The sequence below is a fragment of the Giraffa tippelskirchi genome, chromosome 10, assembly GCF_054371585.1.
Source record: "Giraffa tippelskirchi isolate mGirTip1 chromosome 10, T2T-mGirTip1v1.2.pri, whole genome shotgun sequence".
Classification (NCBI taxonomy): Eukaryota; Metazoa; Chordata; class Mammalia; order Artiodactyla; family Giraffidae; genus Giraffa; species Giraffa tippelskirchi.
Window position 1 is genome coordinate 67,613,365 of NC_137284.1, and position 60,948 is coordinate 67,674,312.

A 60,948-nucleotide genomic window follows, 5' to 3' on the forward strand; every position below is an offset into this window, starting at 1 on the left:
GATTCCTTAAAAAACTGGGAATAGAACTGCCATATGACCCAGCAATCCCACTGCTGGGCATATACACTGAGGAAACCAGAATTGAAAGAGACGCGTGTACCCCAATGTTCATCGCAGCACTGTTTACAATAGCCAGGACATGGAAGCAACCTAGATGTCCATCAGCAGACGAATGGATAAGGAAGCTGTGGTACATATACACAATGGAATATTACTCAGCCATTAAAAAAAATACATTTGAATCGGTTCTACTGAGATGGATGAAACTGGAGCCCATTATACAGAGTGAAGTAAGCCAGAAAGAAAAACAACAATACAGTATACTAATGCATATATATGGAATTTGAAAGATGGTAACGATAACCCTATATGCGAGACAGAATAAGAGACACAGACGCATGGAACAATTTTATGGACTCTGAGGGAGAAGGTGAGGGTGGGACGTTCTGGGAGAATGGCATTGAGACATGTGTATTGTCATATGTGAAACAGAGCACCATTCCATGTTCGATGCATGTGACAAGGACTCAGGGCCGGGGCAATGGGATGATCCAGAAGGATGGGATGGGGAAGGAGGTGGGTGGGGGGTCCGGGAAGGGGAACACATGTAAACCCATGGCTGATTCGTGTCAATGTATGGCAAAAACTATTACAATATTGTAAAGTAATTAGCCCCCAACTAAAATAAATAAATTTATTAAAAAAAAAAATAATCTTTTAACGGTATGTGTAGCTTTAGAAAAAGAAAATTTCTCTACATATTTATTTATATATCAAACCTTTCATCTGATATCATTTCACATTAGCCTGAAGAACTTCTGGAATTTCTGCTGGAGATATTCTGGAGATGAATTTGCTCAACTTTTGTCTGTCTGAAAATAGCTTTAATTTTGGCTGAAATATTTGGGGCTGTTTTTGCTAGACATAAAATTTAAATTGATATATGTTTTTTATAGCCTTAAGACACTTCAAAAATTCCATTTTCTATGGCATCTGGTGTTTTTGACATAAAAAGTCACTAACGATTTTTTAAAACATTTTTTCCCTGCATGTATTGTGTATCGTTTTTCTGTGACTGGTTTTAAGATTTTTTTGCTATGATCTCCTAAGTTTGCTTTTCTTTCCGTTTTATGCTTTATAGGATTCACTGAGCTTTCTGGATTGATATCTTCAGTTGTTTTGGAGATTTCTTAATTTTTCTCTCTTCAAATACTTCTTCTGTCCTCTTTTTTATTCTCCTTGAATTCTAAGTACATGTATGCTAGACCATTTGATACCATTTGTCCTGCAAATGTCAGACACTCTCTTCCATCTGTCCCCTTCCACCCTATTTTTTTTTTTTTTGCTCTTTATATTTGGTTTGTATAATTTCTACTGAACTGTCTCAAATTTATGAATTCTTTCTTCTGCTGTATCCAGTTTGCTAATAATCCTACCAAGTGGACTTTTTATGCCTGATATTTTATCTATTTTATTTCTATCATTTTCATTTGCTTTTTTAAACAGCTCCCTTCACTTCACCAGAATATCCTGTCTATTCATGCATGGTGTTCACTTTTCCTACAGATTCTATAACATTTATTATAGTGATTTTAAAGTCCGTTTCCTTTTCAGATAATTACAATATGTGGGCCATTTCTGTGTTTGCCTCTCTTAACTATTTTCTCTTTCGAGGCTCACATTTTCTTGTGCCTTCACATATTTCACAATTTTTATTATGTGCTAGATATTATATAAAACAGAACATTATGCTTGCATAAACTGAATCTTTAAATTTGCTGAGTCTGGGCTTTCTTGAAATTAATTAGATTCAGCTCACTATGTCCTTGAAAAGTGTTTGGGTGTTAAGCACTGGCAAAACTAGAGATGACTTTGTACCTGACAGCCCATCCACTGAATTGTTAACTCTCTTGGCTCAGAAGCTTAGCCTCCAGTATGTCTGTGGGTTGTTCTCTTTAATATCCAGTCTTGCCTGCCTTTTGGTGCCTGAGTAGAACTTCCTCCATCCTGCTTCCTGCCCCTAGTCTTCAGAGATTTGTTGCAGTACATTTGAAGACAGCCTGGCATCCTTAAAGGGATTTTTTTCCAGTAATCCAGCCTTACTTAGAGCCTTTCACATATTACTTTTGAGTACTTAGTTCAGGCCTTGGGAAAGAGTTAAGGGTGGGCACAGGCTCCCCTGATGATTGAAGTGCCATGAGATTATAATCTATTATATCACTGCAGCCCACACACAGCCATTCAACTTTTTGGCTGGTCTCCCTTTACTCCTGTTTTTAGTGCACTCATGTAGCAAAAAGCTACTTGAGGCACATAAACACCATTAACTGTTCTGTAAGAAATGAAAGCAGTTGTCATTCTCTCTTTTGGACTTATGTTTATTAAAGTTTACCTGTGTCCTCAGCTCTCTAATTGTTTTTTTTTTTTTTTTTAACTTTTTTGTTTGTTTTTAATCTTCTCTGGCTTGTGCTTTACTTTGTGGAGGGGGGAAGCATAAGTTTGTGGTACATAACTGAATTTTTGTGAAGTAGAATAAATCTTTTACTACTTTGTATTTTTTTTTTTTAATACACAGGCTCTTATTTTTGGCTGCACTAGGTCTTTGCTGCTGCACAGACTTTTCTCTAGCTTTAGTGAGTGGGGACTACTCTTCAATGTAGTGCTCGGACTTACTGTGGTGGCTTCTCTTGTTGTGAAGCATGGACTCCAGGAGTGCAGACTTGAGTAATGGCAGCATGTGGGCTCAGTAGTTGCAGCTCATGGGCTCTAGAGCACAAGTCGGAAGTGTGGCACATGGGCTCAGTTGCCCCAAGGCATGTGGGATCCTCCTGAACTAGGGTTTAAATCCATGTGCCCTGCATTTGCAGGCAGATTCTCAACCACTTTGAAACTTGATTGGATTCTGTATTTCTATTTTACAGCACTTTCAAAACACTGCCTCAAGAGTTCTCTTTTCAGCAGGAGTGATGATCACTAGTAAAAGTGAAATACTTCCTTCTTTCTCTCCTAACCACTTAACTGTACTTGCTCATGTGGTTAAAAAGTACTTGATCCCTTTGTGACTGATATTATCTGATCATGTTTCTCATTCCCTGAGTCTCTGACTCTGGTCACATTTCCTTCTCTACCTGTGCATTGTTGGACCTCCCAATACATTCAGAACAACTCAGATCTTGGTTTTCTAGGTTTTGGGGTTTTTTTGTTTTTTTGTTTTTTTTGGCTGTGCTGGGTCTTCATTGCTATGTGGGCTTTTCTCTAGTTGCAGCAAGAAGGAGTTACCTTGATTGCAGTGTGCGGGCTTCTCACTGAAGTGGCTTCTTCTCTTGTGGAGCACAGGCTCTAGGGAGTGTGGGCTTCAGTAGTCGAGGCACATGGGCTCAGTAGTTGTGCTCCTGGACTATAAAGCACAGACTCAATAGTTGTGGCGCTCAGGCTTAGTTGTTCCATGGCATGTGGGATCTTCCTGGATCAGGATTGGCAGGCTGATCCTTTACCATTGAGCCACCAGGGAAGCCACAGACCTTGGTTTACTATTAAGCTATATTCTTAGCTTGGTTTCCGCTACAGATGTATCACAGCTCAGATTTGCCTGAAACATTAATTTGCATTGGTTGGCTCTTTGCTCAGGGTTCTCACATTGTATAAGGATAGCGTTGTCCTGAAAGCTCTTGTTTCTTTAACACTAACCATCTTGTCAAATTGGAAGTGGTCAAACAGGAGATGGCAAGAGTGAACATCGACATTCTAGGAATCAGAGAACTAACATGGACTGGAATGGGTGAATTTTACTCAGATGACCATTATATCTACTACTGTGGGCAGGAATCCCTTAGAAGAAATGGAGTAGCCATCATTGTCAACAAAAGAGTCTGAAATGCAGTACTTGGATGCAATCTCAAAAATGACAGAATGATCTCTGTTCGTTTCCAAGGCAAACCATTCAATATCACGGTAATCCAAGTCTATGCCCCAACCAGTAATGCCGAAGAAGCTGAAGTTCAACAGTTCTGTGAAGACCTACCAGGCCTTCTAGAACTAACACCCAAAAAAGATGTTCTTTTCATTATAGGGGACTGGAATGCAAAAGTAGGAAGTCAAGAAACACCTGGAGTAACATGCAAATTTGGCCTTGGAGTACAGAATGAAGCAGAGCAAAGGCTAATAGAGTTTTGCCACGAGAACGCACTGGTCATAGCAAACACCCTCTTTCAACAACACAAGAGAAGACTCTACACATGGACATCACCAGATGGTCAACACTGAAATCAGATGGATTATATTCTTTGCAGCCAAAGATGGAGAAGCTCTATACAGTCAGCCAAAATAAGACCGGGAGCTGACTGCGGCTCAGATCATGAACTGCTTATTGCCAAATTCAGACTTAAATTGAAGAAAGTGGGGAAAACTACTAGACCATTCAGGTATGACCTAAATCAAATCCCTTATGACTATACAGTGGAAGTAAGAAATAGATGTAAAGGACTAGATCTGATAGACAGAGTGCCTGATGAACTATGGACAGAGGTTCGTGACATTGTACAGGAGACAGAAATCAAGACCATCCCCATGAAAAAGAAATGCAAAAAAGCAAAATGGCTGTCTGAGGAGGTCTTACAAATAGCTGTGAAAAGAAGAGAAGTGAAAAGCAAAGGAGAAAAGGAAAGATGTACCCATTTGAATGGAGAGTTTCAAAGAATAGCAAAGAGAGATAAGAAAGCCTTCTTCAGAGAACAATGCAAAGAAATAGAGGAAAACAATAGAATGGGAAAGACTAGAGATCGCTTCAAGAAGATTACAGATACCAAGGGAATATTTCATGCAAAGATGGGCACAATAAAGTACAGAAATGGTAGGGACCTAACAGAAGCAGAAAATATTAAGAAGAGGTGGCAAGAATACACAGAAGAACTGCACAAAAAAGATCTTCACAAACCAGATAATCATCATGATGTGATCACTCACCTAGAGCCAGACATCCTGGAATGTGAAGTCAAGTGGGCCTTAGGAAGCACCACTATGAACAAAGCTAGTGGAGGTGATGGAATTCCAGTTGAGCTATTTCAAATCCTGAAAGATGATGCAGTGAAAGTGCTGCACTTGATATGCCAGCAAATCTGGAAAACTCAGCAGTGGCCATAGGACTGGAAAAGGTCAGTTTTCATTCCAATCCCAAAGAAAGCCAATGCCAAAGAATACTCAAAACTACCACACAATTGCACTCATCTCACATGCTAGTAAAGTAATGCTCAAAATTCTCCAAGCCAGGCTTCAGCAATACATGAACTGTGAACTTCCAGATGTTCAAGCTGGTTTTAGAAAAGGCAGAGGAACCAGAGATCAATTTGCCAACATCTGCTGGATCATCGAAAAAGCAAGAGAGTTCCAGAAAAACATCTATTTCTGCTTTATTGACTATGCCAAAGCCTTTGACTGTGTGGATCACAATAAACTGTGGAAAATTCTGGAAGAGATGGGAATACCAGACCACCTGACCTGCCTCTTGAGAAACCTGTATGCAGGTCAGGAAGCAAGAGTTAGAACTGGATATGGAACAACAGACTGGTTCCAAATAGGAAAAGGAGTACATCAAGGCTGTATATTGTCACCCTGCTTATTTAACACATATGCAGAGTACATCATGAGAAATGCTGGGCTGGATGAAGCACAAGCTGGAATCAAGATTGCCGGGAGAAATATCAATAACCTCAGATATGCAGATGACACCATTCTTATGGCAGAAAGTGAAGAAGAACTAAAGAGCCTCTTGATGAAAGTGAAAGAGGAGAGTGAAAAAGTTGGCTTAAAGCTCAACATCCAGAAAACTAAGATCACGGCACCTGGTCCCATCAGCTCATGGCAAATAGATGGGGAAACAGTGGAAACAGTGGCTGACTTTACTTTTCTGGGCTCCAAAATCACTGCAGATGGTGAGTGCAGCCATGAAATTCAAAGATGCTTACTCCTTGGAAGGAAAGTTATGACCAACCTAGACTGCATATTAAAAAGCAGAGACATTACTTTGCCTACAAAGGTCCGTTTAGTCAAGGCTATGGTTTTTTCCAGCAGACATGTATGGATGTGAGTTGGACTATAACGGAAGCTGAGTGCCAAAGAATTGATGCTTTTGAACTGTGGTGTTGGAGAAGACTCCTGAGAGTCCCTTGGACTGCAAGGAGATCCTACCACTCAGTGGTAAAGGAAATCAGTCCTGAATATACATTGGAAGGACTGATGTTGAAGCTGAACCTCCAATACTTTGGCCACCTGATGCAAAGAACTGACTCTTTTGAAAAGACCCTAATGCTAGGAAAGATTGAAGGCAAGAGGAGAAGGAGACAACAGACGATGAGATGGTTGAATGGCATCACCGACTCAATGGACATGAGTTTGAGTAATGTCCGGGAGTTGGTGATGGAGAGGGAGGCCTGGTGTGCTGCAGTCCATGGGTTCACAAAGAGTCAGACATGACTGAACGACTGAACTGAACCTTTCTGTCCCCCAGGCATCATTACTTTTGTCCTGGGTCCTTCTCACACTTTCTATTTGGTCTCTCAGTCCCCAATATTCATCCCATCCATTCCCTGTGCATTTTCAGCAACAATTACTGAATGATCTTTTAAAAATACACCTATGACCATAAGTATTAGCAGAAAGTCATAACCCCTTAATACACAGGATCCTTCATGACTATTTTCTTCGTTTTTAGCCTAATTTCATTTTCATATTATTTTTCCCTCATATGTATACTATGCTCCACTTATACAGATTTCATAGTTAAAAATATTGTTCTCTTTCACAGACTGTGCCCATGTTCTTTTCTTGCCTGCAACTCCATTTCCAGCTTTACTCAACTCGCTCCTCCTCCGGTATCCTCCTTCACAAAGTCTTTATTAATCTTAAGTCTGAGTCAAACACCATCTCTTCATGCATCCTGTGCAAATCCTTATCATGGCACTTATCACATTATATTGTAATTGTTGATTTACTTAACTCTCTTACCTACTTGGCTTTAGGTAATGTTGATAAATTTAAATTTATCAAAATTAAGAAACTCTGCTCTTTGAAACACAAAGTTAACAGAATGAGGTTGGGGGAAAAAATTCTGCACATCATATATCTGATAAATGCTTGTATCCAGAATATATTTCTAAAACCCTCCCAAAACTCAATAAAAAGAAAACAAAATAATAACAAAAACTGGGCAAAATCTTGAACAGACACTTCACTAAACAGTCCATGAGAATGACAAATATGGATTTGAAAAAATGTTCAACATCAGTAACTATTAGGGAAATGCTGATTAAAACCACAGGAGGAATCCACTATTCATCTATTTAATGGCTAAAATTAAAAAGAATGACCATACCAAGTTTTTCCCCCCATGTGGTTCTATTTATACGTTCAGGATTAGGTGTAAAACCATAGAGACAATATAGATTGTGCTACAGGACCATGACCCACACCCATATGGTCTTTCCTTATAAGAGAAAACTCCTCAACAATAGAAAGGGATGGACTATGAATACTTACAAGATGGATGAACCAAGTAGACTGAATGAAAAAAGCCAGACAAAGAAGAGTAATAAAGTTTGATTTCATTAATGTAAAATTCTAGAAGATGGAAGCTAATCTATAATGACAAAGTATATCAGCAGAAGAGTAGCAAGAATGAGGTCACAAAGGGACACAAAGCAATTTTTGTAGGTGTGAATATGTTCATGATTTCTATCACAGTTTTGGTTTTACAAGTATATTCATATGTCCTAATTTCTCAAATTGTGTACTTTAAACATGTATGCTAATGGTATGTCAATATATCACAAGAAAATTTTAATGAAATTTTAAAAAAATCTACACATTTCTCACTTCTCCAAGGAATCATCATCAATCTTTGTTCCCAGATACTAGTAGATAGCATTCTTTTATGCATACTTCTATCATTCATATACCTTATCATATTTCATTGTTTTCCTTGATTTACATTTCTACTTCACTAGATTTTAAGCAATATAAAGGGGGATATTATTTTTGAGAGTGATTTCTTAGAGATAAGACACACCCTCTCTGAAAACACAAATTGGTTCTGTTCAAAGTAGAACAGTGACTTGAATGGACATTGCCCTCTACTGATACCTGTTGACTGGAGAAAAATGCACAACCCAAAAGTTGTGTTTTACTTGGGGATCTTACTGAGGCCGATAGCCTGGGAGAGATTACTGCTAATCACAAAACACAGACATCTGAAGTTAATGATTTTTTGCTTCCCTTTGTATGACTTCTCATACAAAGTCTTCTAAGAGTCTGGGCTCACTGCAATTATTTCCTAGATATGCATCTCAACTACCTAGGGCCAATACCCTGCTTTTCTCCATGCTGGATGCCCCTCAGAGGCAGCTACAGTGGTTAATAGCTTGATGGTGGGGCAACATTCTGTTTACCAAAATGGCAGGCAACAATTTTTGTCCATATGCCAAAGGCCTATGTCTATATACTAATATTTGTTGTTAAAAACCATCATTATGAATTATTAATGACTGAAATTTGAAGACTAACCTGAGGAGAATTGAACATCTTCACAGTGATACTTAATAATTTTGAAAAGTTGAAATCAGAAGGTTTAATACATATATTTTAACACACACCATGTAGATATGCCAGCTTCCATTTGGCTCTTCAGTCTTAAATCTAAAACTAATCTGATACTCCTATGCATATCTGTCACTCAGGGGAAACTTCATTAGGGGTTTCATGTTGGGAAACATAAAAGATAATAATGCTAATTGGCTAGGCTGTATCCAACTGCCATAATTTAGGAGGTGGAGTATGGAAGAGCTTTTGAAAGCAAAACAGTGTTTAGGAATGAGGAATGGAATATTTCCTGCCATATCAGTAAAGAAAGATTGTCACAGTCATCAACGACTGCACTACAGTCTATCATGAGCTGATGAGCTCTGAGGGAACTCAGGAAAGAAAGAATACCTGAATATGAAAACACAGGATACTGGCCCCAGATACCTAAGGTGCATATCAAAGGAATGATTTCAATGAGCCCAGACTCTTGCATCTTCCCATACATAGAAAAGCACTAAATGTCTAAACTTGACATATCTAGTTTTCTTTAATTAACAATAATCTTTTGAAGTTCAGACTACCTGCCCTTCATTACAAAACTCCTATGTACCTTGGCCTCTCTCCGCCTATCTACCTCTTGGGAGCAGTTCTCTCAGGGTTACTTGAGATACTGACTCCTGAGCTTGAAGTCCTAAAAATTCCCGCCAAATAAAACATAACTCTTATAACATAGCTTTTAGGTTGTGAATATATTTTCTAGTCAACAGGAAGAGAGAACAAATATGATGAAAATTAAAAGAAAGTTTGGGGTTAGCACAAAAGTCTAAATAGGTATTAAGATGAGAGGTAAATGGGGGTGGGATGAATTGGGAGATTGGGATAGACAAATATATACTATTGATACTATATATAAAATAGATAACTAATGAAAATATACTGTATAGCACAGGGAACTCTACTTAACGCCCTGTGGTGACCAGAGTGGGAAGAAAATCCAAAAGGGAGGAGATACCTGTATATGTATGGCTGATTCATTTTGCTGTGCAATAGAAACTGACATCACAATGTAAAACAGCTATACTCCAATAAAAATTAACTTAAAAAGAAAAAAGAGATGAGAGGTAAGTGGTATTCTTTTTTCCCTTAAACTAATATTTTCTAGTTATATAATAAAAAAAAAAGCAAAAACTAAGAACGCTATTGGTATTTGTGTCACGGCATGGAAATCTGTTACCTAAAAGAATACATCCTGGACTTCCCTCGTGGTCCAGTGGTTAAGAATCCTCCTGCCAATGCAGGGGACATGAATTTGATCCCTGGTCTGGGAAGATCCCACATGCTTCGTCCCCATGCCTCGCAGCAACTAGGCCCATGTGCCATAACTACTGAGCCTGCGCACTGACAGCCCGTGCTCCACAAGAGAAGCCACTGCAATGAGAAGCCTGAGCACCACAAGCCCTGCTCACCACAAGTAGTAAAGCCCGCACACAATAACAAAGACCCAGCAAAGCCAAAAATAAATAAGTAAATAAAAGAACATGCTTATTTACTTACAAATAGATAAAATACATTATGTATATAAATATAAATTTATTATAAACTTATAAAATAAATAAACGAATAGCCTCATATAGCTATTGAGCACCTGAAATGTGGCTACTCTGAACTGAAATGCATAAATTTTTAACTTGATATGAAAAACAGTATTTAAAATATCTCATTAATTTTTTATCTTTATATTTTATATTTATGTTGAATAGACATACTGACTGATCATGAAAATTAATTTCACCCATTTCTTTTTACTTTTTCTAATACAGCTACCAGAAAATTTTAAAGCACATACATGGTTTGCATTTGTCGCTCAATTGTATTTTTGTTGAACAGAACTGTTTACGGAGAATAAACACTTTCATCTAAAACCTGAACTGATAACTGGCATTTCAGAGGAAGAATTTTCATACCTACAGGTTAGTCCTTTCACATTGTAGTCATTCTATTTCAATAAAGGAACAAAAGAAGAAAGGATTTCAAAATTTTAATATAAACGTCACTGCACTCTAAAAAAGCTGGGAGGACACTGCTGTGTTTGAGAACAAACATAAGGGGGCATTTTGGTCATAAAAAAGAAAAAGAAGTCTCAAGGCCAGTCTTAAAACAGACATTAAGGTAAAGGTATAGCCAAACTGGCCTCTATAAGAGGAATTTTCTATTTTCACTGCAGTATCTTGAGAAAAGCAGAGTCCAGGCCCCTGGACTGACAGGAAAGCATTTGGGAAAAATCTTGCTGGAGAATCAGAATGGGCTCCTGGGCAACTGACGGATTGGGTTCAGGTGCAAGGAGGATCACTACAATATGACTCGTGGCAGAAAATGAACTTTGAACTTTAATAAAAATCAGTGTTGGATATAGTTTTAAGTTGTTTGCTTTTTGTATGCTTAAACCACTTTAGCTGTTATACATACAGCTTTCTGTTTATGATGACTTGTGGTCTGACAGAAAGGAACCATATTTAAATGCATGGCAAAAGGATGCAGAGAGTGTAATGAAGAATTCAGAAGTAGTGATAAGACACCACAAAGTGATCAAGACTTCAGCCAGGAGCAGAGCATGGAAAATAATTACAGTCAATTTTCAGCAAAATGTTGTAAGCCTTCCTTCTCAGATATTTTTAGAAAAACTGGGGAGTACATGCTCCAGGCAGGAGGAGAAGGGGCCAGAGGACGAGATGGCTAAATGGCATCACTGACTCAATGGACATGAGCTTGAGTAAACTCCAGGAGATGGTAAAGGACAGAGAAGCCTGGTGTTGCAGAATCAAATAGAACAACAATACACAACAACACATGCCTCTAGGAAAGAGGGTTCATGGTGTTTTATTTGCCTACTAATGGAAAGGGTGACTCTGGAAGACTGAAGAACTAGGGAGACACAATGAATAATTTATACATATGAAATCTCTATTCAGTTATTTCGTTTCTCATCTACTTTCACTTCCTATTTTAGATTTAATATTTAAGGAGAAAGAACAATTCATTTAATTACAATCTCAAACTAGATTTAAGCATCACTTTGAGCTTGGGGGATACTAGGTGTCAAAGTAGTAACAGCTCAATATTTAGAAGCTCCCTTAAGACTTTAAAGTTTTAATTAATTTGATTCTTACTAATTCACCCTTAATTTAAATTTATTATATTTTTGAATATCATTTATATGATTAGGGTATTCATAGAACATGTAACATTTCCATATGACCAGGCTATTTTAAAATGACAATCCATAAAACAATGAATCTACTTAGATATTAGTATCGCGGTGATCACTGAGGCAACTTTGAAGAACACACAGCCAGAATCCAGGGTGTCCAAGCTATGTCCCATTTATAAATAAAAACTAAAACTTACCCTTTTTTAAGGTTAAACTACAATTTAAAGTATGGCAATACTGAAAGTAGAAAAACTGTAAAGAAAAAAAAAGAAGTAAGAAAGATAAATCTTTTCAGGGTATTTTGAAAAGAAATGTGGAGTCACCTAGTGCTGATATGCCACAATGGAATCCTGTCTCTGTATCTAATTCATAATTACTATTTCCCAAAGCCACTTTTGAAAATTAGAAGAAAAAATGGCAAATATAGCACCATTGTTGTAATGACTGAGGTCTAAACAGAGCCATCTGTATCTAACTGGGTTTTATAATCCATTTTCTTTTTTTTTTTTTCAAAAATAATTTATTTGGCTTTGGAGCATAATATTTTGGTACATAAAGTGAAACATGGCTGCCTAATACTCTGCATTCAACAGATTATAATCCATTTTCTTGCCACATTAATCCTTAATGATTTTACAGCGAGGGCTTTTAATCCGGCCCACATGGCCAGACATCAGGGAAATCTGTGACTCCTTTGAGAATGTATACAAAATGCTCTTGTTTCTTTTCTCCCACCTTGGGAGAGTACTTTCATATCATCTTTCAGATTACTAAAGAGATTTATGAAAATAATTTAACAAGCACTGATTTGGAATGTCTTTTAAGTGGACTCTAGGTGATTTCCCTGGTGGTCCAGTGATTAAGAATCCATACCCTCAATGCAGAGGACCCAGGTTCAATCCCAGGTCAGGGAACTAGATCCCACATGCCACAATGAAATGATCCTGCATGCTGCAACAAAGATCAAAGATCTTGTGTGCCACAACTAAGACACAGCACAGTCAACTAAATAAATAAACTTTGATTTGATGAATCCTGTTATCTCTTAAAGAAAACCTATTGTGGGGATTGTGGTTAGCACTTGGCATTTTCATTGCTGAGGCCCTTGGTTTGATTCATGGTCAGGAAACTAAGATCTTACAAGCTGTATGTGTGGCAAAAACAAACAAACAAACAAAAACAGAAGAAAATTACCATCTCATATGTAAGTATTAGACTAAGATTTGAAAACACAAAAAGTAGCAAAGAGTAGTGAAATTCTTGATCTATTGGGGAGGAATATCTAGAAAAAAATTTATGAGCATATTTATGATCCTACCTCAATCAGTTCAGTTCAGTCGCTCAGTCGTGTCCGACTCTTTGCAACTCCATGGAGTGCAGCATGCCAGTCCTCCCTGTCCATCACCAACTCCCAGAGTTTATTCAAACTCATGTCCATTGAGTCAGTGATGCCATCCAACCATCTCATCCTCTGTCATCCCCTTCCTCTCCCACCTTCAACCTTTCCCAGAATCAGGGTCTTTTCCAATGAGTCAGTTTTTTGCATCAGGCGGCCAAAGTATTGGAGTTTCAGCTTCAACATCAGTCCTTCCAATGACTATTCAGGACTGATTTCCTTTAGGATGGACTGGTTGGATCTCCTTGCAGTCCAAGGATGTCTTAAGAGTCTTCTCCAATACCACAGTTCAAAAGCATCAATTCTTCAGCACTCAGCTTTCTTTATAGTCCAACAAATCTAAAAAAAGAATTATTCTTGTTGCTGCTTTTAGTACTCTCTTCCATGAAAACCCAGAGCAGTTTCATTCCCTTTACAGTCTTTGTTATGAAGTTTAAGAATTACTTTTTATATTAGCATATATTTTTCAGTCTTCATGTATTTTAACCTTTTTTTTTCAGACAAAAATTCATCTTTAAAATTAAATACAGACATCTCTGCTATGGTTGTTAATACTTTAGCCTTTGAAACCAGAATATCTGAGTTCCAGTTCTGCTATTTTCTAGTTCTGTGGCCATGAATAAGTCATAATACCTCAAATCCTCTACTTCCTCTATTTTTAAAAAAAGATGTGGGATAATAATAGAACCTATTAAATTTAAATGAGGTGATATAAAGAATGCCTGGTACAATAAATTCATTCATTCAGCACAGCTTTCTCAAACTCTTAAAATTATTCTCATTAGAAATTATTACTATGATCCTGTAAAAAATTCAGATAATTCAAGTCACTAACTAGTTTTAATTATGTTTACTGTTTTCCAGCTTTACTGACATATAATTGATGTATAACATTGTGTAAGCTTAAGGAGTATAACATGTTGATTTGATACTCTTATATATTGCAAAATGATGCCACCATAGCATTCATTATCTAAGACCTGCATCATGCCACATAATTAACATTTCTTTTTGTGGTGAGAACATTTACAATCTAGTTTTTCAAGTGTATGATACTGTATTGTTAATTACAGTCACTATGCTGTACATTAGAGTCCCCAGAACTTATTAATTTTGTAACTGGAAGTTTGTACAACATTTCCTTTTTCTCCCACTCCTTTTTTAACCACAATCCTAGCTTCTGTTTTTATGAAGTCAGCTTTGTAAAATTCCATGTATAAACTGTATCATATGGTATTTCTTTCTCTGCTTGACTTTCTTCACCTAGTATAATGCCCTCAAATTCTATCTATGTTGCCACAAACAACTGGATGTCCTTCTTTCACACTGGCAAATAATATTCCTATGTGTTTGTGTATGTATGTATGTATACACATATGTATATATGTATATATACATATATATATCAATATATATGCATATCTTATTTATTGATTCATCTACTGACTCTTACTTTGTTTCAATATTTTGGCTACTGTGAACCATGCTACAATGAACATGGAAGTGCACATATCTCAAGACCTTATTTTCATTTCCTTCAGATATATACTATGGCAGTGGGATTGCTGGGTCGTATGGTACTTCTAGTTTTAACTTTTTAGGGAACCTCCATAATGTTTTTCACAGTGGCTGAACTAAATTACACTCCCATGAACAGTTGATAGAATAATGACTAAGTATTGCCATGAGAATTAAAAAATGCTACCTTTTAATTGAAAAGCAGTATATGTTAAATTAAAGAAATATTTGCTAATTCAAAAATGAGGGAATTCCCTGGTGGTCCAGTGGTTAAGACTCTGCTTCCAATCCAAGGGGTGTCCAGTCAATCCCTGGTCAGGAAACTAAGATCCCATGTGCCATGCAGCACAGCCAATCAAATTAAAATAAATAAACAGATGCCTCACTTCCCAAAATCAAAAAGAAAAAAAAAGCATAGCCTCAAACTACAAATGACTGCTTACTTTGTATAGTTTCTTCCATTTATACCCATATGTTCTAAATGTGAACAGACTTTACAGCCTTTATAATATTTCATACACTATCTATTGTATATTGCTTTTATTTAGTGGTATATTATCATCATTTCTCACGTAATAAAACATTTACAACATAATTTTTACAAATTTTATAAGATCTCATTGCATGGCTATTCTATATTCTAAAGGTAACCCTTTAATTCTATAAGTGTTGCTGCTAAGTCGCTTCAGTCGTGTCCGACTCTGTGCGACCCCACAGACGGCAGCCCACCAGGCTCCGCCGTCCCTGGGATTCTCCAGGCAAGAACACTGGAGTGGGTTGCCATTTCCTTCTCCAGGGCATGAAAGTGAAAAGTGAAAGTGACATCGCTCAGTCGTGTCCGACTCTTAGCGACCCCATGGACTGCAGCCTACCCGGCTCCTCTGTCCATGGGATTTTCCAGGCAAGAGTACTGGAGTGAGGTGCCATTGCCTTCTCCAGTGTAGGGTCATACAGGTAGGCCATTACAATAGATTTGCAAGTTACTTTTTTTCTCCATGATTCTGATTCCTTTTAGCCATAATATTTATTTTGAAATTTCAAACAATGTTAGTGAAAGATGCTCACCCCTCTCCTCACCTTTGGAAGGCCTGGGCTAAATATGAGGGCTTAACCAATTTAATTAATGCTTCCAAGGGAAGATATGGGCTAAAAGGGGAGGTGAGGAATGATTTAGCTAACCTCACATTGTTGGACATTTAAGTTAAGTGAGGGCTTCCCAGGTAGTGCTAGTGGTAAAGAACCCATCTGCCAATATCAGGTTGGATCTCTGGCCGGTAAGATCCCCTAGAGAAGGGAATAACAACCCACTCCAGCATTCTTGGTCTTCCCTACTAGCTCAGCTGGTAAAGAATCCGCCTGCAATGCAGGAGACCCGCCTTGATTCCTGGGTGGGGAAGATCCCGAGGAGGGATAGGCTAACCACTCCAGTATTCTTGGGCTTCCCTGGTGACTCAGCTCGTAAAGAATTCGCCTGCAATGAGGGAGACCTGGGTTTTATCCCTGGGTTGGGAAGATCCCCTGGAGAAGGGAAAGGCTACCCACTCCAGGATACTGGCCTGGAGAATTCCATACTTCATAGTCCATAGGTGGCAGAGTCGGACACAACTGAACAACTGTCACTTTGAGGGCTTCCCTCCTAGCTCAGACGGTAAAGAATCGTTCGGTTCCTAGGTTAGGAAGATCCCCTGGAAAAGGAAATGGCAACCCACTCCAGTATTTTTGCCTGGTGAATCTCATGGGCAGAGGAGCCTGGAGGACTACAGTCCATGGGGTCGCAAAAAGCCTGACACGACTGAAGCCACTTAGCATGCACGCACTTTGTACTGAAATCTTATTAGAGTTCTCCTTAAAAGTGAAAGTTGCTCAGGCATTTCTGATTCTTTGCGACCCCATGGGTGAGGCCAGAATACTGGAGGGAATGGCTGTTCCTTCTCCAGGGATCTTCCTAACCCAGGGATCGAACCCAGGTCTCCTGAATTACAGGCGGATTCTTTACCAGCTAAGCCACAGTGGAAGCCCTTAGGTTTAGGATAAATTCCAAAAGGTGGGTCTGTGGGGCTAAAGGATGTGAAAATTTAGTGTTAATACTCTTGCTATGTACTGTCTAACTGCTTGTCAGGGTATTTATGAGTTTATATCTTTACCAACATTGTGTGAGCAGGCTCATTATCTTACACGTGTAAATAGTAATTTAAGATATTAAATTGTATGTTTTTGATTTGCATTTCTTACTTTTATATATCTTCATATTCTATTGGCCACCTATCCTGTCAGAACACAAAAATACAATAAATTACTATCACTTACTTCCTTGGTTATGACGTACCTTGTGACCGTGATTTTAAAAGTAGCTTACTCATTAAACGTTTAGTTCTGTGCAGGCAATGAGTCCAGTCCGTGGTTGATAGGCACTGCCAATTCCTCATTTAACTCTCAAAACAACTCTCTATGGTTATTCTCATTTTTCACGAGATAACCTACCCTTTGAGATATTGGGGAGAGTAGCCCCAAGTCACAGGGATGAGTTGAAACACGGGGATTTGGGCGGGGATCTCACACTCTTGTAACTAAGCACTTATGGGGAGGAGGGAGACATAACGTGCAAAAACAAAACCAAAACCAAATCCGGTTCCCACCCACTTACTATTCCTTTCTATAATTAAGAGGTTCTAAACTAAAACAGATGTGACTTCTCAGCTACCAGACACGCGTCTACCAACCGGTTTATGTCACTGCCAGCGTCGCGAGTGTCAGGGACCACTTGAGCTTGGACGAGAGGCTGCTCAGCTGAGGGAGCTGAAGCAGACGGTCAAAGTCTTTCCCCTTTGCAAAGGGAAACAGCCTGACAGGGGAAAACGGAGGAAGTACTACTAATTTTCAAATCTTCCAGGGCCAGAGCGGTCAAATTTTACCGCTAGTTCTTGGGACACCAAGGTAATGAAACTGGGAAACCGCACACAAAAACCGCAGCATCCCTTCAGAGCCTTAAGACGGAGGAAGGACGCAGGCGTAGTGCACGCTTCCGGGCCCCAGCACACACCCCCGCACTCCAGCCCCACCAGGAGCGCTCTGCGCAGGCGCGGGCGCAGGTTGCAGCGACAGCAAGGGGCCTCCCCTGATGCCGTTGTGGTGCTGCCCCACCCCCACCCCGACCCCGCGGCGACCCAGCGCTGCAGGCCCTTCGCTCCCGCCCCAGCATCCGCGACTGCGGACTCCGTGACCCTGCCCTCGGGCCTGTCCGAGCCGGAGCAGCTCGGGACTGCGCAGCACCCCGCGTGCCGGTGAGCGACCCGGGACGCGCAGCCCTCAGGTCCCCTTCAGGAGCAGGGGCCGAGCGGGCGCCCCGGGAAGAGCCGAGCCGGAGGAGGAGGTGGCGGAGGGGAGGCTGCGGGGCTGAGAGGCGCTCCGGGCCGGGCGATGGAGGTGTGTCAGCTCCTCTTCCCCTGGCCCAGCCTTCTGCCAGGGGGCTCCGGGCTTCGGTGCAAGCCCGGCGCACAGGGAAGATACCAGGCCCCCATGCCTTGAGCGGCCGGTAGCCCTTAGTTCTGCTCGTTTTCCGTATTCTTGTTCGACTGCCTGTATTTCATCTTTAACCTTTCCAGAGTCGGCAGGCTGCGTCCTGGGTTTTGTTGCTGTAGCTTACGAAAGGCGCCGACTTCTTTCGTTGGGAAGCTCACGACCTATTTAAATTGGATGGAGTCCTGTACTTTTTTTTTCTCCTTGCATAATAAGCCTAAGATTCGTGTTGCACTTAAGTAAATGAGTAAATGAAGGGATTTTGATTTAAAAAAAAAAAAAAGAATATTGAGCACAGGGGCCTAGTACCTCTATAAGTCTCCAAGAATAAAAGTGGTTAAACTTAGCAGCGCTTTGAGGAAAATCCAGTAGGGAGGGCAGGAATGGGCAGTACCTGACAAAGCCTGGCACTTGTCCATTAACCTTGATGAAACAAACACCAGTCCCACGCCGACTCTAAGGCAGCTGTTACATAAGGATAGAAAATAGACTCCGACTGAGAGCCTCTTGTTGTTTTATTTTTTTGCCTTCTGTCTCTTTTCTCTTTAAGTCATTACAGTGGGAGGCACCCTATAGCTCTGTTGTGTTAAGTGAGATCCTAAAAGGGTGTGTTTGGCGCCCTGATCCCAGCTCATCTAGTATTCCACATAAGCCCAAGGTCAAAGTGTTTGGGGTCAGTGATGTTAATTCACCCCTGAACCACCTGTGACTGGCAAGTATTGGTTTGGCTTGCATTAAATGTCTTTGAGCAATATCCAGAGAAATATGTGCATTTTTAGAAGTCATAAGTTATTTATGTTTTTGAACTTAATGGGCAGTGTGTACATAGATTTTTTTTAATATTGAAAACAAGCATTTTATTCATCATTCTGAAATTTTAAGTTCGTCTACTAGTTATATAATTTTTTATCCTGCTGTTTACCCTGTGTTTGAGTGACCCCAACACATGGATCACACACCAGTTTTAAAAAGTAGACTTTTCTTCATATAATAAGATAAGTTGAATTATTTTGAGGGTCAGTTTTTCTTATTTAAAGTAATGAGCATTTTTAAAGACATATCTTTTTATATGAATGCCTTTAATAATCTGTTTTAGGAAATGATAAAAAATATATGGTCACATTTAAAAACAGAAGTGGATTGTTTTTAAATTCTGCTTTCTCCCTTTGTTAATTTGTGCCCAGAATATCAACAAATTAAAATATATGGCTTAAATTTTTTTTTAATCCTAAAACTTGTGTGACTTCAACTGCAGTCTTCCTGCATTACTTACCTGTGGATGTTCTTTTGACATAGGTACTAGCACTTCCTATTTTTATTTGTATTTAAATTTATATTTAATTTCCCACCTGCATTTTTGATACTGTTATCCTAAAAATTTGAAATTAATGTTCTAAATTTTGCTGCTTTGTATTGGTGAATTATAGTCAAAATTTTGGAATATTAATTTCTTAGTTTTAACTTTCACCAACTGTTGAATGAAAGAAAAAATATAGAGGTTTGTTTTTTGTATTTTTTTGTTGTTGCAAATGTTTAAAGCTAGAAATGTGAGCATGAGAAGGATTGTGGATTTTGTCTATCACATAAGGGCATGAATTTTAAAAGGTTGAAAAATACTGCTTTGACATTAGCTGGTGATACCTAGCTGTAATCTGCCCAAAGCAATTTTTGCTTAGCTGCTGTTTTAAAGGTAGAATGTGTTTTTGTTTTATTCTAAGAAAGGTGAAGCCCATGTGTTTCTTTTCAGAGAACTCTTAAGAAAGTGTAGACTTATGTCAAATTTTAATGATGTTTGAAAGCCCTTTCTCATCACAAGTTTGATATATCATTTCATAATATTTTGTTAGAAAAGCACTTTTAGACTCTAGTAAATGGCTCCTTTATTTCAGACATTATTTTGATTGAATATAATTCCAACCGAAATAATAGTTTGAATACTCCCTTGAAGGTTATTTTAATTAATTTGATGAGTATAAATATCCTGTAATGTTTTTAAGTATACTTTTTTTTCAACTGAAGTTTACTGTAAGATTTTTTCTTTTTCTTAGACATGGGAAAGTCTTTTTCTCATTTGCCTTTACATTCAAATAAAGAAGATGGTTATGATGGCATTACATCAACTGAAAATATAAGGAATGGATTGGTTAATGGTGAAGTCCATAATGAAGATGGAAGAAGTGGAGATGTCTCTCAGTTTCCATATGTGGAATTTACAGGAAGAGATAGTGTCACTTGCCCCACTTGTCAAGGAACAGGAAGAATTCCTAGGGGTATGTGTTATTGCACTGTTTCTTCGTTAAAGAATAATTCCAGGAATTTTCACAATTACTTTGAAACTCATGGGTCTAAGCACAGCCGTTTATGTTTTAAAAGACAGAATTAAAGTTAAAACTTCTATCAGTTATCTTCTGTCAAAAGGACATAAAGATTTTAATTAGGGATCTTAAAGCAGTAATGAAAACCACCCTTCTACCTCCAGTATTTTTTTTCTTTCCCACCTGAAATTATAGCAGATATGCAGCATGTCTTGACTGTAAACTTTTAGTCCTATTTGGTATGAATAGAGATCAGGTCACAGTTGCTTTGCTATAGTGGGTGTTAGGATAAGTAATGTGGTGACCTAATATTTTTAATTTGTTGTTTAAAGAATAATAATAAGCTGGTCACACACTAATTAGTTCTTTTTTAAAGGAACTACATGAAGAGGGATGATACATGAAGATGAGCCATATAGGAAAAAAAATCAGTTTGTGCCTTGTCATAGGGGAAGTCAGTAGGGAGTAATCCCCATGTGCTGTTTGTAGGTTACTTTAGTAGCAATGGAAGTAAGGAGAAATAATTTAAAAAGCCTTGTACTCTTCTCATTTACTGTTTGATTGAAGTCAATATTTGACCCTGGAGAGATGCTGAGGGAAGGCCAGAATGACAATACCTTTGCAGAGGCAGTAGCTATTTGAGAATTAAAGGATTATTGTAGTTACAGGTATTAATGCACCAGACTGGGGGCCTGGGGAGGGCTGGAGTCTCATTTTTGCAATCTAGATATATTTTTGAGGTATAGCCAGTAGGCATTTTTGGCTGCCTGGATGTGCATTGTGGATAGTAAGGTGAACAGGGATCTCGAAGATAAATTTGTCTGAGCAGCTGGAGGAATGAAATAGCCACTTATTAAAATAGAGAAAAGGTTTGAGTATATGTATCAGGGGAGAGAGCAGGAGTTTAGTTTTAGATATATACAACTGGAGATGCACTTTTGACATCTGAGTGGATATGTTCAGTAGGAAGTTAGTTATACTAACAGCCTGGAATTCAAATGCAAGGCCTAGGCTGGAGTCATATCAGTGTAGAGGTGATACTTAAAGCTGAATTGAATGAGAGCATCAAGGTTGTCAGTGTGAATAGAAAGCAGAAGAGACTTTAGCACTGAACCTTTCTTGGAGCATTGCAACATTTTGAGGTCAGTGACATGAGAAAGAATTAGCAAAGGACACTAAAAAGAGCAGCTAGAGCAGAAACAGGAAATCCCTCTGTCTGTGGTATCCTTGAAGATAAATGAGAAAAATGTACTCCTTGGTGGAGGAGAAGTGGGTCAACTATGTTAGATACTACTAATGTGAGGACTTAGAGCTGACCTTGGGATTTTGTAATGTAGAGGCCAGAGACCTTTTAAAAGAGCAGTTTTGGTAGCAAAGGAATGCATAGCGTGTGTAGAGTGGGATCAGGAGTGCATAGGAGGCACAAAGTTATATCGTCAGAAAATAGCTCTTTTTGAGTTTTGCTGTACAGGAGAGGAGAGAAAAGAAGTGATAGCTAGAGGGGACTATAAAGTCAGGAGAAGAATTTTTTGAAGATGGGATGGATACTGTGTGTGTATGCTGATGAGACTAATCCATAGAGAGAACACTGATAATGCAGGTGACAAGGAGTATTACAGTGCCCAAGCACAGCAGGTTCCTCCCCCAGAGGAGCATAGCTGGTTTACTCCTAGCAGGAGAAGGGGAGGTAGAGTGCATGGATGCACAAGCCGGCGGATGAGTGGATGTGGTGGTGGTAGCAGCTTGTTGGGAATTCTTATGTCTTTGCCGCATCATGAACTAAGCGTAAGGACAGGGGAGAAGACGTTGGAGGTTTGAAGACAAAGTTGAAGTTATGAAACTGTAGTTTGGGAGAGTCAGGTTGAGGGTATGAACTTGGGAAATATAGTGTTAGGTGTTGGCATTATTAAAGGCCACTTGAGATTAGTGATCTAAAATGAGACTATTTTCCTCTATCTACTTTTAGCTGTGTAGGTACAGGCATAGTAGCTAAAGGGTTAGTTTTAATCAGTAGCCATTTAAACAGATGAATAGCACCAAATAGGATACGCACACACACACATACACAGATACATATTTATATGTGGATACGGTAGGGGAAGTATGGATGAGGGGAGACTTGTGGAGGGGGCAGGGAGGTATAACAAAAGTGTTATGGGAAGCTTTAAAAGAGAATTTGACTATGGGGCTTTGATAGTTAATATGAAGAACCAAGTTTTCATAAGATTGGAAAATTGGCATTTAGAGATCCATTTATTCATTAAGTGAAAGTGTTAGCCTCTCAGTCATGTTTGATGCTTTGATGACCCCATGGACTGTAGCCTGCCAGACTCCTCTGTTCGTGGAATTCTCCAGGAAAGAATACTGGAGTGGGTAGCCATTCCCTACTCCAGGGGATCATCCCAAATCAGGGATCGAACCCAGGTCTCCTGCATTGCAGGCACATTCTTTCCCATCTGATCCACCAGGGAGTGGATAATGGATAATGCTCAACCCAAGAAAGAAATATTGAATTTTAAAGTAACTTAATATAGAGGGAGGTGTGACCTGAAAGAGTCCTGGAAGGTTTTGTATACGTTTGGGTTCTTGAAGCCTGAGAGTTAATATATGTCAGTTTTGGGTTTCAAGGGGAATAATTTAAGAACCTTTTTAGTTATAGGGGTTTCAGTACACAGGTCTCATTCAGACAACCCAATTGAAATCTTAATGGAAAACTGGGTGAAGGAAAGCCTGGTGGTAAATTCGGATCTGAAAGCCTGGACTTTGTTTTTTTTTCCCCCCCACTGGAAGAAAGAATTACTCTTTCTCATTCTTCATAGTATTTTGATTAGCTAGAAACACAGGTATGAAAAAAAGACAGTGTCTGCTTTGGAACTCAACTGCTACTGGATAATTTTTGAAGATTTTGAGAGAATTTAATAAAGGAATGAGATGAGAGCCAGATGGTATTGTGTTCTTTCCAAACCAGACTTTGATGAGGAGCCATTATACTTTTAATTAATCATGTTAATACACATCTAAATCTAATTCTTTTAGGACAAGAAAACCAACTGGTGGCATTGATTCCATACAGTGATCAGAGATTAAGGCCAAGAAGAACGTAAGTAATAAGAAAATGGCAATTTTTTAACAAAAATTTTGCTTTTCAAATATGTATAAATAGGTATTTTAGTTAAAACTATTAAAAGGAAAAATAGTATCATGTTAAGTTATGCCATCATATTCATTATGTCATTAGAAAATAAAAATGATTCCTGATTGCATAAGTTCTTGAAAGCAGTGTAGTACCTAAATATTCTTAAATCTGTTAAAACATATAGACCTAAAAGAGCAATTAGGTCTCAGTTACACAGAGACAACGTCTTCATCAAAAATGCGTGTTAAGGTATTCCCACTAACTTCAGAATAAATATGTTTATTCATACCACGATGACATAAGGACCCAAAAGTGCTTGGCAGCTTTGTGGAAGTTGTGAAACGCAAAAGGAGAGTTCCTTGGAGCCCTTGGACAAAGTAAATACTTTATCCCAGAAGAAGAGGCCCCCACTCAGAAGACTTCCCGTGAATTTCCTCTGAGAATATTCTGTTAACATAGAAAATCTAAAAACTCTTTAACTTTGAGAGAGTGCACAAAAGTCCACAGAGATACACAAAGGGGCCTTGAGAAAATCTAAAGGAACTGGGCCATCCTAAGTCCTCAAAGACCTTAAGGAAACTCAACAGAAATTCCTACAAAAGGGAAGATACAACCTAAGGAAAAAAATTACTGACAGTAGAATCCAGGTTGTATAGAACAAGAATAGGGATAAAAGAGAGAAGAGGTTCAGAAACTAAACAGATAGTCCCAAAACTATAGAAGTGGGTATACGTAGAGACCATCTAATACTTTGTGTAACAACAGAGCATGGAGTCCTTGAACAGTGAAGCTACGAAAGCAGTCCTGGCCCATCCTCACCACACAAAATGGCGACTTCTCTTAAAAGTACAAAAATGTATCTAATTTAAATATGAGCTTAAAAAAAAAAATTACAATCAAGCATCATACAAAGGTTCAGTTCAGTTCAGTCGCTCAGTCGTGTCAACTCTTTGCGACCCCATGAACTGCAGCACGCCAGGCCCCGCTGTCCATCACCAACTCCCGGAGTCTACCCAAACCCATGTCCATCGAGTCGGTGATGCCATCCAGCCATCTCATCCTCTGTCGTCCCCTTCTCCTCCTGCCCTCAATCTTTCCCAACATCAGCGTCTTTTCAAATGAGTCAGCTCTTCACATCAGGTGGCCAAAATACTAGAGTTTCAGCTTTAACATCAGTCCTTCCAATGAACACTCAGGACCAATTTCCCTTAGGATGGACTGGTTGGATCTCCTTGCAGTCCAAGGGACTCTCAAGAGTCTTCTCCAACACCACAGTTCAAAAGCATCAGTTCTTCCATGCTCAGCCCTCTTTATAGTCCAACTCACATCCATACATGACTACTGGAAAAACCATAGCCTTGACTAGATGGACCTTTGTTGACAAAGTAATGTCTCTGCTTTTTAATATGCTGTCTAGGTTGGTCATAACTTTCCTTCCAAGGAGTAAGCATCTTTCAATTTCATGGCTGCAATCACCATCTGTGGTGATTTTGAAGCCCCAAAAAATAAAGTCAGCTACTGTTTGCACTGTTTCCCCATCTATTTGCCATGAAGTGATGGGACCAGATGCCATGATCTTAGTTTTCTGAATGTTGAGCTTTAAGCCAACTTTTTCCCTCTCCTCTTTCACTTTCATCAAGAAGCTCTTTAGTTCTTCTTCACTTTCTGCCATAAGGGTGGTGTCATCTGCATATCTGAGGTTATTGATATTTCTCCCGGCAATCTTGATTCCAGCTTGTGCTTCATCAAGCCCAGTGTTTCTCATGATGTACTCTGCGTATAAGTTAAATAAGCAGGGTGACAATATATAGCATTGACGTACTCCTTTTCCTATTTGAAAGTAGTCTGTTGTTCCATGTCCAGTTCTAACTGTTGCTTCCTAACCTGCATACAGGTAGTAAAACTTATAAAAGAAGAGCTGATCAAAATACTAACAGATGATAAAGCATTATCAGAAAAGCAGATGAAAACTTTAACTTAATGCTTCGTGTTGTGAAAGAGATTAAGGAAACTATAGAAGCTATGACAGTAAAACATAAAAGTCAAAAATTGAGGAGCTCAGAAATACAATGACTAAACAATAGAAGAATATGAAAAGAGAGTCTACAGGGCCCTGGGAAGAATTAGAAAGAAATAATTTTGGAGATGAAGACAAACAGAAAGAACACAGTACAAAGAGATACCTTGGAAAGTGCAATTAGAAGACAGAGCAGATAACAAAGGATAAAGTGAAAACATTCACCCATGCATGTACACACACAAGCAAAAATTAATGAAAAGTACTTGAGAGAAAATGGTACAGAACACAAGCCACGGAGATCGAGCATAAATGTTACTGGAGTCCTTGAAGAAAATCAAAGGAGGCAAACTGAAGAAAGGGAAAACATTTAAACTCAAGATCACTTCCTTGAAATAAAACAAGACATGAATCTACACACTGAAAAGACATATCATAATTTTGGAAATAACCAATCTTAGTGAAATTACTGGACTTCAGAGGTAATAACAAAAACTGAATAGCCCCTTTGAATGCCCAAGCAAAGGATTGATTAATTTATAAGGGATAGAAAATCAGATTGGCATGTTCCTTCTTGACCACAATGCTTTAAACACATAAGCAGTAAAACAGCATGCCAAGTGTTCATGGAAAGAAAAATGCAACTAGGATTTATAAACAGTCAGTCTGACCCTTTATTATATACTTTGTAGACAGTTAAGAATGTCCAAGAAATTAGAGTTAATTTCTTAATAACCAAGAGTAGAGCAGTTTTCCTAACTGTGGTTTAGAATCCAGTAATAGAATAGATTAATACATTTGGATAAAATAAAAAAAGTTAATAAAAGTGTAGGTTAACTTTTAAAAGATGAAAGCAAAAACAAGATGCATATCAAGTCAGGATACAAATAGCAAACTAAGAAGTGGTATTTGCAAATTATTATTAGAGGTGCAATATCCTTACTCTCGAGTTTCACAGTTTGAGAAGAAAAAGGCTAACCAAACAAAAAGTAAGATCTGTGAACAGCCAGTTCACAAGGAAGAAAAGCAAGTATCTTTTAAACATATGAAAAGATGGTAAATCTCACTCATAGGAGAGATGCAAATTAGAACGATATTGAGGTCCCATTTCTTGTGTATCAGATGAGCAGAAGGCCAAAATTTTGACAGTGTATTTTGTTGGCATTACTGTGTGAAAACAAGCACACTTGTGCCTTACTACTGAAGGGGAAATTTGGCCTCATCTGTCAAAATTACATATACATTTACCTTTTGGCTTAGGAATTCTACTTTGAAAAATTTATTCTAAGGATTACTGTCAAATACAGTAAATAGCATTTACACACATTATTCACTGTGCCAGTATTTATTTTACCAAAAACTAGAAATAATGTAAATGGCCAATAGTAAGGGACAGTAGAAGAAGTTACACTATATCTATATGATAAAATGGAATAAGGAAGAACTGTATTTTACTATAGCATGATATCCAGAGCACATTTTTTTTGAAAACACACACATGCATGCACATGGAGAGAGAGAGACAATAGAATGATAAACTATAGACTAACAAAATTGATTACCTTCAGAGTTTGGGACAGAACTTTGAAGAGGAAGCAGGTAAGCAAATTAGATATCTGTGTGTACATGTATATATTTCTGTAGTTTAGACTTAAGATCATGTCCTTTTTTTTTTAATATCACTTAAAGGATTGTATCAAAAGTAAAAAAAAAAAAGGCAGTTGCTAAAAATTGAAACAAACTGAAACAATTGATTCTAACTGTATATACAGTTGATAAAATAACCACAGATTTTCACACACATGTGAAAATTCCACTTCAGTAAATTCATCAGAGAGTCTTGAAATCTATACTTTTATAAAGCTCCGCGGCTTGATTCTAATGAGCAGCCTGCTTTGGGAATCACCACAGTAAGTGTTCTATCTGTAATAAGCCTGAAATTTTAGTCTCCAAAAAGATAAATATGTCTTGTAAGAAGAACATTTTAATGCTTAATAGATTCAAACCTACTCTAATTCAATACTTTTATACTGTAAAAAGATGGTTAAAAAAAAAATCATACATCTTTTCCTGCTGGTATAATAGGGGAAAAATTGAAAATGAAAATGTCTTCTCTGAATGTTTCATTATGTAATTTTTGATGCATGTATGTTTAAATATTTCACTTTCCTTTTTTTCAGAAAACTGTATGTGATGGCTTCTGTGTTTGTCTGTCTGCTCCTTTCTGGACTGGCGGTGTTTTTCCTTTTCCCTCGTTCTATTGACGTGAAATACATTGGAGTCAAATCAGCCTATGTTAGTTATGATGTTCCAAAACGCACAATATATTTAAATATCACGGTAAGAACATGTTTATATTAATATTTGACTTCATTCCTTTATTTTTTTAAATTTTTTATTGCGAGCTATTTGCTTTTGAGTATTGTGCTTGTTTCTGCCATACATCAACATGAAGATGTCATTCCTTTATCATGTTAAGCAACACCTTTGTCCTTATTGAGAGAACATGGAAGGTATCACTCTAATACTTAGTTTTCTTTCGTTACGTCTGATGTATTGACCTTTTCTTTTCTGTCATCTTTGATTCTGCTGAAAATGGCAAATTCTGTGTATACAGAATCCTTAGCATTTGAAGATGCCTTTGGGAGGGTAAAATAAAATAATTACTGGGAGAAAAGTTTTTACAATCTGTTTACTTTTCAACAGTAGACTCCCAGTTGCTCCTAGCAAGATGTTAACATAGTTGATTGAATAGATGTTATACGTGTAACATTTTCATGTCTTTGTGTTTTGTGAAACACAATTTTTGCCATCTTTAACAGACCATTCCTTTGTTTTCAAAGGTAGTGAACAAGTGATTGATTTCTCTTATAAATTAGTATGTGTGAAAATCTTTGTTTCTCAGGACAATAGTTTTTAGGATTCTGCAGCCTTCCCACACCTGAAAACAAGCAAACGAAAACCTCAGAGAAGGTCTTGTACCTGTTCTACATTTATGTAAGCATGTTTGCAAATCACTGTATTATTAATAATACAGTGCTCCATTGCTTCTGGCTTTAAGGTACATCTATGTGGTAACGATTTGTTTGGAAGGGTAATATTGGACTTCATTTTCCTTGAAGAGTTGTTTGGTGTGCTAGAGGTTGAGGTAGATGTGCCTATGGTGCTGGTTGGGAGGAAGGGGGTTGAGAGGGATAGGGACTGAAAGAGAAATGTGTGTTGGGTAGAATTACTACTTAATTACAGGAAAAAAGAATTCACATGGATTCATTTATCCTTCTTTTTAAAAAAGAAACTTGATTAGCTATACTCTGTCAACTATTTCCATACCATTTACATTTTATTCACAACTATGTATGTAGCATTAACACTGTATTAGATATTAGAAGTAATTTAGAGATGTTATGTGGAGGATATGCATAGGTTATATGCAGATATACAGTTTTATATCAGGGACTTGAGCGTCTGCAGATTTTGGTATGATAGAACCTTGAGTGGATGGGATAGTTGGTCCTGAAACCAGTCCCCCATGGATACCAAGAGACCAAGAGATGACTAAACATACATGTGCTAACTCTGTATATAAGCATTTCCATGCATATATTTACACATATACATTTTAAAATGGAGTTATATATAAAGGGTACACACATATATGTGAGTGTATATATGTGCACGTTTTCACTTAATTGACCTCACTGCATTTTCCCATATTATGTGGTTGCATGTAGTCTTTTACATGGCCATAGTACAATTTTTACTCAACCTTCTTAATAGTTGCTTAGTTTTGATATTACAGATATTTATTCCAAAAGCATCTTTGTGCTTAAACTTTGTGCTTCCTGAAAGTAAATTTGCAGTTAAAGATCATAGATAGTTTAAGGCCTTTAATAATAAATCATCATTATTTAAGAGCCTATGACTGCAGTCCCTTGCCTTATAAATTAAATGGATTCTCACTGTTTTCAGCGTAAAATTTTTTATTTTTTGTACTAAACTTTTTTGTCCTATCTTATTTTTGGTTGTCTCTCTTGATGTTTATCTTTGTGTTATCTTTTTAACTACCAATTTATCTTTCTGTAATTCTTATAAGTATTTTTGTTTCCAGCCTGTTTTGCATCATTGACCCCTTTAATATTCTAATGAAAAGTATGGACACCTCATCAGAAAAAATGTGTACCAATATTAAATAGGAGAATCCCAGGGACAGAGGAGCCTAGTGGGCTGCCGTCTATGGGGTCGCACAGAGTCAGACATGACTGAAGTGACTTAGCAGCAGCAGCAGCTAGAAATAAAATGATATTGGTATTAAGAGCCAAGTAGGTGAAAATGTTTATATATTTAGAGAAAGGTTATTTCTACTATTTTATGAAATTTTAAAACATTTCTCTACATTTAACAAAATGAATGCATAAATGTGATCATAAAATTGCTGGTTGCTAGCACATTCTTTTTTTTTTAATCATTTTTATACTAAGACCATTTTCTATCTTCTTTTCACTTATCCCATGTTGCCTCATTCCTTATCTTTCTCCATATTCATATTAACTTATAAACTCACATGTTCAGTTTTTCTTATATCATTATTTAGTTCTAAAAATAATATGTTGTACATACTTTTATGCATCTTGCTTTTCTCAGTTGTTAATACTTTGCAGGAATCACTCCTGATTTTCTGCTTAGAGTTCATTCATTCTTTTTAATGGCTGCATATTATTCCATGTAATGACATAATATTGTTTCTTAAGCATTTTACTTTATGTTGGACATTCACTTTATTTTCAAAATTTGTGTTTTGTTTTGTTTTTTGCCACTACAAATAGCACTGTCATTAACATCCTAATGTTTTTATTTCTGTGGAATAATTGCTCAGAAGTAGAATTGCTAGGTCAAAGGATAATACATAATTTAAATTTCAATGAATATTGCTGTAATCCTTCATATATTTTCCAGGAATGCAAAAATACACCCTTTTGTCCATATCCCTGCCAGAAATAGAATCTGTCATTTTCTATAACTTTTACTAGTTTAATGGATATAAAGCAATATTCCACATTTATTTAAATCAACTTTTCTCTGACCATAAATTAATTTGACAAATAGTGTTTCTTGGCCATTTATATCTGTACTCTTCTGATTTCTTTACTCATATCCTTTGCCCTTATTTTTTTTTTAATGGGAGGCCTTATTGCTTTTTTTCCAGTTTGTAAGTCCTCGTAGTATAGATGATAACCATTACTATCTGCCTTAAAAATACTTCTTCAAGATTTATTATTCAATGTTTCGTGATTTTGTTTATGATTTCTTTTGTTAGCACTATTTTAGATGTTTTGTTATTTCCTGATTTAACAGTTTTTCTTTTCATTGACTGTTTTCTAAAGTAATTTGAAACAATTGTTTAAGTTAGAATTGCAGAAGTTCGGCCCAGCTGTTAATTAAGTGTGGAAATGATGCAACTGTATTTCATCAAGTCTTGAATCTGTCCCAGTTCCTCTTAAAAGTGACCTGCTGGAAACCTCTACTCCTGTATAAGTTAAAATACCATTTTTTTTTTAAATAGTTTATTTAAAGTTTTGCTTAACATTTTAAAAGGTTGTCTTTGTATTCGGTAGAATCAGAAATAACTTAGCCTGTGAAGACATGTACTTATTAACATTTAGAAAAATTTGTATGGAACTTTAGAATTACTTTTATTGAAAAATAAAAAAGTAATTTTCCTTGGGTACATGGGCACTGGCAGCAACAGTCCTGAGAGGTACAGCATGTTGGCATAAGTCCTCTTGGAGGAGGTAGCCATTAGCCCCACCATAGAGCCTATGTGTAGTCACTTAGTTGTGTCTGACTCTTTGTGACCCCATGAACTGTAGACTGCCAGGCTCCTCTGTCCATGGGATTTCCCAGGCAAGAATACTGGAGTGGGTTGCCATTCCCTTCTCCAGGGCTTCTTCCCCACTCTGGGATTAAACTTGGGTCTCCTGCATTGCAGGCAGATTCTTTACCATCTGAGCCACCATCCCTACCATAGAGCCTGCAGACTCCAGGACTGGGCTGCTCAGGCCAAACAACTAACAGGGAGGGAGCATAGTCCCACCCTTCAGCAGAAAATTAGATTAAATATTTAGTGAGCAAGGCCCTGCCCACCTGAGCAAGACCTAGCTTTTCCCACAGCGAGTCCTTCCCATCAGGATGCTTGCACAAGGCTCTTATCCTCATCCATCAGAGAGCAGACAGAAGAAGCAAGAACTACAGTTCCATGGCCTCTAGAACTAAAACTACAATCACAGAAAACTAACCAAAATGATCACATGGATCATACTCTTGTCTAAATCAATAAAGCTCTGAGCCATGCCGTGCAGGGCCACCCAAGGTGGAAAGTTCTGATAAAATGTGGTCCACTGGAGAAGGAAATGGCAAACCACTTCAATGTTCTTGGCTTGAGAAACTCATGAAGAGTATGAAAAGACAAAAAGATATGACACCAGAAGATGAGCTCCCCAGGTTGATGTGTCCAATATGCTACTGGGAAGAGTAGAGAAATAGTTCCAGAAAGAATGAGGAGGCTGAGCCAAAGCAGAAATATAGTTCCAGAAAGAATGAGGAGGCTGAGCCAAAGCAGAAATAACACCCAGTTGTGGATGTGTCTGCTGGTGAAAGTAAAGTCCAATGCTGTAAAGATCTATATTGCATAGGAACCTGGAATATTAGGTCCATAAATCAAGGTAAATTGGAAGTGGTCAGGCAGTAGATGGCAAGAGTGAACACTGATATTTTAGGAGTCTGAACAAAAATGGAAATGGGCAAATTTAATTCAGATGATTATTATATCTACTACGGTGGGCAAGAATCCCTTAGAAGAAATGGAGTAGCTGTCACAGTCAACAAGAGAGTCCGAAATGCCGTACTTGGGTGCAGTCTCAAAAACCACAAATGGTCTCTGTTCGTTTCCAAGGCAATCCATTCAACATCACAGTAATTCAAGTCTGTGTCCCAAAACACTAATGCTGAAGAAGCTGAATTTGAACAGTTCTATGAAGACCTACAAGACCTAGAACAAACACCAAAACCAGATGTCCTTTTCATCATAGGGGACTGGAATGCAAAAGTGGAAAGTCAAGAGATACCTGGAGTAACAGGCAAGTTTGGCCTTGGAATACAAAATGAAGCAGGGCAAAAGCTAACCGAGTTCCACCAAGAGAATGCACTGGTCGTAGCAAATGCCTCTTCCAACAACGCAAGAGATGACTTTACATGTGGGCATCACCAGGTGGTCAATACAAAAATCAGATTGATTATATTCTTTGCAGCCAAAGATGGAGAAGCTCTATACAATCAGCAAAAACAAGGCCTGGAAGTGACTGTGGCTGGGATCATGAGCTCCTTATTGTAAAATTCAGACTCAAGAAAGGAGGGAAAACCACTAGACCATTCAGATATCACCTAAATCAAATTTCTTACATTTTATACAATGGAAGTTACAAATAGATTCAAGGGATTAGATCTGATAGAGTACCTGAAGAACTATGAACAGAGGTTCATAACACTGTATAGGAGGCAGTGATCAAAACCATTTTCCAAAAAATGAAAGAAGGCAAAATGGTTGCTGAGGGGGTCTTACAAATAGGTGAGACAGAAGAGAAGCGAGAGGCAAAGGAGAAAGGGAAGGATATACCCAACTGAATACTGAGTTCCAGAGAATAGCATGGAGAGATAAGAAAACGTTCTTAAGTGAACAATGCAAAGAAATAGAAGAAAACATGGAATGGGAAAGACTAGAGATTTCTTCAAGAAAATTGAAGATACCAGGGGAACATTTCATACAAATATGGGCACAATAAAGGACAGAAATGGCAGGGACCTAACAAAAAAGCAGAAGAGATTAAGAGGTAGCAAGAATACATAGAAGAACTGTACAAAAAGGTCTTAATAAACTGGATAACCAATATGTTGTGGTTATCCAAATGTACAATCTGGATTTAGAAAAGGCAGAGGAACCAGAGGTCAAATTGCAGACATCCATTGGATCATAGAAAAAGCAAGGGTATTCCAGAAAAACATCTACTTTTGCTTCATTGACCACTCTAAAGCCTTTGTGTGGATCACAACAGACTGTGGGAAATTCTTAAAGAAACAGGAATACCAGACCAGTTTACCTGCCTGCTGAGAAACCTGTATGAAGGTGAAGAATCAACAGTTAAAACTGGACATGGAACAATGGACTGGTTCAAAATGGGGGAAGGAGTACATCAAGTCTGTATATTGTCACCCTGCTTATTTAACTTACATGCAGAATATAGCATATGAAATGCTGAGCTGGATGAATCCCAAGCTGGAATCAAGGTTGCCGGGAGAAATATCAAAAACCTCAGATGTTACCAGACTTAAGGCAGAAAGCAGAGGATCTAAAGAACTTCTTGATGAAGGTGAAAGAGGAGAGTGTAAAAGCTCACTTAAAACTCAACATTCAAAAAACTAAGATCATGGCATCTGGTCCCGTCACTTCCTGGCAAATAGATGGGGGAATAAATGGAAAAGATGACAGATTTTATTTTCCTGGGCTCCAAAATCACTGCAGACGGTGACTGCAGCCAAGAAATTAAAAGACACTTGTTCCTTGGAAGAAAAGCTTTGACAGACCTAGACAGCCTATTAAAAAGCAGACACATCACTTTGCCGACAAAAGTCTGTAGAGTCAAAGCTATGGTTTTTCCAGTAGTCATGTATGGATGTGAGAGTTGGACCATAAAAAAGGCTGAGCGCTGAAGAATTAATGCTTTCAAACTGTGATGGTATGGAGCCCCTTGAACAGCAAAGAGATCAAACCAATCGATCCTAAAGGGACTCAACTGAGAATATTCATTGGAAGGACTGATGCTAAAGCTCCAATTCTTTGGTCACCTGATGCAAAGAGCTGACTCATTGGAAAAGACCCTGATTCTGGAAAAGATTGATGGCAAGAGGAGAAAGGGCCACAGAGGATGAGATGGTAAATGGCATCACTGACTCAATAGACATGAGTCTGATCAAACTCCAGAAGATGGTGAAGGACAGGGAAGCCTGGCATGCTGCAGTCTATGGGGTTGCAAAGAGTTGGACAGAACTTAGCAACTGAACAACAGCTTTTATTGAATTTTTGCTAAGGCCACAAATACATTTTCTAACATTAATCTTTCTATGTTCTGGTACTATACATTTTCTGGGCCTACTCTTTAAAAGTGTACATTCACTGTAGGCATTTTATATACATAGCACTCATGCAAAATCCAAATAATTGGTTCATTCCATGTTCTTTGATGTTTTTTGTGACAGTTTACTTCCTCCTGGTAAATGAAGCATAGCCACAGCTGGAGTCATTTTCTCTTACCAATTTTGAATACTTATTTATTATGCCTATTCTAAGATAACTTGCACATTTTCTACCTCCTTTCTTTTTCAGAATACACTAAATATAACGAACAATAACTATTATTCTGTTGAAGTGGAAAACATCACTGCACAAGTTCAGTTTTCAAAAACAGTTATTGGAAAGGCACGCTTAAACAACATAACCAGTATTGGCCCACTGGATATGAAACAAGTAAGCTTCATTCAGAAAATACTTTGGAGGAGTTAAATGTGTCTCAACTTTGTATATAATATTAACTTTCAGGAGATGGGGGTTTTCCTAAAAAATTAGACTTTGAAATGTATCCCATACATATGTAAAAGAAATTCATAGAATCAAACCCATAAAAAGAGAGATTTCCAAACTCTTTTAAGTTATGAAATGTGTCTGAAATATTTGATATTTTGATACTATTCTCTGTTGGTTTATTTTCATTTTTTGCCTTTCAGATTGATTATACAGTACCTACTGTCATAGCAGAGGAAATGAGTTATATGTTGTAAGTTCTGATTTTTAATTATTTTCTCTCATTAAATTATGAAGAATAAGTGTGTGTATGTGTGAATATATAGGGCTTTCCTGATCGCTCAGTTGGTAAAGAATCCACTTGCAACGCAGGAGACCCCAATTCAATTCCTGGGTTGGGAAGATCCACTGAAGAAGGGATAGGCTACCCACACCAGTATTCTTGGGCTTTCCTTGTGGTTCAGATGGTAAAGAATCTGCCTGCAATGCCGGAGACCTGGGTTCGATCCTTGGGTTGGGAAGATCCCCTGGAGAAGGGAAAGGCTACCCATTCCAGTTTCTGGCCTTGAGAATTCCATATACAGTCCATGGGGTCATGGGGTCACAAAGAGTTGGACATACATGTGTGAATATATATATTTAATGAATATATATGTTTAATTTTTCCATCATTTTAGCAGAGACAAGGCCACATTTTTAGAATATTCCTTCTGGCCTTTGATCATCTCTGTTCTCTTTTCAAAATGTATAACATTAATGTACATATATCTGTACATATAGGTTTTTTTCACAATTAGGATCATGCATACCATGTCACTTTTTATTTACTATGCTATAAAAATCATATTCTCATATTGGTTTAAATTGTGATAATTTTTTTATCCTCTTTTGATATCAGCCTGATACAGAATTTCTGAGTAGGTAATAATCTGGTTACTAAAATTTCAAAAGGTGAAAAAGAATAGAAGTAGTTAGTAGACAACTCTACCGCTGCTGTAGTATGAAAGCATAGAATAAGAAGCCATGAAAATGTTAATCATTTGAGATATAGAAAATGCTCAACCATTTAATGGCTATTTATTATATCTTCTTAATAGTATTTCTGTTGACTTTAACATAGGAAGAGGAATTGTAATTAAACTATTTTATTAATAAATTTATAATGTTATCGTTTGTATTTACATTGCTTTTTTCTTTAACAGTGATTTCTGTACACTGATAACCATCAAAGTACATAACATAGTGCTCATGATGCAGTAAGTATGAATTTTTTTGAAAGAATTTCTTTGTTTCAACTTTAGATGTATAACACTAGCTTAGAGTATACACATCTTTATAAATGCTGTCTCATTTGTATTTTAAGCCTTAACATGAGTTCAGTGAGGTGAAGTAAATAGTTTCCCACTTTACACATGAGGAAATGGGAGCTCAGAGAAGTAGTAAAGGACCACATGGCTGCTAAATAGTGAATCTGGACTTTCCAAGAATTCGGGACAACGATAGAAATTGATACAGAGAGAACAATGAGCTCAACAGCCAATTCCTTGCTCCCTGTGGTAAAGGCAGTAACAGTAGTGAAGAGAAATAATGTTATTGGTTTGCAAGTTAGGTGTTTCCCTAAGACATGGAAACATTGTAGGTTACAGGTTGGGTCTTTAGGCCATTAGCTAACACCTGATTAACCCTTTTCTTCTGATGAGAGAACTGTGTGATTTTTTTTTTTAATTTATTTATTTTAGTTGGAGGCTAATTACTTTACAGTGTTATAGTGGTTTTTGCCATACATTGATACGAATCAGCCACGGGTTTACATCTGTTCCCCATCCTGAAGCCCCCTCCCACCTCCCTCCCCATCCCATCCCTCTGGGTCATCCCAGTGCACCAGCCCTGAGCACCCTGTTGAGTGCAATTAACTAAATATATTTTTAGCCAAAGATAGGTGTTTTTAAAAAAACTACATTTTTTTGTATATAATTATTTGGATAGGGCTTGCTCAGCCAGCATTCCTGTTGTCTGCTGGGGAAATAATCCCTAAGAGACCCATGTCTACAACATTAAGTTATCATTAATCAAATAACCTCTCCCTGAAAAGAATTTTGATGTATAAAGTGTTCCCATTTTAGAAAGATTTTTTTATATATAACTATTCAGTGCTTCTCTCCATTTATTTTATTTTTAGAGTTACTGTAACAACAACTTACTTTGGACATTCAGAACAGATATCCCAGGAAAGGTACCAGTATGTTGATTGTGGAAGAAACACCACGTATCATTTGGGGCAATCTGAATATCTAAATGTACTTCAGCCACAGCAATGAAAACTCAGAGATGCACCTGGAGAAAAAAAATACCTATTGATATTTTCCAAACTCTGAAGGATGAGGTACTTCATGATAGGAGATCTTAAATTGAACAACCTAAAGTTTACACTTCTGTTTTAAGAGTACATCTAAGAATATGTGGACTTGTAGTTTATTACAACTCTCCACTCTGTGTCTGTGATGTTTGTACCAGGATCTTTTATTTGAACCTAAATTTACTGATTGATGTTCTTCCCTCCTTTCCCAAAGGGGAAAACTAAGACTTCTCCTTCAGGATAATAGATACTTACTTAAAATTCACAGCTCTAATCACTACTGAAAACATAATTTTGGTGATGAACATAATTTGAGAAACTTTATTTCTGAATGTTTTTATAGAAAATTACAGAGGGCCTATTACTCATGAAGACATTTAAAGAATACCTTTTCTTTTTTCCTGTTTTATAAACTCCCATTGCTACTTGGTAGTATTTAAACTATATGCTCTTTTAGCTTTTAGCTAAATATTTTTACTTTTTCATTTTGAAATCCCACTCATTTGCATGGTTTTGTCAGTGTTATTTAAAGCTAGTGTTTGCATAACACTTATAAACCAAAATAATTTTTGCAAAATTCTGTACCTGAAAAATTTTAAAAACCCCTATCTAATGTGTTTCACATGTCTTTACATGTTATAGTTGTGTGAAACTTTTGTGTAATATTCAAATATAACCATTTAATGTACAGTATTGTAAATAAATTATGCATGGATTCTAAATAGTTGTAATAAATGTTAAAGTGGTACAGATTTAAAATCTAGTAAGTTGCTCATAAAAATTAAAAAAAAAAAAAAACAGGAAAATGAAATTCAGAAACCTCTAGAATGTGAATATGTTTCCAAATACATATTTGATCAGGTATAACATAGATTTGAAATAAAATATTTTGGTGATCCACTTTTTTTTAATGTTGCTTTTCATACTAAAGAATTATGAAGACACTTTTCACAACTGTTAGGTACTCAGATCATCAATTTTATGAATGTTTTAGAGGAAGAAATTATTACTTTGGTAAAATTATCCAGGAAATCCTGTTATAAATTATGGTGGCTATAGCAAAATAAAACCTATACTCTGCTTTTTAAAATTTAATTACTTTGCACATCATGGATATCAGGCCTCTAGGAGTTACATTTTTAAAGTTTTCTACTTTTGGTTTGGATTTTGTTTAAAGTTGTTCTCAAGTGTAAATTATTGACTTACTTTACTATTTTATATTTTTAATACCATTTTGCATTTGGGCTTTTGGCCTTTTCACTTCCCAAGTTCAGAGTACCTTTTAAATACATACTACTGAGCATAGGGGCTGACTATTGATACCAAAAACAGTCATTGGCTTGAGATGAATTTCCTTCAGTTCCTTAGTGACAAATCAGGTTACCCCTCTCTATACCCAAAAAGTGCCTAACATAGGTCTGAAACATTCTTATTTATAAGTCTGACTCTCTCAACTATAAAACATGACCTTTATTTAATTATAAGTAGTTGGAGCTAATGAAGCCCTCCTTTCTGCCTTTAAACCTACTCAGGTTTCCCCTTAGCTTTCATATCCTTTTTTCCAAGTTTTCCTCAATGAACCATTTTAATGGATGAAATGTACTAACTTCTTTTTTTGTTTTTAACTACTTAGTCTCCCCTTAATCCATTGCTAACTCATCCATCCTTACTATTAAACTAAAATCACCCCTTTAAATTAATCATGGATTTTGTGGTCCAATCCAATCTTTAGTATTTTTTTCTGCCATGTTTTTTGACCACCCCTTGTCTCCTTGAAATTGCACACTTCACTACTGTGTGGGTTCTATTTGTATTTTTCATATTGTTCTCATTTCATTTTTCTCACTATCCTATCTTCTGATGGTTTAATGAGCAGTATCCAGACCCTTTTCTGCCTCAAAGTTTCTACTTCTGTGTCTTCAGCAATCACCTCCATTAGTGCATCCAGATCTGTTTCTACATCCCTGACCAGTAACCTATCTAGTTTCTCATTTAGCTAATGAGTTAGACTTCCCTGGTAGCTCAGAGAGTAAAGAATCTGCCTGCAGTGCAGGAGACCCAGATTCGATCCCTGGGTTAGGAAGATCCCGTGGAGAAGGGAATGGCAACACACTCCAGTATTTTTGCCTGGAAAATTCCATGCACAGAGGAGCCTGGTGGGCTGTAGTCCATGGGGTTGTAAGGAGCTGGACACAACTGAAGGACTAACAGCTTTTAGAGATAATAGTATTTCAGTGACTGTATAAAAACAAAAAGTGTTAAAAAAAAATACCATATTTTGATTCGTCCCATTTCTTCAAAATCATCCTTTCAGATATGCCTTCTTCAAATATCAATCCTAATTTATTTTCCTACTTTGTATCATTTAACCCTGGAAAACTATATAGTGTAAACTAAGTGGACTTTTCTTCTGATATGTAGCTCTATATCCTTGTAGAGTGGATGCAGAGCATCTGCTGAAGAGTCAGGAAAGTTAGAGAACATTTGCTTTTACTGACTTAGTTCTGAATATTTATTCATTCTTTAAATTAAAAATTCCTTATTCTGCTTTCTGTGGAGTTCAAGTCAGAAAGAAACTGAAATTTAAAATAAGTTTAAAAAAAAAAAGTAGTAGAGAAATAAAAATCACTTGTGGCTATTTTCACAGAGGGTTAAGTAACTGCCAGAGAACCCTAGAGCAAAGTAGGCTGTAAATTAATACAATTACAAAAACACATTCCGGTGATGCAGACTTATAACCATTTAAAAAAAATCTGGAAAGGACAGATGAGGCTTTAACCTTTCTTAGGTCATTGTCCAATGCAGTTTCTTACATGGTAATGGGATCTTTTAAAAACTATTCTCAGATCTTATTCAACAAACATGGTAAAGATGTTAAATTTTTTTTTTTCCTTGCACCTTTAATAGACTGGTCATTCTAACCAAGCCTACATGTTTTGATATTACATTTATATAGCACCGTGCCCTTTGCAGAACTCTTGTTTTGTCATATCATTTGCCAGAGTCCTGTGAGTCAGAAAAGGAGGGTGGTAGGAGTCCCATCTTTTAGAAAAGGAAAAAGAGGCATGGAGAAGTTGACGGACTTGCTGAATATTTAATAAATACTTTAACTGATGCCAGACCTAATTTTTCTGTCTGCCATATCTGTGCTTGGTCAATTAAATCACCCATTGGAAAGCCCTGTTGACTCAGGTTAGTATAAGTAAAAATCAGAGAAAATGTTCACATAGGTAACATAATGAATGTCCAATTAATACTGATGAACTAAGATTTTGGATATCTTGAAATTAGTACCTTAAATATTTTCAATGGGAAATGAACACTTGTAAGATATTTTGGAGCATAATCTATAGCTTAATTTTTTTAAGTAACTTAATTTTCTATTAAATCTGTGATTATTCCAGTAAAGATAATAGACTAATTATAAAGAAGAGATTAATGGATCTGAGATTTGAAATAACAGTTTGAAAATATTAGACACCAGATAAACTGCTTGAAATTTCTTAATAGCCATCTTGACTGTACCATGTAACATGTAAATGACCATGGTTTTATTTGTGTGCATTTTGTCCATGCTTTTTTGTTTGTTTAAGCAAATGACATAATTATTTTCTCAAAGAATTCATGACAAGAAAATAAAATTCACTTCTGATCTTCTGAATTTTAGTTTGGGAATAACACAGTGTGGTGTTCAAATAGATAGGAAGTGATTGCCAAAACAAAATGAAAGTGACTTAGGAGACTTCAAACATCAGCCTGATGAATCTTTGTGGTTCTTAGCCTTATCATCATTGCAATATAATTCTGGATGTTTAATTGGAGTACATGTCCTCAACTGTCTCTCATGCCATTTGACTTTTTTTTTTTAGTTTTAAAATAATTCTTTCTATGTGGCCGTGTCTTATTTAAGAAAATGATTTGACCCCAAAGTAAGTCACTTCTCAGTATAGCTAATGTTTATAGATTAGTTTCTGTGTCACATACTGTACTGTACTAACTTTTCTCATTATCCCTCAGAAGAGTCCTTTAAGGTAGTTACTGTCATTACCCCTCCCCCATTTTATCTCTGAGGAAATTTGGGATTTAGAGAGGTTAAGAAATATACATAAGCTTTAAAGTGGCAGATTAGAGATTCACAACAGGTCTGTTTTACTCAAGCATCATTGTTCTTACAGTAAGCATATTTTCTTTCTAGCCTTTGAAAATGTTTTATTCATAAAAATGTATTGGATGTTGCACTTAATATGTAGGACTGAGGCTTTTGGTAGTATTTTTAAGAATACTATTAAGATACTTTATTATTTTATAAATCTTTAGTATAAAAATGTTTATCTTTAATTATTAATGCTTATCTGATAGGGTTTCTTTCTAAAAGATATAAAACTTTAAATTTACAAGTACATATGTCTTCCTTGATTGGGCTTCCCAGTTGGCGCTAGTGAGATTATAAGCCAACGGTTACTCACCATTTTATGATTTTTTAGCTTACAACATCTGAAAACAGTAACTACTTGGCTCAAATACATCTAAGAATTAATTTTATTTCTTTCTCTTTTTTTGTAATATCAGATTTTAAATGAGATGTTAAACTATTTTAAGGAAAAAATATGTTTGAGGTGGGATAAAAAGACTGTTAAACATTATTTCTTTAAAAAAATTATTTTTACATGAAAACTAGATATATTTGTGATGTGTTCAATCAAAAAATTCACTACTGTATCCCATATCTACATATTTCAAAGTAAAAATGTTCACTTGTCAGCTGAAATTTCTGATTAGAACTAATATTTGTATATTTTTGTGCTTAGTCAGAATTTAAATTTCACAGTGGATTTTTTGAAATTGACCTTTAATTAGGATGAAAGCAAGTGATATATTTATATACTATAGGGATAAAAATGGTAATTTTCATTTTTAAAAAACTACCAGTGTGATTATGTTTTTAGTTCTTTTTACTCATGTTTAGCATAGGCTTTTAAGTTAAAAAACTGTGGTCTGTATTGACCCAAAAAGTATTCCATAAATTAAACAAATGTATGGCAAGTTTTTCATAGCTAAATCTAATTCTTCTAGAAGGAAGTTATTGCCTTCTATTTAATTACATTAATTGAAATGTGTTTAAGAGAAATGTTTTCAGCATATTTTGTATACTAAAAAACAAAAGGGGTTAGTATTGGGCCAATGGCCAAGAGGTAATGTTACTACCTTGTAGACTGTTACAGTTCAAATTGTCCCACTCCCCCAGAATTTTAGAAACTAGAAGTCTGGGAGATACTGTATCAGCTGTAGTCGGTTGACTCTAAATGCTGTAAGCTGTATTCATCCTTTGTTCCTGTGTGAGATGGGGAAAATGCCACATTGCAAAAGATGCATAATTTCATTGTATAATGATTTATTTTAGGCATATAATATCAGCAAGCTTTGTCTTGTGTGTTTTGTCTTATATTTCCTCATAGAACTAAGTAAGATTTTGGGAAATGATTTTACAATGCTTTCTGACTTGACATGCTTGGTCAGAAATTGTTGGCATTGGTAGGTAGGTTCTAACCAGTGATTTTAATTGTGCAATAAATAATAATAGAGTGTGAGACTGTGTTTGGGCACTTACTATTTGTTTATATTAGGTATTAGCCTCCATTATAACATACTAAATTTCCAAGTTGAGCAATTCTGTAGTTATAACTATTGTTGCTGTACCTGTAACAAGACATACTTATGACAGTAAAATGAATAGAAGTGCCCTCAAATACTATTTTTTAATTCACTTGTAACTGTTCCTCTTGTAATTGTGTATGACAAAATCAAATTTGTAAAAATATTAGCATGAAAAATAAAATTTGTATCAGTCAAGTGTCTTGGTTATGCTTTTGAAATTGATATTTTTCATCTGCTTCGCTTCTAATTTGTTGCCTAATTCTGTCTAGTCTACTAATATCTCTGAAATCTGTCTCGTAGTTGAAATCTCTGTTGCTGTTAGTCCCCAATTTTTTTACTAAATAAAGCCCTAGTCCCAGCTGTGGTGTTGGGAATCTTTTTTTTATCTGGCCACAGCATACAATTCACAGTCTTTATTTCCTGTCATTGCCCCTCCCTTATGTCCCAGGCAAACTGAGATATTTCCCATTCCTTGGAGACGTTCCTTTCCTTTATCCAAACTTTGCTCATTCTTTTTTCCTAGAACATTATTTAACCATTTCTTTAGTCTCCCAAACTTATTTTCCAACACCCAGCTCAGGTGTCCTACCCTGCTCTCCTTCTTTTCCTCCAAACTTACTGAAATATTTAGTGACATTTTTCCACTTGTGTACTTTTGAAAGAATTGCCTAATCACAAAGAATATTTTTTATTTTGTTTTTGAACTCTAACTTTTTGTTTTGAACTGAACTTAAAACTTGTTTTAAACTTTTTTTTTTCTTTAAACTTCTTTAACATTTATTTTTTTTTTTACTAGTCTATAATCAGTCCATTTATTTTTGTTTGTTTGTTTTTTGTTTTTTTTGTTTTGTTTTTTTTTATATAAATTTATTTATTTTAGTTGGGGGCTAATTACTTTACAATATTGTAATAATCATTATTCAAATGCATTTTGCTAGCTTAGAATTAGTGTTTTAATTAAGGTTTAAAAAATCTTATATCAAGTTGCATGATCTGAAATTAGATGAAATGTGATCAGTAGTATCTTGGTGAAAAAAAGATTTATTATGTGCATGTGCATTTCCTAGCTAATTTCTCAAGAAAGAAGAACAAATTCATGAGGTTTTTTTTTTATTTTCCTGATGTCTACTTTTTGCTCAGTGACTTTCAGAATTTTTTTTAAGTTACAAAACCTATTTTTTACATCCTAAAATTACATTTTGAATATTCATGTTACTTATCACAATGTTAAAAGCATTGCCTTCTTCGATATCTTTTCCTTCCTAAAATACTAGCTGACTCTTTGATAAGCTGTGCATAGGTTTAAGGAGAAGGCAATGGCATCCCACTCCAGTACTCTTGCCTGGAAAATCCCATGGATGGAGGAGCCTGGTGGGCTACAGTCCATGGGGTCGCTAAGAGTCGGACACGACTGAGCGACTTCACTTTCACTTTTCCCTTTCATGCACTGGAGAAGGACATGGCAACCCACTCCAGTATTCTTGCCTGGAGAATCCCAGGGACGGCGGAGCCTGGTGGGCTGCCATCTATGGGGTCGCACAGAGTTGGACACGACTGAAGCGACTTAGCAGCAGCAGCAGCATAGGTTTAAAAAGGTAGAAGCACTTTCAACACCTCTGAACCGTGGAATTCACATTCTTTTTTCCATGCCTTTTACTTTCTTACATAGCATCTATCTCCATGTGAAATACTATACGTATTTACTGATTTGCTTATTTTCTGTATACGTATAATGAGAAGAGGTATTCTTGCCTATTATATTAACTGCTGCAGTACTCATTCATCGACCACTCCCAATTACTTAGCACTCAAATACTTGCCAATGAAAGAAAACCTTGAAATAACAGATTTTTTACAGAATTTTAAAAAGTTTTAATATTTTCAAGGTCTTTCATTTGTAATAGTTTGAAAACATATGTATAGTATGTGTCATCATCTGTGACTTGACTCAAGAGAGGCCATCAAACAATGCTGTGGTATTAAAGTCAGCTTATTCTTTATACAGTCTTCTACTGTAAGTCAAACTGTCATTTTAATGAATGAAGAAGGTTGTATGAAAGACCACATTGACTCATTTAAATAGTCTTATTTTGATACAATTTGAATTTTAAAGAGAAAGCTTATGGCTCTTACAGAAAAAAAATGGAAAAAGTATATTGTGCTATTTGTTTACATTAGGGAAAAATTGTGCAGTTTACACACAAAAATCATACATTTACAGACTTTTTCTTTAATTAGTGGTACCCTATAATTGAAGAGGAAAAGTTAAAATTTTAAATAACCTTCTGCTCCTTCTGCCTCTGTAATTCAGCTTGCTCCTTGCGAAGTCTGGATCATGTAGGTCTCAGAAAATGGGGACTCACAATACTAGAAACTGGAGCTTATCTCACTTGCCCTTGTCCTGTTCTTTGCAATCGCCCAGCCCCTGCAAACCCACAAACCCGCTTAATCATGCCTGTCCGTGTATAAAGACTATGTAACCCCTTTGTTCGGGACTCAGAGCTTTGAGTGTTAACTTCTCTGGGCCCACCGGTGTAATAAACCTGAGTTCTCCCAACTCTCCAAGTGTGGCGCTTGGTTTCTCAAGTATTGGTTTCTGCAACATAATGTTTGTATTTATTGGATACTTGTTAAGAAATACAAATGTGATAGACTGAAAAGTTACCTCAGGAGCCAATGTGTTTAATGAAGTAAAGTTGATCTTCAAATAGCTAAAATGTTAAGAGCTATTTCTGTCAATTCACTTAATGAGCATTCTTTATGCATTATTTTATGTAATTCCTACAGCCTTATGATGTCATCTATTGATATTTTTCATTTTACAGTTAAGAAAACCAAAACTTAGATCAATTGGTGTTTTAATTTTGATTTGAACTTTCAACCAGAAAATAACTTATTAATGTCAGGAAAGCAATGCATTTCTTTTGATGCCTTTTACTCTTGGTTTTCAGTTATATCTACTTTTATCATTTTAAGATTTATCAAAGGCAAATGTATTGTGTTAATAGTATCATAATTTCCTTTTTATCAAAAATATTTTATCATATTTTAGGGCATGTCTAAAGACATAAGTATGATGCTTAGAATTGCAAGTCTAAAAATGATGTAGTGGTGGGTACCCAAAGTTTTAATTCAGTAAATTTTGAGGACAACTACATATAAGTCACTGAATTTGGTACTATAGGGGATAAAAAGATGAAACTAATACAGTCTCAACTTCAAAGAAAGACAGTTTAGTGTCCATGAATAAAGTGGATCCCTACCTTTATCTCTTGGACACTTCATCGTCCTCTATTCTTCAGTGTTTAACTCAGTACTGTGGTTGAGAAGAGAGTTGGAGTACAACGATAGCATTTTGGGGGACTGGGAGAACGGGATACAGGGTAAGGAAGAGCATGAGAGTCTAAGCATAGCTTTCCAATCAGTGTACTGCAGATGTGTTACAGGTGTGCCAGCCTACTAGCAGCCAGGTGGCCTGGGGCTGCTTGCCATCTCAGGTTGTAAGCATTCTTGTTAGCTTGTCCTGATGGACTGAACAAATATTTTCTAAGAATACTATGGAGGAAAAATGTTGGGAAGTCCTGTACTTGAAAGAAATGATGAAGGAAATAATACCTTTGTTAATCATATTAACTCTATGACAGGAAGCATGTGGCATTAGAGTAGACTACAGTATTGTTTATATTTTCCCTTGAATAAACTGTGGGTTTCAACTTAGGTCTGCTTTTATCATCTTATGACTTATAAAGGCAAAGATACAGATATATAAATAAATAAATATATATATATATATATATATATATATATAATCAGTTCTAAGTAATATGAAGATAAAAACGATTTTTGAGGACAATCTTCCTATACATCAGTACTGGATATAGACACATAATGATTTACAAGGAGTTCAAAATATATAAAACGAGTCACTTAAAACATTCGTTTGAGGCTTCCCTAGCTTCAATGGTAAAGAATCTGCCTGCAATGCAAGAGACCTGGGTTTGATCCCTGAGTTGGGATGATCCCCTGGGGAAGGGAATGGCTACCGTCTCCAATATTCTTGCTTGGAGAATCCCATGGGTAGAGGAGCCTTGGCAGGCTAGAGTCCACAGAGGTCACAAAGATTTGGACACGACTGAGTGACTAACACACATTTTGAGGAAACATGATTTTAAATGCTGGTAGCTTTGTTCAAATCCTCTTTTCACTTTCCAATTGTAGAAATACAATATTCAAGGACACTTGCTGTCAGTGGTAACCATTTTTATTTAGTTTATCTAGAGCTGTAGACCAAATCCCAGCAGCAAAGTACCACTTTGACTTGTTTAACAAGCTACAAGTTTTTGGGCAGTTCACTCGAAGAGGATTACAGTTGAACTGCAGATGTATAGCCAGGCCAGTTGGCTATATCCAGAATTAAATAGAATTCTAACTAGAACAAATAACATATATATTCACCTGTATTATCCTAATCAAAATCCTGACAAAAGTTTTCATGGAACTTGACAAGCTAACTCGAAGACTCAGATGGAAGAATAAATAGTCAAGACTAGCCAAGAAAATTTTGAAAAACAAGCAAAAAGTGTGACCTTGCCACGCAAGCTTTCAGATCACACTTTAAAACTATAGAAATCAAAACAGCCTATTATTGACCCAGACTTAGAAAAATTGGTTTTAGGAACTGAATACAGGTTCATAAAAGTCCTTTACCTCCAAGTCCCTTACCTGCTGGTAGGTAAAGACATATTATCTAATAAATAGTGTCACAGTGATTTACTGTTCATTTGGGGGAAAAAAGTTAAAAGTTGTGCCTCACGTTGTTCACCAAAATAAATCCAGAGAGATTAATGATCTAGATCAGGGGTCAGAAATATTAATCCATAGACTGGCTGCCTGTTGTTGTAAATAAAAGTTTTATCAGAACAAAGCCTTGCCTATATCTTCATGAATTGTCTTTCACACAACAGCATAGTTCATTGTGATGCAACAAGGACCATTTGAACTACAAATCCTAAAATATTTACTCTCTGGCCTTTTAAGACAAACTTGTTTGATCCCTGATTTAGACATTAAAGAATTACCATAAAGGCTTTTTTTTTTTTTTTTTTTAGGGAGTAGAAAAATAGGATCCTGTTTATTGCTTTGGGGTTTATTACTAGCAGTCAAATTAGTTATGGTAGGCTCACTGCATGTTAAATAATCCCAGTAAATCAGTAATTTTTCAGTAAAATGAAAGTTTACTTTTCACTTTACGTTCAAGTTCTAAACAAGTTGTTCTGTTTCCAGCAGTCTCTTAGGAGTCTAGAATCCTAAGGGAGTGAAGACCTGCTCTAGATCCTGGAGCAGAGCAGAATTTTACCACCCTAAAATAGGTCTCTGTAGCATATTGTTTGAAACTAGTTATTTTCTGACAGAGACATGAGAGGGGCTCTGAAAACTAAACAGGAATTGCCCTTTTTAAAAAACATTGATTTACATTTTTAAGAGGAATCTCCATTTTTAAGAGTGTCTCCCTCTATGTGCCTGAAAGATGACCAAACTTCTAGAAACTCTTGTCCCAGAAGAAGGCAATGACTTAAATCAGGAAAAAAAAAAAAAAAAACTTAACCTGTTTACTATACTTTTCCTGGTAACCTTCCACAGCTGACTCTACAGTCAACTTCATTTTTTGTCTTTCGTTGAGGATGGCATTTAAGGTGAAGGCTGTGGCCATTTTGCAGAGTTACTCAGTTTTCTACATCTCTCCTTTGTATACATGTTACTAAATTTTGTTTGATTATCTCCTGTTAATCTGTCTCATGTCAATTTAATTCTTAAACCATCCAGAAGAACTGTTAAGTATAAATTGGCACTTGCCATGGGCACTTGAAATCTACCTCTACAATGATTAAATAATGTGCTGCTGCAGCTGCTCACTTTCCACAACCCCTGAAAGGAGTTGAGGGTGGAGAGCTGAAATGAGGCACTCTGCTTGGGAAAGGGATGTGGTGGGGACTGACAACAGGTCTTTAGATAGTTAGATTATTTTTTCAGGAGCTGAGTTTGTGAGCCTAATTCTTATATCACCCCATATCTAGAAAAGTACTAAACTCCTTTTCATGGTGACAACTGTTTTGTCATTACTTGCAAAAGCTTCATGAGACTAGCAGAAATCTGGAAAAAATCCATGCTTGATTGCATGTATTCCCCCATCACCAAAATCTGATATATACTGACCTTCCCCCCTGCTTCTTTGGAGCAGTTTCTCAGAGCTATCTGAAGTGCTGTGTCCCAGGCTGTAGTCTTCATTATGCACCCAATAAAACTTAACTCACCACCTTCACATTATGTTTTGTTGATTTTGGGGGGTTTTGGGGGGTGTTTTTTTTTTTTTTTTGTCTGTGCTGGTCTGTGTTTTGTGTGGGCTTTTCTCTAGTTACAGCAAGCGGGAGATACTCTCTAGTTGTGGTAAGCAGGCTTCTTATTGCAGTGTCTTGTCTTGTTGCAGAACACAGACTCTAGAGCTTGCAGACTCAGTGGTTGTGGCACATGGGCTTAGTTGCTCCTTGGCATGTGGGGTCTTCCCAGACCAGGGATCAAACTCGCATCTCCTGCATTGGCAGGTGGATTCCCTGAACCACCAGGGAAGCCCACATTGTGTACTTTTTTAAGTCGAGAGAACCTAGACGGGTAGAGGAAAATTTCTTCCTCCTCAACTTTATTTATGAAGTGAAGTGAAGTGAAGTGAAAGTCTATCAGTCATGTCTGATTCGCTGCAACCCCATGGACTGTAGAGTCCATGAAATTCTCCAGGCCAGAATACTGGAGTGGGTAGCCTTTCCCTTCTCTAGGGGATATTTCCAACCCTTCAGATATCTTTCTCTGGTACAATTCTGACTCCTATTGTGTGAATATCTTTCTTGTTTTAATTATACAATTGATGCTATTTAATTACAGAAAAAAGAAGAACTATACACTTAATTTTATAATCGGTAATGATTACTTTGAGAGCAAATTAAAATATACCATATAGACAGTCTATATTAACTTTGCATAGAGGTATTTAATGTCTCTTAAACTTAGGTTGTAGAATCATTTTCATTTTATTCAGTGCAATATAGAACATAAAGCATACCTATCATAAAATCTATGTTCTAAATGAAGACAGTTTAATGTTTCATTTTCCATAGTAGTGAATTTCATGGAGCAAAAATCTTTCTAGATAACTTAAGATTATGGAAATTAACTTGATACTCTTTAGCCAGTCTTTATATGAAGTATGCTTGCTGAAACAAATACATCATTTATGAATTATATACAAACAGTGTAATGTAGGTGAATTGTGCTGACACAATAGAGGTGATTATAGTATTTGGATTTATGTGTACTCAAAGAACAAAGCAGCTAAAATTCTAATAAATTAGCTGCCCTTTGTGTGAATGGCTTCCTTATGCATTAGTCATCTATCTACTGGGACTCATGATTCTGATGGCACATTTCCTCACAGAAATAATGTTACTCTTTCCTCTGTTGGAGACATCTTGTTTCCTCAGAATATCCACTCTCCTCTTTTACAGAGCTTTGAGTTTTAGGTGGGTCCCTTGTCACCAAGTGAGGCTTCCCTAATGACTCATTCATAAAGAATACGCCAGCAACGCAAAAAACACAAGAGATGTGGATTTGATCCCTGGGTAGGGAAGATCCCCTGGAGGAGGAGATAGTAACCCACTCCAGTAATCTTGACTGGAAAATCCCATGGACAGAGGAACCTGGCAGGTTACAGTCCATGAAGCTGCAAAGAGTCGGACATGACTGAGCACACAAGCTTGCATTTACCAACAAGCAGAATACTGCCTTTAGCAGCCTGCTTTGTGGCTAGATGTGGCATATGACTAAATCTAGGCCAATAATATGTAAGTGGAAGCACCGTATATGAGACTCATGGGTACTTTTTAAGGAAAAGGTGCTCTTCCATCCTTTTTTCTTTCTTTCTTTCTTTTTTTTGGTGGCAAGCAAAGAGGATTTATTAAAGAGGAGGAAAGTACAAAGTTCGCAGCATAGACACTGAGAAGGGGGTAAAGAGTCCCCTCAAGGTGGGACTTATAGCAGTTTTTATATCCCTCCTTAAATCACATTATTTCTAACCAATCAATTTAAAGGTCAAGATACTTAACATCTTTATGGCTGCTCTTGATCCTTGGATTAAGTCTCCACCCTATTTCATGCCCTCTGGCCATTTTACCGTGGACCAGACGTATGGGCTTAAGATTAATGATCACCAGTTGTTTTTCCCTCAAGCATGTGGAATAGAATTTATTTTTTTTATTAACTTATTTTAGTTGGGGGCTAATTACTTTACAATATTGTAATAGTTTTTGCCGTACATTGACATGAATCAGCCATGGGTTTACATGTGTTCCCCTTCCTGGACCCCCCACCCACCTCCCTCCCCATCCCATCCCTCTGGGTCATCCCATTGCCCCAGCCCTGAGCACTTGTCTCATGCATCGAACCTGGACTGGTATTCTGTTTCACATATGATAATATACATGTTTCAATGCTGTTCTCTCAGATTGTCCCACCCTGACCTTCTCCCACAGAGTCCAAAAGACTGTTCTATGCATTTGTGTCTCTTTTTCTGTCTCGCATATAGGGTTATCGTTACCATCTTTCTAACTTCCACATATATGCATTAGTATACTGTATTGGTGTTTTTCTTTCTGGCTTACTTCACTCTGTATAATAAGCTCCAGTTTCATCCACCTCATTAGAACTGATTCGAATGTATTCTTTTTAATGGCTGAGTAATATTCCATTGTGTATATGTACCACAGCTTCCTTATCCATTTGTCTGCTGATGGGCATCTAGGCTGCTTCCATGTCCTGGCTATTATAAACAGTGCTGTGATGAACATTGGGGCACATGTGTCTCTTTCAATATGCCCAGCAATGGGATTGCAGGGTCATATGGCAGTTCTATTTCCAGTTTTTTAAGGAATCTTCACACTGTTCTCCATGGTGGCTGTACTAGTTTGCATTCCCACCAACAGTGTAAGAGGGTTCCCTTTTCTCCACACCCTCTCCAGCATTTATTGCTTGTAGACTTTTGGATAGCAGCCATTCTGACTGGCATGAAAAGGTACCTCATTATGGTTTTGATTTGCATTTCTCTAATAATGAGTGATGTTGAGCATCTTTTCATGTGTTTGTTAGCCATCTGTGTGTCTTCTTTGGAGAAATATCTGTTTAGTTCTTTGGCCCATATTTTGATTGGGTCCTTTATTTTTCTGGAATTGAGCTGCAGGAGTTGCTTGTATATTTTTGAGATTAATTGGTTGTCCGTTGCTTTGTTTGCTATTATTTTCTCCCATTCTGAAGGCTGTCTTTTCACCTTGCTTATAGTTTCCTTTGTTGCGCAAAAGCTTTTAAGTTTAATTAGGTCCCATTTGTTTATTTTTGCTTTTATTTCCAACATTCTGGGATGTGGGTCATAGAGTATCCTGCTGTGATTTATGTCGGAGAGTGTTTTGGCTATGTTTTCCTCTAGGAGTTTTATAGTTTCTGGTCTTATGTTTAGATCTTTAATCCATTTTGAGTTTATTTTTGTGTATGGTGTTAGAAAGTGTTCTAGTTTCATTCTTTTACAAGTGGTTGACCAGTTTTCCCAGCACCACTTGTTAAAGAGATTGTCTTTTCTCCATTGTATATTCTTGCCTCCTTTGTCGAAGATAAGTTGTCCATAAGTACGTGGATTTATCTCTGGGCTTTCTATTTTGTTCCATTGATCTATATTTCTGTCTTTGTGCCAGTACCATACTGTCTTGATGACTGTGGCTTTGTAGTAGAGCCTGAAGTCAGGCAGGTTGATTCCTCCAGTTCCATTCTTCTTCCTCAAGATTGCTTTGGCTATTCGAGATTTTTTGTATTTCCATACAAATTGTGAAATTATTTGTTCTAGTTCTGTGAATAATACTGTTGGTAGCTTGATAGGGATTGCATTGAATCTATAGATTGCTTTGGGTAGTATACTCATTTTCACTATATTGATTCTTCTAATCCATGAACACAGTATATTTCTCCATCTATTTGTGTCCTCTTTGATTTCTTTCATCAGTGTTTTACAGTTTTCTATATATAGGTCTTTTGTTTATTTAGGTAGATATATTCCTAAGTATTTTATTCTTTTCGCTGCAATGGTGAGTGGTATTGTTTCCTTAATTTCTCTTTCTGTTTTCTCATTGTTAGTGTATAGGAATGCAAGGGATTTCTGTGTGTTAAATTTTATATCCTGCAACTTTACTATATTCATTGATTAGCTCTAGTAATTTTCTGGTAGAGTCTTTATGGTTTTCTATGTAGAGGATCATGTCATCATTGGTGAAAAATTGAAAGCATTTCCCCTAATGTCAGGAACAAGGCAAGGGTGCCCACTCTCACCACTACTATTCAACATAGTTTTGGAAGTTTTGGCCACAGCAATCAGAGCAGAAAAAGAAATAAAAGGAATCCAAATAGGAAAAGAAGAAGTAAAACTAGCCTCTTTTCTATTGCATGGAACCCAGACTAAATGACAGGCACTCTAGTGGCTCTTTCAGATTATGAAGTAACCGTGAATTAGAAATCAACACTGAAGGTGATGAACAAGAAATAAAGACTTGCTCAAACAAACACTGAGGGAATTTGTTGCCAATAGGAACTGCCTTGCAAGAAATATTCAAATGATTTCTTCAAAAAAAAGGTACAGGTCAAAAACTTGGATCTACATAAAGAAAGGAAGAACTTTAGAGAGGGATAGACCCTTCATTTGGGGCTTTCCTGGTAGCTCAGATGGTAAAGTATCTGTCTGCAATGCAGGAGACCTGGGTTCAGTCCCTGGGTCAGGAAGATTCCCTGAAGAAGGACATGGCAACCCACTCCAGTATTCTTGCCTGCAGAATCCCATGGATTGATAAGCCTGGCGGGCTACATTCCATAGGGTTGCAAAGAGTCAGGCAAGACTGAGTGAGTAACACACACAGCAGGAAAGGTCATTGAAGACAGTGCTGTGTTGGGAATATCCCTTGGGAATTCCCTTGTGAATCCCCACACCCAGACCCATTATGCTGCAGACCTTCTGTAAGGGTTTCCCAAGAAGTGATCACTAATACCTGAAATAAGAAATCTTGGGACTTACAGTTAAGGAACCTGCCAGAGGGAGATCATCTTCAAAGCAGTGCCATTTTTTAATCATTTCCTACTGTACCTTTGGCATTAGTATAACTTCATTGGAAAAGGAAAATGGTAAGTTATACAAATGAATACTTTTAAATCAGGAAATAAGCAAAAAAAAAAAAACTAAACTAAAGTAAGAGCTACCACTCCTTCTTCTCTTCATCCTTTTCCTCTAACTGTCCTTTACACCATAGCCCTCACTTTAAACAAAGGCTGTGAAAATGGTACACAGTAGGTCTCTTGAACTTTAGGCAATGAGGTACCACTTTCACAATTGTCACCATTCCCTCTATGAAATAAAATTCATATTTCATGGCAAGACAAGAAAACTACACATAAAAAATTTTCTCTGCCCTTTGGCCTCTTCTCTCCTACTCTGTATCATGTGTATTTTGCATCAACCGAACCTCCTCATCAGCAGAAATGTCTGCCCACCAAAAAGAGCAACATTCTCCAAACACCATCAAGACAATTCCTTAAAAGATAACATTTCTTCTTGATCTTATGAGGGGCCAAGATGATGCTTAGCTCAGATCAGGATTATGTAAATTGTCAATATGACATTGAATGTAGGGCCCTTGGCCTCAAAAAGTTATTTAACTGTGCCTTAACTTCTAATGGGTATAAGCTTCTCAGAGCTTTCTGAGATGCTACCCCTGAGCTATAATCTTAAATTTGTCTCAAATAAAATGTTCTGTTTCTTTCTTCAATTGACTAATTTGTTGTTGACACCACTGACCCTCAGCCACAGAGTCTATCTGTGCTAGCCTTCTCCTAATCAATAATTTCCACGATATCACAGTTTGGTGGAGAAATCGTATTGTTTTAAAATGATACAGTCATTAAATTTAAATCTACCAATGTATAGAGAAACACTGTCCTGTTCCACTGTTTGCAAACATATCACACTTTGGGAAATTGGGTTAGGGTATACTGGGCTGGTTGTTAGAAGACCAGAGGTCTAGAACTTACTCTGCCCTTCAAGGAGCTGTGCTTTTGGAAAGTATGTGTGCGTGCATGCTTCCATTGTATCCAACTCTGTGACCCTATGTACTAGCCTGCCAGTCTCCTCTGTCTATGGGGATTCTCAGTGGGTTCCCAAGATCCAGGGGATCTTCCTGGCCCAGGGATTGAACCTGTGTCTCTTACATCTCAGGCATTTGCCTGTAGGTTCTTTACCACTAGCACCACCTGGGAAGCCCTAATAAGCTGGTAAACATAGGTAAATGTTTCCCTGAGCTCTGTGAGCCATTCTCGAAAATTACTAAATTCAGGGAAGCAGTCATGGGAACCCGTTTTAAGCCCATGAGTCAGAAGTACAGATCACAACCTGGATTTCAGTTGGTGTCTAAAGTAGGGGTGGTCTTATAGGACAGCCCTAACCTGTGGGATCTGACCTATTGTTACCAAATTAGACAGCTCCTCTCTTAGAGTCCTAGCTGAACTGAAGCCCTCTGGCTCTGTCAGAGAGTTCTTATCTCCTCAGGTTCATATTGCCAATAATAAAACTGAGTTTGATGCAAGCAAGGCAGGCTTTTATTCAAGACAGATCAGAGAATGGAGAAGGGGAGCTCATGCTCTAAAAGCACCTTCTCCTGAAGGGAAGAAAGTGGGTGACTTTTAAGCAGTAAGTGGCAGACAGGTAATCAGGGCTCTAGGAAAAGTGTGGGGATTTCCAGGGGCAGCTGCGGGAAGCCCGGGCTTTTGTAGTCTCCCAGGCTCCAGGCATTCCTGTAGTCAAATCAGGGCTGGTTGAGGGTGGTTTACCACTGTGTATCTCTGAAAGCACACTTCTCTCAAAAACAAGTGCAAAGCATCCCTGCCAAACACCAGGTACATTTGAAATGAACACAGAGATGAATCAGGGCATGTCGTTCAGTTCTTAGGGGTATAGAGACAGAAAGAAAATAAATCAAGGCGAGGGATGTGGTGACAAAAAAATTAAAAAAAGCAGCCCACAGATCTGTGGCCTGGGCTGCATGGTACAGGTGATACTATCTCCAGGTGATACTATCTCTATTTCTCTGTTCAGGAGAAATGGTGTTGGGAAGCAAACCATGCACTGATTACTTTGCATCTCTCAGCTACTTTGTCTCCACCCTGTATCTCCGGAAGGAAGCAAGATGGCCTTTCACCTAGAAGGCTTGCTAAAAACTGGGTGAGCCCTATTTCTGCTATGCTACTTTCCACTATCCAAAGTGGATAATGGTCAGTAATTCACAAGAGACAATCCTTTGAAAAATGAGCTAATTTTACAAAGCTGAAATGTGAACTCTCAGATACTGAATATTAAAAAGCCAGTGCTTTCTGCAGGAGCCATTCAGCAGCACTCCAGGGTACACTTGATTTGTCTGAATAATAATAAACTATAATGATAATAGCCAAGTGCACCTCACAGGAGTACTAAGCTTTAATGACTCAATATTTGTAGAACCCTTTGAGCACCTCCAAAGTTATGTAAGCACAAATGAATAGGTAGGGACACCATATACCATTGTTATTTCTACATTAAATCTCTCTTGGTAATTTCCTATCTTATAATGTCTTGTAAGGTAGGTACTGTATGAGACTAATATATGAACAAAATTATGGAAGAAATAAAGTCTAAAATAATATATAGTAGTGATTTCCGATGAAATAATTATAATTTCATATTAGTGAAAGAGAATGGAGTCATTAATAGCATCTCTAAAATGTCATTCCTAGGTTGTAAAATGGAAAAATGAAAATCTGGAATAGACCCTTGAGATTTAAATGTCTGAAAAGAGTTTGAAGAAACACTTGCTATTTTTTTCTTATGAAGGAGACACCTAAGATTTTAGTTGTTTTTTTTTTTTTACACACTGAAGAAATTATAATGATGTTTTCTCTGTTTATTTCCTAGTGGAAATTGTACACATTATTTTCATACATCTGTCTTTCCATCTTCTCCTCCATCACCAGCATAATTTATGCAATGTGATAGTACTATTAATATTTCTAGTTTAAAAAATATATCTTCACAGTCCTGTTATCTTCATCATATTTTCCAAAATGCACCATTGTGATTTTGATATTGTCCCTAACTTCCACTGAGGTAGCTAAGTACAAAATGCATTGACCCAAACGATCTCTTCAACAAATTTTCCTCTAATACCAGATCTCCACCAACGAAAGACTCATTTCTTCCAGTGAGTATTGTCTATAAAAACTCCTCTGAGAGGGCTCTGTGGAAGAGAGTGCTCTTCCCGTCCTTGCCTTTTCCCTTTCACCTAGCTGACATCATGTTCCTTAAGAACCAGGGTATTTCCAGGGGTGAGGAGGAAAGGAAAAAAGAATAAGGTTACCTCTTTGAGGAGAGGAATTCTGAGTAGGACAACACTGCACCAGGTTTTGAACAGGTTCCTCATCCTGAGAGAGGGAAGAAGGGACAAAGAGAGGTAGGAGGACATTAATACAAAACCCACATGCTTTGTGTTCTGTCTAGGACCAGACGTGATGGCCTGCAAGCATCAGTCATAGGATTATTTTCCATTCACTGAGTATTCTTGTCAATGTTCTGCCTTTTCCTTACAGCATTGATGTTTTGTACACAGTTAATATTTTTACATCCTAATACCCTGTTGAACCTCCTAAATTTTGTCATTCCAGCAGTACTTTTTTAAGATAGCCATTCTCCTATTTATTTTTGTATGCATTTATTTATTGGCCTGTGCCAGGTCTTAGTTGCAGCACTCAGGATCTTCTATCTTTGTTGTGGCATGTGGGATCTTCTTAAACTACCTCATGTAGGATGGTTTCAGATGTGGAATGTGGGAGTTTTAGTTGGAGCATGCAAACTTTTAGTTGCAGCCTGTGAATTCAATGGCAGCATGTGGGATCTAATTCCCTGACCAGGGACTGAATCTGGACTCCCTGCACTGGGGGCACAGTCATCGCCACTGAACCACCAGAGAAGTCCCAGTCCAATAGTACTGGGGTCAACACAACTCTTAGACTTGAACAAGAGGGGTGTCTACTCCAGCAAATGCAGAAGTGGCCGTTTTCCACGTCACAGCCCATAGGACCAAGGGTATGTGGCCACTCAGAGACAGTGTTCCACCTTCTAAACCATACCATGGTACCTGGGACTCTGGATTGTCTGTTCTGCAATCCCTGAGCCCATTCCTTATCCCTATGGGAGCTCTTTCCTGGAGCCTCTCTTCCTGTTGACCTGCTCACAGTGGACGTCTTCCTCCCTAGACCCTAGGGGTAGAGAGACAGCTGTTAGCAGAGATGTCTATGGATCCTAGTTGTGAGGGTGCCTTTGTAGGCATCAGAGACTCCTCAAGTGTGAAGTGATACTGGGGTATGAAGAGACAAGGAGGAAAAATGGATGGTGGAGTGGGGAGAACTGGAGGTAGGGGACGTGCCATCATCATATTCAGTTGTAGAACACAGAAAATTCTGAAAAGTCTCCATTAAAACCTTGCCTCAGCCTCAGACTTCTTCCAAGAGTTTTTAAAAAGAGTCCTGGAGGTAGGATCTGAGCTCATCATGTGGGCAGAAAATTCCGGGAATGTACCAGATAGCCAGGGCTTCTCAGCTGGCGCTAGTGGTAAAGAACCCACCTGATAATGCAGGAGATACAAGAGATGCGGTTTTGATCCCTGGGTCAGGAAGATCCTCTGGAGGAGGGCACAGCAATCCACTTCAGTTTAGAATTCCATGCACAGAGGAGCCTGGAAGGCTACAATTCATAGGGTAGCAAAGAGTCTGACACGACTGAAGTGACTTAGCATGCAGGCAGCAGGTGGCATAAAGAGAAAACTTATTTCTTTTTCTTTTCTTTTTTTCTCCTTTCCTGCCTTTCTTCCTCTCTCTTTTCTTTTCTTCCAGACAAAGGAAAGCTTCCTCTTTGGATCAAAGAATGGAGACGCAAGCCCCTGCTTTACAATATATGCTCTCCCTGACAGGCTGCTGCGGGGATCTTTTACAGGGGTCTTGTCAGCAGGGTGATGCCATCCAACCATCTCATCCTCTGTCGTCCCCTTCTCCTCCTGCGCTCAATCTTTCCCAGCAGCAGGGTCTTTTCTAAAGAGTCGACACTTCACATCAAGTGGCCAAAGTATTGGAGCTTCAGCTTCAGTCCTTCCAATGAATATTCAGGGTTGATTTCCTTGAGGATTGACTGGTGTGATCGCCTTGTTAGCAAGGAGGGGCGGAGTTCTTGCAGATTGGCCCACGCGTGCGGTTTGGCTGCTGGGGGATCCCGGCAGCTTCCAGCTCCAGACAGCAGCAGCGCAGGCGCAGCATCTCTCAGCACAGCCCACCGCTGCCATCTTGAACTGAGGTGTCAGGTGTCGCCATTGCACTCTGAGAACTCTGGTCCGAAGTGCTGGGTGCGAGGCCTCTGCACACGGCTTCCTGCGAGCAAATAAAACCAGACTAAGCCAACAGGAAAAGAAAAAAAGGTTAGACTTGATTTTCTCACCCAAGTTCTATTTTTATTTTCTGGGTCTTATTAATGGGCTTTGCTAATGACAAATCCCCCTTCTTCCTTTTGCCCTGCTCCTCATTCTTGAGGGGCACTGAGGGGCACAGGTTGTTTTCTGTAAGTGCTTCCTGTTGACTGTAGATGTTGTCATCACCCCAGTGGAGCGGCGGGACTTTCCCCCAGCTGCCTTTAGATATGTGTGATGGTCCCGAGGCCTCAGCCAGAACTCTCTGTATCCCTGAGCGACCACCTTTTGTCTTACCTTTTGGAAACAAAGGGCATCAGACAATTTAAGATACATGGCCCAAATAATAACAAGAGAATAATGGTCATATGTCATATTTTCCTTAAAGTGAAGGTATCTAGGTCTTTTACCTGTAGGCAATTGTCCCCTGACATTGAGACTCACTGCGGTGGCCTTAGTATCCCTGGTCACACTTGGGTTTTGTTCTGGAAGAGAAGCTTCAGGTCGGAGAGGTTCACATGCATACTCAAGGGAAGTCTGTTGCCCCAGGTTGTCTCTCTGGAGATTGGGGCTCAGGAGGCTCCTCCCTTGAGTTTGATAACCCCACAGAAGTGATCCCCTGAAACTTAAGGACAGAATGGTTGGTTAGGATCACCAAGTGGGAGCCTCCTGCCTGGTATCACTTGTGCCAATAGAAAAAGACTGAGTGGTTCAAAAGCAAACGAAAGTTCTATGCTTTGATTAGAGAATGGAGAGGTTCAAGCTTAAGCTCTGAAGGACAAGCTTTCCTGACAGGCTCACAGTCCAGCTGCTTCATATTGTTCCCTTCAGCAGGGACAGGGCCAGAGTTCTGGGGGGGTGTGGAGCTGTGCTGCTCAATTCCAGGCTGCCTGTCTTCATCATGCTATTTGACAAGCAATAAAACTAATTTTAAAATTGTGCTATTAATTTTCCTGTTTCTTTACCCCATGAAAAAATGTTGTTGTAAAGCTATATCTGTTTTTTAACAAAAGTAGATAATATTT

At 37.6% G+C, this 60,948-nt stretch overlaps 1 protein-coding gene across 2 annotated transcripts; it reads left to right on the plus strand.

Annotated features, from left to right (window-relative positions):
* The first annotated feature begins 17,759 nt into the window (after positions 1-17,759).
* Positions 17,760-43,511, plus strand: TMEM106B (transmembrane protein 106B). 2 transcript variants are annotated; one of them, XM_081535382.1, is made up of 8 exons: positions 17,760-18,116; positions 20,258-20,479; positions 23,561-23,624; positions 27,858-28,017; positions 35,111-35,251; positions 35,509-35,558; positions 36,508-36,561; positions 37,485-43,511. In XM_081535382.1, the coding sequence occupies exons 2-8, from the start codon at positions 20,260-20,262 to the stop codon at positions 37,621-37,623; spliced, it is 828 nt and encodes a 275-aa protein (XP_081391508.1). In that variant the 5' UTR covers positions 17,760-18,116; positions 20,258-20,259; the 3' UTR covers positions 37,624-43,511. The 2 variants fall into 2 exon arrangements, with proteins under 2 accessions (XP_081391508.1, XP_081391506.1); XM_081535380.1 differs by having other exon boundaries at positions 17,760-17,974.
* Positions 43,512-60,948: the final 17,437 nt, after the last annotated feature.

What these genes read in the sequence shown, in the direction of transcription:
- TMEM106B (XM_081535382.1), top strand. Translation starts at nt 20,260, where the DNA reads ATGGGAAAGTCTTTTTCTCATTTGCCTTTACATTCAAATAAAGAAGAT. An exon ending in AGATTAAGGCCAAGAAGAAC is followed by an intron (nt 23,625 to 27,857) that starts GTAAGTAATAAG and finishes CCTTTTTTTCAG; the next exon opens with AAAACTGTATGTGATGGCTT. An exon ending in AACATAGTGCTCATGATGCA is followed by an intron (nt 36,562 to 37,484) that starts GTAAGTATGAAT and finishes TTTTATTTTTAG; the next exon opens with AGTTACTGTAACAACAACTT.